The following is a 72,089-nucleotide window of genomic DNA, read 5'->3' on the forward strand; positions in this document are numbered from 1 at the left end:
CTGTGAAACTTGAAGGAATTTCACCATTGCTTATAGTCATCCTGAGTCAATTTCGTAGTTGTCTCACCACATGTATGACCACCAGAACCCTAGACCATCTCCATCGTGCGTACTGCATGCCTCGCCTCTATTACCGCATCGAGCTTCGCGGTCCCGATCAAGTCTCAAGGGTCACGAACCCACACCACTCAACCCCCACTATAGAGTACCACCGATCATCACCGACCGATGACGAGCTTCACGCTTCCATCGGACCACTTGGCTCTAGTCCAATCCATGTGCCACTCGCTTTTCCCCGAGTGAAGTCCTCTAATCAATAGTCCACCACCTCACAACAACCTATCTCTGATACCATTTGTTAGAAGAAATCCGGGGTACACTGTTGATCATCCGAGGACCAAGCTATCACACGAGCACGACACGGAGATTTTTTTAACGAGGTTCACCGATGTGGCTACATCCCCAGGGCCTGACTACGGGCGCTCCTCCTCGTGACACCTTGACAATACCGCACCCCAGCCGCCCTGGTAGCCGGCACACGTCGTCGGCTCCCCCTGCATGCTTGTGCTATTATGTTGGCGTAGGTTAAATCATGTGTGTAGTCTCGCTATATATGAGAGGCCTAGGATACAAGTGTCCTAATAGGGCATGACTCCATATCCTTTAAACACAATACAACTACAAGTCCAGTTGTAACCTACCTTTTACACTATATACAACATAACTCTAACAAACCTTTACTTTGCAAGTTATGCCCTAATGGGATTTAAAATCATTATGTTTGAATTTTAATTTTTAAACTATTCAAATTCTAAATTTACTAGTCTAGGTGAAAGTGCTTTTTGTAAGGATCATTTTGCAAAAATATTCACCCAATTTGTATTTACAGAATAAAAGTTATAAAGTTTTGAAGTTTAATGTTTTTTATACAAAACTAGCTTTTATTTAAATTAACTATTTTTTATGGATAAGGTTTTGGATAGGGTTGGCTATGTGGCAGTTCCTGATTGGCTCATATCGTTCTGTATTAAGTGCATGAGTGTGACCCGTTGGATCTAAATCGACGGTCTTGATTAGAAGCTCACTGAGGGGTGGCACTAGGTCATTGGAAAAACTCGCCGAAAACCCCGAGAAGGTGGCGAACAACAGTTTTGCACTTTGGTGGGGTCATTGTTGGCGATTAAAGGGATTCCAGGGGTGGTGGAGAGCACGCTTTGCCTTGGCTCTTCATTGCGGTTCTTCTTGCAGACGCTACCGGGCTTGGCAACGATGGAGACGAGTGGTGTGAGGTCGTCGGAGATTCGCAGCACGGCGGAGCTCCTCGGGTGTAGTCGCGGGCGTCGTTTTGGTGCGGCTCTGGACAAGGCAAAAGGCTCAAGGGATGCATGCGAGCGAGCGGAAACGATGGACATGGCCTTGAGGTCGAATAGCTCGGGGTTCACCTGAGACAAACGAAGGAGCGACGATGAGGCTCGGTCTCCGTGGAGCTTAGGGCTCCTCGAAGCAAGGCTCGTCATGGCTATGTCACGGGAATGCGTTGGGGTGCGGTGTACCTAGCAGTGGTAGTGGTTGATCAAGGCAGGCTCTACGGGGGCCGGTAGCAAGCCGACAATGGCGTTGACAACGGCGGCATTGATCGCATCAATCCGCAGCAGCCTTGCGTCGATGGCGAGGGAGGGCATGGGACTTTTGCAGCGGTGGTGAGGGATTCCTATAAGGCATGGTGGTGTGGCTTTGCTTGCATGTTGGCCCCGTGTGGTGGGGACGTGGGCCTTGGGTTTGTGCACGGGATCATGTGTGGCGTCATCGGATAGTTGGGGAAGAAGATCTTAACGTGCAACGTCACCAAGATGGGAGAGAGAGGGCTATCGCGGCTAGGTTGCGGGCGTGCGCTAGTTGGGCCAGCCTCGCTTGTTTGCCCCCATTTTTATTCTTCTTTTCTTTTTTGGTTGCTCCTCTTATTTTCATTCCATTTTGAATTTATTTTTATTTCAAAAACAAAATTTTCCTAAATTCTTTGTAGAATATTTATGACTATGTGGACATTTTATTTGACCACTTTGATCAAATATTTTGTGTACTTTTATTTAGGCTTTGTTTAAATATTCTTTTTTGAATATTTTTATTTCCCAAAATAGTTTTCCTATGTTTTATCTAACTTGATTCCCTTGTCCCATCTTCACTTTATTTTTAAATGTTTATTTTATTTATTTTCTGTTTGCAAACTATTTTATTTCTAACCCCTTTATTACATTTCTTAACTTTCAGTTTTAACTGTTTTAGGTTTCAACCAATGCTAACTAGGTTTCCACTAGTTTCATAAGGCTTTAATCCTTACTAAGCAAACAATCAACTCATCACAAGCAATCATATGCAATGTTAGCTAACTAGAGAGCAACCAGGGGTTTTTCTAAAAATGTCTCAATCCCTTGTTAAAATTTGATCATACCTGATTTGAGAAAAATCTGGGGTTTGACATAAACTAGTAGAAAAGAGGGCTTTGGTCCAGGCCTGAAATCCCATTAATCTCGGTTCACTCATAAACCGAGACCCATGAGGGCATCGGTCCCGGTTCGTGAGGCCAGGGCGCTGGCCGGTCCTTGTGGGCCATTGGTCCCGGTTTGTCTGAGCCCTTTGGTCCCGGTTCCAGACACGAACCGGGACCAATGGGCCTCGCTCCTGCCACAACCATTGGTCCCGGTTTGTGGGTGGAACGGGGACCAAATGGTATCCTTTAGTCCCGGTTCCATCCACAAACCGGGACCAATGGTTGGCCTATATATACCCCCTGCTCGCGAGCAGAGCAGTGCACTTCTTTGTTTTTTTGGCCGGCCGTGGGAGAGCTTTATGGTGCTCTAGCTCACCTCCTATGCACATGAGGTGTTCGATGAAATGCCCGAGCCACACTTAAGCTTTCTCCTCTCGAAGCTCCTTGTCCAAGCTCCATTTTCCTCAAAATTTGTCAATGTTTGGCGGTCTGTCCTGTCCCGTCCCCGTCCTCACCCCATCGATCGCCCGCGCCTATCTCAGCGCCGGAACCACCCTGGTTAGCCTCTTCTTCTTATCTTCTTTCTAAAAGAAAAAACTTCTTACTTGTATGATTTAGATAGATACTTGTGTAATTTTCGTACTTTTATTATTGTTAGTTATTATATAGTGCGATGGTTTTGGTATCCGCCTCCGTCGGCCCTCATCACGTCTATGATTCGGATGTGGTATATATTATCTTTTATAACTATTTGTTTTATTTAGTGTTTATGATAATTATGCCGGCCAACGTGACATAGATTTTTTAATCTAGGAGGTATGTGAACCGGAAATTCCAACCAACATAGAAATTCTTGTCGACAAGTTAAATTTGGTTGAAAAAGAAAATAAGTACTTGAAAATAAAATTACAAAGAGTTGAAGAGGAGAAGATGAAATTGGAGGTTAATGTTGCCGATATCATCGACGATCACAAGATCAAGATGGATGCAATGCGCTTGAAGATTAGAAAGATTAGAAAATATGACATTCATACTAAGGCTTGGTATCATTATGTCGTTGGATAAATTGGTACCTTAGTTGCGGTTATGATCGCATTTGTTGTTGCATTTAAATTTTGTAGTTTCAATGTATGTTTTAACTAGATGCTCTAGAGAGCTATATGTTGTTCAATAATGAGAACTATGTATGAACGTTATGTATTTATTTTGGTCACTACTGTACTTTCGCTTTAATGTGATGATGAATTTCTATTAATTTGGTCACTTCTCTATTCATTATATGCTATAATGGTTTTTAATACACTTTATTATGTAAAGCACGCAGATGAACCAGCAATGGATGTATGGTGACCGACGCACCTCCAAGTATATTAAGGGCCTGCATAATTTTCTCGAAGTGGCTAAGGCAAACAACCAGAATGGTTTTATGCATTGTCCATGTACTGTCTGTGGGAATACGAAGGGTTTATCCAACACTAAAACCCTCCACTTCCACCTTCTTGAGAAGGATTTTATGCCACACTATAATGTTTGGACCAAGCACGGAGAAAGACGGGTTATGATGGAAGACAAGGAAGAAGAAGAGGATGATGACAACTACCCGCCCCCTGAATACGGTAATGCTGCAATGGGGGAAGCTGAAGATCAAGAGGAACCATACGATGCGTCTGATGATGATCTTCGCCGGGTCATTGTTGATGCACAGAGAAAATGCGAAAGTGAAAGGGAGAAGTTGAAGTTCGATCGCATGTTAGAGGATCACAAAAAAGGGTTGTACCCAAATTGTGAAGATGACAACACAAAGCTCGTTACCACACTGGAATTGTTGCAATGGAAGGCACACAATGGTGTATCTGACAAGGGATTTAGTTCTCTACTGAAAATAATGAAGAAGAAGCTTCCAAAGGATAACAAATTGCCCGGCAGTACGTATGAAGCAAAGAAGGTTCTATGCCCTCTAGGATTGGAGGTGCAAAAGATACATGCATACCCTAATGACTGCATCCTCTACTGCGTGCGTACGAGGATTTGAACGCATGCCCGATATGCGGTGCATTGCGGTATAAGATCAGAAGAGATGACCCTGGTGATGTTGAGGGCCAACGCACCGGGAAGAGGGTTCCTGCCAATGTGATGTGGTATGCTCCTATAATACCACGGTTGAAACGTTTGTTCAGAAACAAAAAGCATGCCGAGTTGATGCAATGGCACATAAAAGACCATAAGAAAGACGGGAAGTTGAGAACACCCGCTGACGGGTTGCAGTGGAGAAAGATCGAGAGAAAGTGGAACGAATTTACAGGTGACCGAAGGAACGTATGGTTTGGTTTAAGTGCAGATGGCGTTAATCCTTTCGGGGAGCATAACAGCAAGCATAGCACATGGCATGTGACTCTATGTATGTATAACCTTCCTCCTTGGTTGTGCATGAAGTGGAAGTTCATTATGATGCCAATGCTCATCCAAGGCCCTAAGCAACCCGGCAGTGACATTGATGTGTACCTAAGGCCATTAGTTGATGAACTTTTACAGGTATGGAATGCAAGAGTTGTACGTGTGTGGGATGAGAACGAACAGGAGGAATTTGACCTACATGTGTTGTTGTTTGTAACCATCAACAATGGGCCTGCTCTCAGTAACCTTTCAGGACAGACAAACAGGGGATACCACGCATGCACACACTATTTAGATGACACCGAGAGTATATATTTGGACAAACGCAGGAAGAATGTGTACCTGGGGCATCGTCGATTTCTTCCGACCAACCATCAATGTCGATAGAAAGGAAAGCATTTCAAAGGTGAGGCAGATCACCTGAAGAAGCCCGCCCTTCATACTGGTGATCACATACTTAATATGGTCAACGATTTACAAGTAATCTTTGGAAAGGGTCCTGGCGGACTATCTGTTCTGACTGACGATGCAGGACGTGCACCCATGTGGAACAAGAAATCTATATTTTTGGACCTACCCTATTGGAAATACCTAGAGGTCCGCTATGCAATAGACATGATGCACGTGACGAAGAATCTTTGTGTGAACCTCCTAGGCTTCTTGGGAGTGTATGGGAAGAAAAAAGATTCACCGAAGGCACGGGAGGAACATCAACGTATGCATGAAAAAGACGGCATGCATCCAAAGTAGTATGAAGGTCCTGCAAGCTACACTCTTACGAAAGAAGAGAAGAAATTCTTCTTTGAATGACTGCTCAGTATGAAGGTCCCATCTGGCTTCTCGTTGAATATAAAGGGAATAATAAATATGGTAGAGAAAAATTTCCACAACCTAAAGTCTCATGACTGCCACGTGATTATGATGCAACTGCTTTCGGTTGCATTGAGGGGGCTTCTACCGAAAAACGTTCGATTAGACATTGTGAAGCTATGTGCATTCCTCAATGCAATCTCTAAGAAGGTGATCGATCCAGAAATCCTTCCAAGGTTAAGGAGTGATTTGGTGCAATGTCTTGTTAGTTTCGAGCTGGTGTTCCCACCATCCTTCTTCAATATCATGATGCACGTCCTATTTCATCTAGTCGACGAGATTGTCATTCTGGGCCCTATATTTCTTCACAATATGTTCCCCTTTTAGAGGTTCATGGGAGTTTGACAGAAATATGTTCGTAACCGCGCTAAGCCAGAAGGAAGCATCTCCATGGGCCATCAAACAGAGGATGTCATTGGGTTTTGTGTTGATTTGATTTCTGACCTTAAGAAGATTGGTCTCCCTCAATCGCGGTATCAGGGGAGACTGACTGGCAAAGGCACGCTAGGAGTGGACTCAATAATATCCAGGGACGGGCATTCTTGGTCTCAAGCACACTACACAATTCTAGAGAATTCTACCTTGGTGACCCCGTATGTCGATGAGCACAAGAATATTCTACGCTCCAAACACCCGGAGCACTGTGACGACTGGGTTACATATGAACACATTAGGACTTTCGGCAGTTGGTTGCAAAAACATCTCATGGGTGATAACACTGTTTCTGATGAGCTGTACTCATTGGCCAGCGGACCATCTTCAATTGTATTGACTTACAAAGGGTATAAGATAAATGGGAATACATTTTACACGATCTCCCAAGATCAACAGAGCACCAACCAAAACAGCGGTGTCCGCTTTGAAGCATCAACCAAGAGGGGAAAGGACACATATTATGGTTACATAGTGGACATATGGGAACTTGACTATGGACATGATTTCAAGGTCCCTTTGTTTCAGTACAAACGGGTCAATTTGTCATGAGGCGGGGTACAGGTAGACCCACAGTACGGAGTGACAATAGTGGATCTGAACAATCTTGGGTACACAGACGAACCATTCGTCCTAGCCAATGATGTGGCACAGGTTTTCTATGTGAAGGACATGTCTACCAAACCAAGAAAAAGAAAAGATAAGGAAGCGAATACATTATACGATGAGCCAAAGTGCCACATAGTTCTTTCAAGAAAAAGAGACATCGTGGGATTGGAGGACAAGACAGACATGTCTCAAGATTATGATAATTTTCATGAAATACCTCCCTTCAAAGTCAAGGCTGGCCCAAGCACCGTGTTAAACGATGAAGCTTATCCATGGTTACGGCGCAATAAGCAAAGGACACAAGCGAAGAAAAAGTGAATACTTTCTCTCCACAACTAGTATGATGATGCCTTTGATCTAGAACATCGCTGCAGTTACATGTCAAGAAATGAAATGCCTTTTGTAACATATGAGTTTTCGTAAGAAACCCTGATACTTCGAAAGAGATTGTTCGTTTGTACACGAAGTGCATCCAGTTTTTGCCGTAACCCTGTCAACTTTTTAGCACATGCTATGTGGGTGAAATGATGATACCATGCCAACTTTCAACCTTTTCAGAGTTCATTTGAAGTGCCTTTCAATTTTAGGGTCATTTAGCTAAAAAATATGTAAATGCATGAAAAATACCAAATGAAGTCAGAGAGGGTTGAAAATTGATTATGTGGCTTCGAATGGTGCATTTTGAATACAAAAAAGTCTGGATTTCAAATAAGTTCACAAACTGAAATCCCTTTGTAACACATGAGTTTTCGACCGAAACCCTGATACTTCGAAAGAGATTGTCCGTTTTGTACAAGAAGTGCATCCCGTTTTGTCGTAACCCTCTCAACTTTTTAGCACATGCTATGTGGGTGAAATGGTGATACCATGCAAACTTTCAACCTTTTCAGAGTTCACTTGTAGTGCTTTTCAATTTCAGGGTCATTTAGCTCAAAACAATCAGTAAATGCATGAAAAATACCAAATGAAGTCAAAAATGGTTGAAAATTGATGATGTGGCTTTGAATGGTGCATTTTGAACACACAAAAAGTCTGGAGTTCAAATAAGTTTAGAAAAATGAAATCCCTTTGTAACACATGAGTTTTCGTTTGAAACCTTTATACTTCGAAAGAGGTTGTCCGTTTTGTATACGAAGTGCATCCAGTTTTTGCCGTAACCCTCTCAACTTTTAAGCACATGCTATGTGGGTGAAATGATTATACCATGCCAACTCTCAACCTTTTCAGAGTTCATTTGTAGTGCCTTCCAATTTCACGGTCATTTAGCTCAAAAAATCAGTAAATGCATGAAAAATACCAAATGAAGTCAGAAAGGGTTGAAAATTAATTATGTGGCTTTGAATGGTGCATTTTGAACACACACAAAGTCTGGAGTTCAAATAAGTTCAAAAAATGAAATCTTTTTGTAACAGATGAGTTTTTGTCCAAAATCGTGATACTTCGAAAGAGATTGTCCGTTTTGTACACGAAGTGCATCCAGTTTTGTCCGTAACCGTGTCAACTTTTTATCACATGCTATGTGGGTGAAATGATGATACCATGCCAACTTTCAACCTTTTCAGAGTTCATTTGTAGTGCTTTTTTATTTCAGGGTCATTTAGCTCAAAGAATGAACGGGTCATTTAGCTCAAAGAATGAACTAATAGCAAAAAGAATGAACTAGAAAACTTTGATGAAACTCTAATAGCAAAAATAATGAACTAAAAATAATCAATTAAAATATTCTGTTATGATTAACTAAAACAAAACTATAATATTCTTCAATGGCAAAAAGAATCAACTAAAAAGCTTTTATAAAACTCTAATAGCAAAAAGAATCAACTAAAAAGCTTTTGTAAACCTCTAATATTTTTGAAACTAAAATTATCAAAGTATTTTTTGTTCAAAATATTAATAGCAAAAACAATTTTCATAAAGCATTTTTTGTTAGAAACTTAATAGCAAACTAAAATAATGAAATTTGTTTTTGATTAAAACACACATTTAAAATAACCTAAAAATTTACCAAACTGAATATAATCATAAAACACACTAATTTTAGATAGGAGGAAAAAGAATCACTCAAAAATCTATTTTTAAAATAAATGTTATTCACAAACTAGTGTTTCACACAAATTTCAAAGAATTCAAATTTAAACTATTCGAAATTAAAAACTAATGGCACTAACAAAAAGTTTATAATTTTTGTGACCTAAAGCAAAAGGCATCACTCAAAAACTCTAAGTATTTAGGTGTAAGTAGAAACAAAAGAAAATAAATAAAGAAAAAAACAAATCAAAAATACTGGAAAAAATGCCGCTTACTGGGATCCGTTAGTTGGGCGAGGATGCAGGCCCACAGTAGGCCGAGTAGGCCCACACGCAAAGAGACGCGTTTAGTCCCATAGGCCTGCATTAGAGAGGAGCTCTAAAGGGGAGGCGCACGAGCGCATTTAAACAACTATCGGTGCCCTTCAGCTAGCGAGGTGGGACTAAACGTCCACCCACCTGACGTCGTGCCATCCGCAACCCTTTAGTCCCGGTTGGTGGCTCCAACTGGGACTAATGCAGCCCTTTAGTCCCGGTTGGTGGCACCAACCGGGACTAAATGTCATTTTCAGCAGCCCAAAGGGTGGGAAGCAGAGACCTTTGGTCCCTGTTGGTGGCACGAAGTGGGACCAAAGTTTTGCATTGGTCCCGGTTGGTGCCACCAATCGGGACCAAAGGTTCTTGCTTCCCGCCCTTTGGGCTGCTGAAAACGACCTTTAGTCCCGGTTGGTGCCACCAACTGGGACTAAAGGGCTCCATTAATCACGGTTGGAGCCACCAACCGGGACAAAAGGGTTGGTTATATAAGCGGGACTTGGGGAAAGTTTCCAAATCCATCTGCAGTTGCCCCGTGACGACGCCGAGCACATCGACGCCGCGAGGCTGCCCGAGCTCGCCGACGACACCCTCTGCCCCACGAGGTTGGGAAGACAAAAGATTCACCACAGGCACGGGAGGAACATCAACGTGTGCATGAAAAAGATGGCATGCATCCAAAGCAGTATGAAGGTCGTGCCAGCTACGCTCTTACCAAAGAAGAGAAGGAAATCTTCTTTGAATGCCATCTCATTATGAAGGTCCCGTCTAGCTTCTCGTCGAATATAAAGGGAATAATAAGTATGGCAGAGAAAAAGTTCCAGAACCTAAAGTCTCATGACTGCCACGTGATTATGAGGCAACTACTTCCGGTTGCATTAAGGGGGCTTCTACCGGAAAACGTTCGATTAGCCATTGTGAAGCTATGTTCATTCCTCAATGCAATCTCTTAGAAGGTGATCGATCCAGAAATCCTGCCAAGGTTAAGGGGTGATTTGGTGCAATGTCTTGTTAGTTTCGAGCAGGTGTTCCCACCATCCTTCTTTAATATCATGACGCACGTCCTAGCTCATCTTGTCGACGAGATTGTCATTGTGGGCCCTGTATTTCTACACAATATGTTCCCCTTTGAGAGGTTCATGGGAGTCTTAAAGAAATATGTGCGTAATCGTGCTAGGCCAGAAGTAAGCATCTCAATGGACCATCAAACAGAGGATGTCATTCGGTTTTGTGTTGACTTCATTCCTGACATTAAGAAGATTGGTCTCCCTCAATCGCGGTATCGGGGGAGACTGGCTGGAAAAGGCATGCTAGGAGCGGACTCAATAATATGTAGGGACGGGCATTCTTGGTCTTAAGCACACTACACAGTTCTACAAAATTCTACCTTGGTGACCCCGTATGTCGACGAACACAAGAATATTCTGCCTCGAAACAACTGGAGCAGTGTGACGACTGGATTACATATGAACACATCAGGATTTTGGCAGTTGGTTACAAAAACGTCTCGTGGGTGCCAATACTGTTTCTGATAAGTTGTACTCGTTGGCCAGGGGACCATCTTTGACTGTATTGACTTACAAAGGGTACGAGATAAATGGGAATACACTTTACACGATCCCCGAAGATCTACAGAGCACCAACCAAACAGCAGTGTCTGCTTTGATGCAGCAACCAAGAGGGGAAAGGACACATGTTATGGTTACATAGTGCACATATCGGTACTTGACTACGGACATGATTTCAAGGTCCCTTTGTTTCGGTGCAAATGGGTCAATCTGTCAGGAGGCGGTGTACAGGTATACCCACAGTATGTAATGACAACAGTGGATCTGAACAATCTTGGGTACACAGACGAACCATTCATCCTTGCCAATGATGTGGCACATGTTTTCTTTGTGAAGGACATGTCTACCAAACAAAGAAAAACAAAAGATAAGGAAGCGAATACATCATACGATGAGCCAAAGCGCCACATAGTTCTTTCAGGAAAAAGAGACATCGTGGGATTGGAGGGCAAGACAGACATATCTGAAGATTATGAAAAGTTTCATGAAATTCCTCCCTTCAAAGTCAAGGCTCACCCAAGCACCCTGTTAAACGATGAAGATTATCCATGGTTACAGCGCAATAAGCAAAGGACACAACCGAAGAAAAAGTGAAGACTTTCTCTTCACAACTAGTATGATGATGGATTTGATCTAGAATATTACTGCAGTTACATGTGAAGAAATGAAATGCCTTTTGTAACCGATGAGTTTTCGTCTGAAACCCTGATACTTCAAAAGAGATTGTCCGTTTTGTACACGAAGTGCATCCAGTTTTTTCCGTAACCCTATAAACTTTGTAGGACATGCTATGTGGGTGAAATGATGATACCATGCCAACTTTCAACCTTTTCAGAGTTCATCTGTACTGCTTTTCAATTTTGGGGTCATTTAGCTCAAAAAATCAATAAATGCATGAAAAATACCAAATGAAGTCGGAAAGGATTGAATATTAATGATGTGGCTTTGAATGGTGCATTTTGAACACAGAAAAAGTCTGGAGTTCAAATAAGTTCAAAAAATGAAATCCCTTTGTAATAGATGAGTTTTGGTGTGAAACCGTGATAATTCAAAAGAGATTGTTTGTTTTGTACACAAAGTGCATCCAGATTTTGTCGTAACCGTGTCAACTTTTTAGCACATGTTATGTTGGTGAAATGATGATACCATGCCAACTTTCAACCTTTTTAGAGTTCATTTATAGTGCTTTTCAATTTCAGGGTCATTTAGCTCAAAACAAATCAGTAAATGCATGAAAAATACCAAATTAAGTCAGAAAGGGTTGAAAACTGATGATGTGGATTTGAATGGTGCATTCTGAACTCACAAAAAATCTGGAGTTCAAATAAGTTCAAAAAAATGAAATCCTTTGTAACAGATGAGTTTTCGTCCAAAACCGTGATACTTCGAAAGAGATTGTCCGTTTTGTATACGGGGTGCATCCAGTTTTTTCCGTAACCCTCTCAACTTTTTAGCACATGCTATGTGGGTAAAATGATGATACCATGCCAAGTTTCAACCTTTTCAGAGTTCATTTGTAGTGCTTTCCAAATTCAGGGTCATTTAGCTCAAAAAAATCAGGAAATGCATGACAAATACCAAATGAAGTCACAAAGGGTTGAAAATTGATGATGTGGCTTTGAACGGTGCATTTTGAACACACAACAAGTCTGGAGTTCAAATAACTACAAAAAAGGAAATCTTTTTGTAACACATGAGTTTTTGTCCGAAACCTGATACTTTGAAAGAGATTGTCTTTTTTTTGTACACGAAGTGCATCCAGTTTTTGCCATAACCCTCCAAACTTTTTAGCACATGCTATGTGAGTGAAATGAGGATACCATGACAACTTTCAACCTTTTCAGAGTTCATTTGTAGAGCTTTTCAATTTCAGGGTCATTTAGCTCAAAGAATGAACTAATAGCAAAAAAGAATGAACTGGAAAACTTTTCTGAAACTCTAATAATAAAAATAATGAACTAAAAATAATCAATTAAAATATTATGTTATGATTAATTAAAGCAAAACTATAATATTCTTCAATAGCAAAGAGAATCACCTAGAAAGCTTTTATAAAACTCTAATAGCAAAAATAATCAACTAAAAGGCTTTTATAAACCTCTAGTATTTTTGAAACTAAAATTATATAAAATTTATGCAACTAAAATTATCAAAGTATTTTTTGTTCAAAACATTAATAGCAAAAAAAATCATAAAGTATTTCTTATTAAAAACTTAATAGCAAACTAAAATAACAAAATTTGTTTTTGATTAAAACAACCATTTAAAATAACCTAAAAATTACCAAATTGAATATAATCATAAAACACACTAATATTAAATAGCAGGAACAAGAATCACTCAAAAAACTATTTTTAAAGTAAATGTTATTCACAAACTAGTGATTCACACAAATTTCAAAGAATTCAAATTTTAGCTATTCAAATTTGAAAACTAATGGCATTCCCAAAAAAGTTTATAATTTTCTTGACCTAAAGCAAAAAGAATCACTCAAAAACTCTAAGTATTTAGGTGTAAGTAGAAACAAAAGAAAATAAATAAACCAAAAGAACAAAACAAAATACTAGAAGAAAATGCCGCCTACCAGGATCCTTTAGTTGGGCGAGGATGCAGGCCCACACCCGGCCCAGTAGGCCCACAGGCAAAGAGATGCGTTTCGGCCCATAGGCCTGCATTAGAGAGGAGTTCGAAAGGGGAGGCACACCAACGCTTATAAACAACTATCGGCGCCCTTCGGCTAGCAAGGTGGAAATAAACGTCCACCCACCCGACGTTGTGCCAGCCGCAGCCCTTTAGTCCCGGTTGGTGGCTCCAACCGGGACTAATGCACCCGTTAGTACCAATTGGTGGCACCAACCGGGACTAAAGGTCATTTTCAGCAGCCCATAGGGCGAGAAAAAAGACATTTGGTCCCGGTTGGTGGCACGAACCGGGACCAAAGTGTTGCATTGGTCCCGGTTGGTGCCACCAACCGGGACCAAAGATCCGTGCTTCCCGCCCTTTGGGCTTTTGAAAATAACCTTTAGTCCCGGTTGGTGCTACCAACCGGGACTAAATGGCTGCATTAGTCCCGGTTGGAGCCACCAATCGGGACTAAACGGTTGGGTATATAAGCGAGACTTCATGAAATTTTCCAAATCCATTTGCAGTTGCCCCCCGATGACGCCGAGCACATCGACGCCGCCAGGCTGCCCGAGCTTGCCGTCGACACCCTCTGCCCCGTCGACATCGTCAGGCTGCTCCACCTCGTCGTCGACATCCTCGCCGACGCTCCTGCCCAGACGCCGCCGGTGCCCCGACCCGACCCGATGCTACCGCCGCCCCGACCAGCCGCTGCCGTCACCGCCCCGACCTAACGAATTTTGGTAAATATTGTATCATTATTTCTGTATAAGGAGTATGGATTCATAATTTGATTTGGTTTGATCACATACCAAATTATTTCAACAAGGTATTTGTATATACCATTTGATCCAAGCTTCATGTGAATGCAAAATAGAGACTACATATATTAATTTATGTTTAGGAAATGACTAATATAATGAAAGGGGTGATGTTTGGATGAATACATTATGATATGATGGAACCAAAGGAGATGCACAAAAGTGCAACCGTTGATATGAAGTAATAATATTACTTGGATATTAGGCTTTTGTCTTTTTACAAGAAATGTAGAAACCAATGTAGAAAAGATCAACCACATGACTATTTTCTCTATGCATGATTTAATAATATTACTTGGATATTAGGCTTTTGTATTTTTACAAGAAAAAATTGGAACGACCAAAAAGTAAGGAAAAATGGTCTTAGGTGTGTGCATCTATTCAGGTTCTCTTTAAAAAGGTCTAATTTTTGTTGGTTTTTATTATGTGAGGCTCTTTCATCTTATATATAAAGTAAACTTCTTAATTACTCTAGAGATTGGTCACAATAGATGCGAGGTGAATGAACAATCAGCAAAAAATGTTCTCAATGTGCTGAAGGCATTATATACGAAGATTAGAGTTGATTCAATAATTTGATTTATTTCATCTAAATAGAGAACATTTGAGTATATACGTCATTTCATATTACCAACCGGCAACAGCAACAACAACCACAAGAGGCAAGATTTCAGCAAAGCATAGTACACACAACTTCTGTCCCCTTCACTTTATTGCAAACTTCTCTTAAACCGCTGAACCAAATAGCACCAAATTTGGTAGACAAGTAGACACACTAGTTCCTGAGATTTCCTCAAAATTTCATCTCAATCGGACATTGTTTGCCTACCCAAGTTGTTCGTCTCCCAAAACTACTCTATTCTGAAACTGCAGCAATCAGAGCTGACAAAACCACTCTCAAATCTGATGCTCCACTGACCCAATACTCAAACCAGCTAACCATATCGAAGTACTCAAAGTAAAGAATGAGCTCACCAAGTTTGGGGTCGATCCAAGCACGTTTGAGCCTCCAATCACTAGCTTGAACACTTTCTAGTCAGATGCACCAAATCTGGACAGAACCTCCACTTCTTCTCCTTCCTCTCTCAAACAGGTTGTGTTTTCTCTTGTGTGTTCTCTCTCTCTCACTCTCAGAATGGCAGCCACCACAGGCAGCGGCAGAGTGGCTAGGGTTTTCTTCTTGCTTCCCTTCCTTTGAAAGCATTCTCAACCTATATCTTGTAAGTCATTGGAATGCATTGTCAAGTCCCGATTCATTCATTCACAAAACATAAATCATATAGTGATGGAACTTTTTTGGCCAATATTAATGGGAGCCAAAGAAAATGTTTTGTGCATGTTTAAAACACAGAAGTTTGTGTAATTCGGTTATTCATACAAGGACTTGAAATATTTGCAGAAACTATGGATCAAAGAGACTTGGAACAAGAACAGTTGTTTGGGGAGATAATCCTCGTTGGACGTGATGTCTTGTCGTATCTCAACGACACCGATGGTATGGAAGGAGAGGATGATGCCTCGGGTGATCGAACAATGGAGGAGGAAGGACATGATCGTGATGGCTCCGGTGACCGAATGCCGGAGGAAGAAGGAGACCATGATGACGGCTCCGGTGACCGAACGAAGGACGGACGTGTTGCAAAGTCCGGCAAGGTATATATATTAATTAAGCATGTGTTGACTAGCTAATTGATGCATTAATTATTTTGTTATGTACATATATTAACTCTTCTTTCTTCTTTTATAGCCCTCCAGATCGGGCCAAACTTCGGTAACGAGACGAGGCCCGAAGAGAAGGTTGCGCAAGGATGAAAGGTTCACGATCACAACACTCGCGGACGATGGCCTACCGATTCAACCCAAGCGGACCAAGGATGCATTTTCTGCTCAGTGCAGAGCTATTGTTAGGGACAACATCCCGATCAGCATCAAGCAATGGAATAAGCCTAAGGGCGACGACGTCCCTGAAGGTGATTATGTCACCGATAGAAAGAAATATGATCTTTGGACCACGCTAAAGGCAAATTTCACCCTACCACCACAGGAGGATCCGAATAAGCCACTTATAGAGCCACTGGTCAAGGCATGGGCTCTTAAGAAGATGGCAGCTCTATTCAGGAGGTGGAAGAAAGAGTTGAAATCAAAGTTTGTCGACAAAGGGAAGACTCCAGAATTCATCGACCGATTTGAGAAGATAAGAGATCACTGGCCCGCATTTGTGGCCTACAAGACATCGGACAAGAGTAAGAAAATGTCAGAGACAAACAAGAACAATGTTGCAAAGAAGCAGTATCACCATCACACGGGGTCAGGTGACTACCTCAAAGCCCGACCATTGTGGGACAAAGCTGAGAATGACCTGATTGCTAAAGGGGTCGAACCACACACATTGAACTGGCCAGACCATTCAAGGACTTGGTTCTTCGGGGCTGGGGGAAATTTGGACCCTGAAACAGGGAAGTGCCGTTGGACAGACGAGTAACTTGCAATACCCATCAAGAAGCTTCGGAAGTATATCGCCGTAGCGCAGGAAGGGACGTTCATTCCCGACAGAGAGAAGGACGAGCTGACTGAGGCCCTAGGAGATGTTGAGCACCCTGGACGAACACAAGGCACACCAGGCTCCGTTCCATGGAAGGTTGGGTTTCCAGATGCAGACGGTTACAAAAGCCGTGAGAGAAAGAGGAAAGAAGAGTTGAGAGACATGCAGAAGAGCAATGCAAGACTACAAAAGCTAGAGGAACTTGAGAGCCAGCGAGCTGCCGGCCAACCATCTCAGTGGCACGAAGCTACCCCACAAGGTACCCCGCCATCTCAGCGGAGAAGCAGCGTGGCTTCCACGGAGCCCGTTCAGCCTGACTTCACGGCTCCTAGCTACCCCGTGGATACTATCTCGGAGGCTCAACATTGCGAGATTATGACGAAATGCCGGAACCTCACTTTCAAGGCGGTTGTCGGCTCTTTTGCACCTCCTCAACCCAACGGAACTTTTCACTACCTTCCGATTCCACATGGCTATGCTGTTGTGATGGTGGATGAAGTAATGGAGGGATTTGAGGAGCTCGAGCTTGACCACCCTACAGGTGAAGGGGAGAATCAGCTGGTTCGTGCTCTGAGGAGTACATGTCTATGGCACAAGGAGTACATCAAGCTTCCAAACTGGACGCCTCCGCCTCCTCCTCCTCCTCCGGCGAGTCAGGGCACTCCCTCGCCTCCTCCTCCGACGACGAGTGATCAGAGCACTCCGCCTCCTTCTCCGGCTCCTCCGACGCGTGAGGGCACTCTGCCTCCTCCTTCGCCTACTCCGGCGCGTCAAAGCAGTCCGCCTCCTCCTTCGCCTCGCCGGCAACGGCGGAAGACAGACGCCGCTGCTCCGGCTCCTCCGGCGCGTCAGAGCAGTCCGCCTCCTTCTCCGCCTCATCAGCAATGACGGAAGAGAGACGCCGCCGCTTCAGCGGCTAGCAGTACAAGCAGAGGTGGGAGGCAATTCAGATACGGTCCATCTCTCATGCCTCAGGAAAAGTTACCATATCAGAGGACCGCACAAGAAAACAAGGACATATGTCGTGCCCAATTGAGGGACCATTTTGCAAAGAAAACTCCACCTCTGAAGGAGAAGCTAGATCCGGTGAAAGTGAAGTGCACTATCGATGCCCTGAAGCGACCACCACCGCCTCCGCTCGATTCCAACTATGACCGCATTCTTAAAAAGACATATTCAGCAGCGTGGCGTTTGGCAAGTACTTCGATTGATGCAAGGTTAGCAGAACGAAGAAGTGGGAAAACAATTCCCTAGCTCGGTGAACAGCAGAAGCAATCGTGCCCCCCGCTCAAGGTTTCTAGCGATATCATCGCTAATCCTCCGGGGATGGTGCCCGATACCAATCCTAGTGATTACTTGGGGGATGATGTAATTTTGAAACGGCTGAGGTAACAAAAGAACAATATAAATACGTGCAAGGGAAGCCTCTCGTCAAACCTGATCATCCTCCTCTAACAACGATGATGCACAAATTGCATGAGTGGTACATGAAGACCTCCAGGGAGTCTCGGAAAGACACTATGTATGTGGTAGTGAAATCAGAGCACGAATTCATTGGACTTCCGTGATGCCTATTGAATTTGTGGAGTTATTTCAGTTATACAATCAACTGGCCCTCGACAAACAACTCATGACCTCCTACTGTCTGTAAGTATTACTTCTTTAGTTAAGTCTCTAGCTCAGCTCGTTTATTGCATGTATATATAATTATCCTCGCTATATTATGCAGATTGAAGATCGTCGAATGCAAAAAAGCAGGAATCTTCGACGTTGGGTTCATTAGCCCAGATGCCGTAAATGAATGGGCGGTACAAAACTCAATCAAAGAGACCTAGGAGAACTTGCTAAAGTCGTTACTTATACATCAAAACAAAAAGGAAATATTGTTTCCTTACAACTTCAAGTGAGTGTTGTTGTCTTCTCTGTGTACTCGGTTTCGCTTACTCGAGGTTAAGTAATGTAATTGATGAGTTATATATGCGTGCGCGGTTTCCACTTTATTCTGCTATCCATTAAGCTTGATGGGGCATTAGTAACTCTCTTAGACTTGAGACGTAAAGATCCCGAGGGTTATGCGGACATGACTGCAATGCTCAAGAAGTAATTTCAGTCAATACCGGGACCATATCGGCATGCAAGTTTCGTTAATTTCCTGATATCAAGTAATCATTTTCTTTGTCTGGCAGGGTTTGGAAGAAGTTCACCAAAAAGGTTCCATGTCTAAACAAAGAGTTGCGATTTATGCACCCCCAAAGTAAATAGTACTAGCTAGTTCCGTGCATCTCTAATTAATTCAAATTTTCATCAATATATCATTACCATGCTTGCTTATTAGTTTGACTGAACTCTATTCTCGTAAAGTGCTTGTACCAGAAAGAAGGGAGTGTTTTATGTGCATACTACGTATGCGAGTTCAGTCGCCACTCGACCTCTGAGCGGGGCTTCTCTGACAAACAATTTCAAGTACGTAAATAATATTCACAATTCTATTTTATATATTACCATCAATTGTGTTGAGTTTTATTCATATATATATGCATGTATTGACCCCCTTCTTTAAATTAGATCTGGCAGATGCGGGATGAACTCCTACCATATGATCGCATACGAGCAATTCAAGAGGAATTGGCGGGATTCTTCTTGACCACATCATACATAAAGACGGAGAATACCATGTGGATTTGTGATTGGATCTTAGGTAGATGATGTTAGAGATTGTAAAAGATGTTATATTGTATATATGTAGTAGTGTAGGATAGATATACGAAAACTCGTTGTTCGACCAAGCATGGAGAAAGAGATGTCACTTCTCTCTATATATGTTCAGCATGACGATCTTGTGTAATTAGTGGTTTTCTTCATTTTTTTATTAGCTAGCGTCAAGTTCTCTCCATATGTATAGTAGCTAGTGTCGACCAAGCACGGAGAAAGAGAGGACACTTCTCTCTATTAGCTAGCTAACACAATATGAAATCCCTAAATTAACCCTCCAAAACCCCCCAACCCCCTCCCCCTTCAAAAAAAACCCAGCTCCTGCGAGATGCTGACGCGTGGATGCCCTTTGGTCCCGGTTGGTGCGGCCAACCGGGACTAAAGGACCTCCTTCCTGGGCTCCTCGCAGCGACCACGTGGAGACCCTTCTGTCCCGGTTGGTAAGCGAACTGGGACTAAAGGTTTTGGGTTTTAGTCCCGACCCTTTAGTCCTGGTTCCAGAGCCGGGGCTAATGTGCCTCTGGAACCGGGACAAATGGGCCATTTTCTACTAGTGATATTTCTCAGCGAAGACCGTTGTGATATCTTGCACTCAGAGATATGAAAGAGCAAGTTCAATATAAGCATCTGGGGAATTATATGGTTGAAGCTTGCCATCCATCCAGTAATAATGGGCATGGGAAAATAAGTTCAAGTGAAGGATTTGAGCATTGGAATATGGGGGAGAAAAATGAGTATTCTCGAAGTGTTCATGATCAAGATAAGGATTATTGCTTGAGGGAAGCATGAAAGCCATCATCAAGCTCAAGTGAAATGAGCAATGAAAAGGGTTGCATATGCTAGACTTTCCAAGTTTACTCGTCTCAAGATGCTTGGGGGAGACCTTATCATAAGCTTTTAAAATTTTAATAACCACCCTACAAAGAGGGGCTATTAGATGTGTAGTTTAACCACATCATACATAGAGTGCTCAAAGCTTCTATTATTTTGCATCCTCCATGTTCTCATAATGTTGTGTGGTTCTTTATGTGAGGACCTAGATATTATCGTTAGCTTTCAATCGACGGTAACCTATTAAAACGTATCAATCCCTCGCACCTTCTCATCACCTAGAAAAAAACTCCGACCATGTGATATTGTGGTATGAACAAAGTAGATGCAACCACCGAACCTCCCAAAAATCTCGCATAAGTTTGGATTGATTAACAGATAACATAAAATCACACATCAAAAGGCCCATCAAAACATCGCATTATAAATAAATAAAAACACTCTAACACCTCCCCCACTCGTCAAACCAAATACATTTTTTTAAACCCAACAACATCAAAGGCATATCAAAACGCGCCCGGCCCTTTTAGCCTTTCACTAATTGCACTTGTTATCATTTATATATGTTGTCACTTAAAAAAATTGAGGTAAATAGTTAAAAAAAATAGGCAACCGGGAATATTATAACCTGCCACAGTACCAAATGTTGCCAAGAAAAGACCAATCTAACTGAATTTGTGTACTCCAACGAATTTCATCCAAAAAAGACCAACCCTATTTGATTTCCTTTACTGTTTGAGGGGGGGGGGAGGAATTGTCCGGCACCCAAAGGCGGGCACTCGTTGCCCTTTTCCCCATTTTGAATCCCTGCATTGCATCAACCTCACCTGATCCTTCTCTGTCTCGGCTCAACTTGCGTCGTGTATAAATAAATAAATAATTCTTAAAAAAAAGTCAACTTGTGTCCGCCAATTCACAGGACTGAGACGATAATAAGGCTGGTCACAATGGAGAGTAACATAAGGTAGGAACCTACACGCTTTCCTAGACTATGTTCCTACCTTCATAATGGGGAGTAACATGTATGTAATGTCATGCAACAATGCATTTATTAGGCTATAGACTCATTGTTTCTTGGAGTGTGTGATGTTCCGGTAACTTAGCTAGTTACCACAAGCAACTCTCTCTTCACTAAATACGTGCCACATAAGCAAAGTTGTATTGAAGTGTGTGATGTTACTGCTAAGTTCCTCCCCATTGTGACCAGCCTAGGATCCAGCTTCCCTCCCGTCATCATTCATTTCTTCCCGCAAAACCCAAGATTCCGTAGGTCATTAATTAGATATTGGTGCATCAGCGACACCATGGCATGAGATGAGAAGGCGGCCATGATGACAACTGCCGGAGACGCCGGAGCGGGTGAAGGGCAGACCGTGGAAGGCGGCGCCGTCGAATATGTTGCGATCGACATCGACAGGTCGGTGGTGAGTCTGGTGACGGCTGATCGGCAGGAGCAGGCTGGAACCGGGAGCGGCTGCAGAATTTGCCAGCTTGGGGACGGCGACCTGCCGGCGGAGAGCGGGAGCGGGCAGCTGGTAAGGCTCGGCTGCGGCTGCCGAGGCGAGATCGCGGCGGCGCACCGCCGGTGCGCCGAGGCATGGTTCTCCGTGAGGGGCAACAGGTATCAACAGTTAAATTCTCCCATCTCTTGTGTGCGTAAAAATGCTTATACTTCCGGGTGCACATGAATTGATACTCATTATTTTGAGATTGAGGAAGTATTAAGCAGTCAAATTTCATTAACACGTTGCAGGAAGACATTACACAGCTGACATTTTTTTAAACTCACAAATCAGTTTTTGAACGGTTGGACTGTGATCATGTACGCTAGCTCCCGCGAGGTCTCCGGCTCAGCTCTGCCAGCCATAGTCGCCGTCGTTATCGCTGCCGCTTCAGCAGTAGTTTGCCGGTCTTGCGTCGATTACGTTTTTTGCCCTAGAAAAGGTAGTGGTCTTAAACGCAAAGGATGGAAACTGGAGGCAAACGTTCAGCCTGATGCGTCAAACTCTGAAGAATAGTTTTTGTGCCACTCAACTTTGCTGTAGATACTAACGTTAGTATCTACAGGTCCTCCAGTCATTGTCCGGTTGTGAAAATGCGATCCAGACGATCTTCTTAAATTAGCCTCAAACGTTCGGACTGACCGGCACGCTCACTTCCCGCCCAAATATGGAACGGATATGAAGGAGTCCGGACGCGTCTGGCCTACACTAGCCCGTATCGACCTCACATATATTTGTCCTCATTTATTGGTCGGACCAAACCCTAACGACTTTACTTCACTCCCGTTCACTCCCATCCGTCACCCAAGCTCACCTCCGACGATCTCCGTCCTTCTCTAGCATGGCCCACAACGGATCTGACTCCGATAAGTCCGGATCCATCGACTATGGGGTCGTTCCGTGCGGAGTGGAGGAGGCAATAGCAGTTCACGTTGCACTCTGCCGCTCTCGCGAGGACAACGCCCGACTGGCGGCAGGATCTGTCCGCCGCGACTACATAGCATTCGTTAAAACGGCGCTCGGTTCCTCTGGGGCGGATCCCACCGGAAACGGGTTGTCCACCGCGGGAAGAAGAGGATAAGGATCGATGAGGCCTACCTCGCGGAGGAAATGGCAGAGGCGGAGGCGGCGGAGTGGGCGGACGCACAGGAGGAAGCCATCTGCACCCGCATATTGAAGAAACGGCAGCGGCGGAACACGCGTGCTCTCACCCGCGAGCAGAATCGGGCGGTCCGTGAAATGATCGAGCTGCCACCAAAGGAGGAGAACGACGTTAGCAGCGGCGAGGACAGCTCCGGCGACGAGCAGAACCGGCTCGATCCGTATTGCATCTTCGACTGGTACCTCCACGACAAGGACGGCAAGGGCGTCGGGAATGACAAGGGCAGCCGTGGATGATCTCCACCATAGTCAAACATGTCAAATTTTGATAATCCGATGACATATTTAGTAGTGATCGAGTAGTAGAACGACATGTGTGCGTCAACATAGTAGTTGCATGGTTTGTATGAATTTGAAATACCAGATTTGAGATGTCCGAATATAGAATACATTATTTAAAACTTGACCGGTCAGTGTTCAAAGACGCGTCCGCGTCTGCGGGCATTTGAAGGACCGGACTTAAGGGATCCGGCTGTAGATGGATTTAAAAGGTCCTGTTGTAGATGTTTTTAGAGCTTTCTCAGTTTGGGTGGATCATGACTGAAGTGCATATTATACGGACGGGAATATATAACAACAATCATGTATGGAATCTTTCACTGTGTTGAAGAAAAAGAATAAAGTTGTGCAATCAGTACCGTAAGCTGGTAGAACCATGGCATTTTCATACGAGCTCAACAGCGAACGCGCATCATTTGGCTATTGCCTCAATTATTGCAACCACTTGCTAGGTGGGTCATATGTATGATGTGCAGATTGGAGATCTCCAATTGTGAAGTCTCATCCAACTGATCCAAGGTTGATGATACTGCCTGTAGATTTCTTATCCAAGGTTTCAAAATATTTATTTATTAATTTTTGGGTCTAACAGCAGTGTGCTTTAGAACGATTGCGACTTTCCCTGCCTTAATGATGACTCCCTTGAAGTTTATACAAGTTACCGAAAAAGGCTTTCGTCTTGGCAACCAACATCGACATATTCACTTCATTACAACACACGCACACATCCAAGACAGGATACATAAACGCTGAATGTAGAACCATTACCCTAGCACTATAATAGCAACCGGAGTTCTCAACCGTGAATACGCCACCGCGAACAGATGAAGCCGCATATGACGAACCGTTTGCTCCAAGGCGGCGCTTTCAGGAAGGTTACGACACCAGAATGCCGTTGTTGCCCGATCCGAGGATCAAGAAGGGCGCGAACCACGCCGCCGCCGGTTCGTCCAAAAATGGATCAGGTTTTCACCACGGCCAACACTCACCATCACCGGACGCCACACCCCGGCGACCACGCCGCCCACATGACCATGGGCACCGGGCAGCACCTAGCCACGGGCTCTGTCCATGAGCATTGCGGCACCACCATCGGGGCCGCCGCCCTGACAACCAAGACCTGGACACCACCTCACCCGAGACCCACTGCTACCCCAACCACAGGTACGAGCGAAAAGGACCCGCCTTTCACACCCCTGGGCGGTCCCTGACATGGCGCCATCGACCCGTCTTGCTGTCGGGCGCGAGACGAGGCCGGTCCTGCTGCCGGGCCTCCACGCACACACGCTCACGGTCAGAACACCAGCCATGCTAGGCCGCTGCCCCACTCACGCCGCCCACCCCGGTCCCGCTCAGATCTGGGCGAGCGCGCCGCCACTAGCCCCGCAGCCGAGCAACACCACCCCACGCACCCATGAAGGGACGATGAACCTCCAGGAGCAGCTGGGGGAGCCACCGACGGCCACCAGGTCAGCCCCCGACTAGATCCGCACCCATCGAATTCCAGATCGGGCCGCCGCCACGACGGGCGCCACCACGTGCAGCCCACCGCGTCGGACCGCGCGTCCGCAACATCGTCGCCAGATGCTAGCCACCACGCTGGCGCGCCCTGTACCCGCGCGTCGTCGCCGCCCGAACATCCCGACCCGCATCGTCGTCTTCGAGGGTTGAGTGAGGAGCCCCGCCGCCGCCGTCGCCGACCGGGCTTAGCCCGACGACGCGCACCGACGGCGGCAAGGGGAGGGGGAGAGGGAGAGCCGGACCGACGGTGCTAGTGTTAGCCCTCCCGGTCGCTCGCGGGAGCGACGCGGAAGGGGGAGGGGACTCGTTCGAAGTTTATACAAGTTCAGGATAGAAGGATGAAGAAGGAAGAAGGTAAAAAAAATTAGATGCATAGCCAAGGATGACCCAACAAGTGACACAATGCATGCCAACAATACTAGTTCCCCAAGCCTGGCGGGTCTTCCGAACCTCTTTCACGCTCCAGTTCGATGTACGGAGGAGAGGCCCCTGGCATGTGTTATCCCACCGAGACGCCGATCGTAGTTATCGATATTTTGCGGGAAGCTTGTCTATGTAGGCCTTGTTTGGAACTGCTTCAATTCATCAAAATCAGCTTGACTTTATCAAATTTATTTTCAAACAGTTTCATACACAAGCTATAGCACTATCAAGAGAATGTTTGGCTTCCATTTAGCTCGAGCTTCAAGAATAGAAAATTTGGTGGAAATAATCTATTTGATTGGTTGAGGAGAAATAAATGAAGGGGTATCCACTTACTAGTGGTAGTGATGGGTAATTTCCCCCCAACTCCAGCTTTTAGAGTTTTTTGGAGCACCCCCTTAGGAGCTTCATAAAAACTGTGAAGTTGTACCCCAGATTCTAGTTTTTTTGCGGAGCAACATATCGTGAAGCTATCCCGTTTGGCTTGTCTTTTCTGGAGCAGAGCTGAATTTTAAGGAGCACAATAGTCCCAAACAGGCTCGTTGATGGGGTTATAGTCCTAGGGTAGGGTCATAGGCCTGCCCTATAAGTCCTACCCAAGGACTACCCTTCATAAGGGATAAGGCCCTTAGTCAGTTCCGACTGAATTAAGGACTTCCCATCATCCAGTCGGTAACGAATCCTCCATCATCCAGTCGGAGATGAGCATTCGGAGTGTATCAAACTTACCGACTGGATTCCACTCTGTGCATCGTAACCCCCCTGGAGGGCAACGGTCATACGTTTCCATGTACCTTTATTAGCATTTAAGACATACGTTACCTGTAACGTAGGCATTTATTCGTCACTACTCCACCCCTGTGCACCGAACCGTTGTGAAGAGCAGCGCACTCTATATAAGCCGCCCTTCCCCACTGGTGCAGGGGTTAGCAATTCACTGTAATCCATATTCCACTCGACAACAAGCTCCCAAGAGCACTGAGACGTAGGGATATTACCTCCACCGTAGAGGGGCCTGAACTCATACAACCTCACCGTAGCTAAGGCTCTGCCCATCCTTTCGTACCCTACACATCTACTGTGAGGCTTATAACCACGACAGTTGGCGCCCACCGTGGGGCAGGCGTCTAAGCGATTTCCGGCGAGTTTGTGACTACATCTTTTCATCATGTCATCTGGTGGAGATTTGAGCATGGGTCACGAGATCCTCTTCGACGCTCTCTCCTTCATCGTCGACGATTCGGCATGGCTTCGGGATGCCCCTCTCGACGTCGAGGCGCTCCCCAGTCGCGGGGCTACGCACTTCCGTGCCGGCGCCCGCGGTATTCTCCTTCTCCAGCAGTCGGCTCCGGTGTCGACCTACGTCGCCGTCGCGCGTCGTAACAAGCGGTCCCACCGTCCGCGGCTCCAGCGTTGGGTGCAACACGCCCAGGCGCGCTAGAACGCGTCCTCACAAGTGGCGGTCCTAGAGTCAGTCGTGGTCGCGCCGCCGTCCCAGCGCTCGGACTCAGTTCCGACTGAGTTTCCTTCCGAGTACTTGGGCCGCGGGATTGCGGCTGAAGTGCACTTGGCCAACTCCCATGAAAGTCCCCACCAAACTGGCCGGAACGAGCACGAGATCGGCGAAACATCCAGCGCTCGTCGTCAGCCCCGTCGTTCTGCCAGTCGGCACACTCGGCGGAGCAACATGGAGGTGTTCCGCACACCCATCCTCAACCTGACTGCCGCTGCCAAGATAGCCGATTCCCTCGAGCCGACTGATTCAGAGGCTGGCAGGGGGATCGAGCAAATCCGTGCCCTGCTGCACACGGTGCAGCAGCAAAATTCGGCAGTCTCCCAGTCGCACAACAGGATCCACAATAGTTCTGTTCATGCGAACACGCATCGGTCAGTTCACAGCCCCGGTTCTCATGAGCGACCCAGGGGAGGCAGCCGTTCCATAAATCCCGAAGATCGTCGCCGTTCACGCACCCCTCCGCGGGGTGGGCCCTACGGGCCCCGGCATCATGATGATCGACGTTCAGTCGGTGACACTTACGATCCAAGGCCCGACGCGAGAGGGCATATCGCCGAGAGGAGGGTCGACAGGGGCGGAGCCCACCGCGATGGTCACGATATGGGTCGTCCGAGTGGAAGCAGGACCATCGTCTCTGGTCCCGAGTGTTTCAGTCGAGCCATCCGTTCGGCTGACATCCCTCCCAACTTCCGATTGGCGACGGGGATCAGCAAGTTTACAGGAGAATCCAAGCCAGAAACGTGGTTGGACAGCTACCGAGTGGCAATCCAGATCGGAGGAGGGGACGACCACGTCGCCATGAAACACCTCCCTCTGATGCTCGACGGCTCGGCACGAGCGTGGCTGAACCAGTTGGCTCCCTCAAGCATCTACAGCTGGGCAGATCTGGCCCGAGTCTTCATCAGGACCTTCGAAGGGACGTGCAAATGCCCTGCTGGCCTCGTGGAGCTCCAGCACTGCGTCCAGAAGCAGAATGAGCCCCTGCGCGATTTCATTCAGCGTTGGACGACCCTCTACCACACGGTGGAGAACGTCACAGAGCACCAAGCAGTCTGCGCCTTCAAGGCAGGCGTGCGGTACAGAGATTTGTACCTGAAGTTTGGTCGAACAGGCGACATCTCCATGAGCAAGATGATGGAGATAGCGCCACGCTATGCAAATGGCGAAGAAGAGGACCGCATCCGTAGCGGCAAGCACAAAGCAGTCGCCGATGGAGATGGGAACAGCACTCGGAAGCAGAAGCAGAAAGCTCCATCCACTCCGCAGGCAGAGGCCGCAGCCATTACCAATGCCAAGTTCAAGGGCAAGGGGAAAGCTCAGTTCACCCCCAAGAAGAAGCAGTTCGGAAACCCCATCCTGGACCAGCCATGTCCGATTCACACGAAGATGGATGAAGAGGGCAACGCCATATATCCGAAGCATACCACTCGGCAATGTCGCCTCCTGATCCAGGGGTTCGGCGAAGGGCAACCGAGTGAAAAAGGCAATGAACAGGATGAGGAGGACAAGGAGGATCCGTTCCCCCAAGTCCATGCAACACTGATGATTTTTGCTGACGTTGAGAACAAGAGTCGACTGAAGCTGGTGAACAGGGAGGTGAACATGGCCACGCCGACCAACCCCAAGTTCCTCAAATGGTCTCAGACTGCGATCACCTTTGACCAGTCGGATCATCCAGCACACGTACCCACCCCAGGGAGGCAGGCTCTGGTCGTCGACCCGGTGGTGGAAGGAGTCCGACTGCGCAAAGTCCTCATGGACGGCGGTAGTGGTTTGAACATTATGTACGCTGACACTCTCAAGGGGATGGGCATTCCGATGTCCAAACTTAGTGAGAGCAGCATGCAGTTCCATGGAGTCGTCCCTGGACGAAAGGCCAAGTCACTCGGCCAGATCGCGTTGGACGTCGTCTTCGGCTCCGACAAGAACTTCCGCAAGGAAAAGTTGACGTTCCAGGTGGTGGACTTCCAGAGTGCGTACCACGCGATTCTGGGCCACCCGGCGTATGCGCGTTTCATGGCCCGTCCATGTTACGTGTACCTGAAGCTGAAGATGCCAGGCCCGAAAGGTGTGATCACTATCACAGGCAATCGGCAGCGGGCCGAGGAGTGCCTGCAGCAGGGATCGAGGATCGCCGATCAGCAGATGTCGTGGGTATAAGCCTGACAGTAGATGTGTAGGGTACGAAAGGATGGGTAGAGCCTTAGTACGGCGAGGTTGTATGAGTTCAGGCCCCTCTACGGTGGAGGTAATAGCCCTACGTCTCAGTGCTCTTGGGAGCTTGTTGTCGAGTGGAATATGGATTACAGTGAATTGCTAACCCCTGCACCAGTGGGGAAGGGCGGCTTATATAGAGTGCGCTGCCCTTCACAACGGTTCGGTGCACAGGGGTGGAGTAGTGGCGAATAAATGCCTACGTTACAGGTAACGTGTTCGCATGAACAGAACTATTGTGGATCCTGTTGTGCGACTGGGAGATTGCCGAATTTTGCTGCTGCACCGTGTGCAGCAGGGCACGGATTTGCTCGATCCACCTGCCAGCCTCTGAATCAGTCGGCTGGAGGGAATCGGCTATCTTGGCGGCGGCAGCCACTTGAGGATGGGTGTGCGGAACACCTCCACGTTGCTCCGCCGAGTGTGCCGACTGGCAGAACGACGGGGCTGGCGGGGAGCGCTGGATGTTTCGCCGATCTCGTGCTCGTTCCGGCCAGTTTGGCGGGGACTTTCATGGGAGTTGGCCATGTGCACTTCAGCCGCAGGCCCGCGGCCCAAGTACTCGGAAGGAAACTCAGTCGGAACTGAGTCCGAGCGCTGGGACGGCGGCGCGACCACGACTGACTCTAGGACCGCCACTTGTGAGGACGCGTTCTAGCGCGCCTGGGCGTGTTGCACCCAACGCTGGAGCCGCGGACGGCGGGACCGCTTGTTGCGACGCGCGACGGCGACGTAGGTCGACACCGAAGCCGACTGCTGGAGAAGGAGAATACCGCGGGCGCCAGCACGGAAGTGCGTAGCCCCGCGACTGGGGAGCGCCTCGACGTCGAGAGGGGCTTCCCGAAGCCATGCCGAATTGTCGACGATGAAGGAGAGAGCGTCGAAGAGGATCTCGTGATCCATGCTCAAATCTCCACCAGATGACATGATGAAAAGATGTAGTCACAAACTCTCCGGAAGTCGCTTAGACGCCTGCCCCACGGTGGGCGCCAACTGTCGTGGTTATAAGCCTGACAGTAGATGTGTAGGGTACGAAAGGATGGGCAGAGCCTTAGCTACGACGAGGTTGTATGAGTTCAGGCCCCTCTACAGTGGAGGTAATATCCCTACGTCTCAGTGCTCTTGGGAGCTTGTTGTCGAGTGGAATATGGATTACAGTGAATTGCTAACCCCTACACTAGTGGGGAAGGGCGGCTTATATAGAGTGCGCTGCCCTTCACAACGGTTCGGTGCACAGGGGTGGAGTAGTGGTGAATAAATGCCTACGTTACAGGTAACGTATGTCTTAAATGCTAATAAAGGTACATGGAAACGTATGACCGTTGCCCTCCAGGGGGGTTACGATGCACAGAGTGGAATCCAGTCGGTAAGTTTGATACACTCCGAATGCTCATCTCCGACTGGATGATGGAGGATTCGTTACTGACTGGATGATGGGAAGTCCTTAATTCAGTCGGAACTAACTAAGGGCCTTATCCCTTATGAAGGGTAGTCCTTGCGTAGGACTTATAGGGTAGGCCTATGACCCTACCCTAGGACTATAACCCCATCATTAGTCCCCGAATGGATTGGGGTTGGAACGATGAAGCGATGCTTGCAGTACGGATCCGAATGGGACGGATGCGACTTTGGCGTTGTTTGCCTCGATCCATTTTATCTTCTTTGACCAATGATCCGAGTGGATGTATTTGTGAAACGAACCTTTAGGGACCGAGTGCTTCCGTGGTATCTTATGACGTGACCAGTCAACTGACAGCGGCGGATTACCGGGATCCTCAAATTTCGGTTGTCGCGTGCTCAGCGGGGATGACGACATCGCAATCGAGTAGTATTTGATGCCTCGATTCCAGCGCCTTTATCTTCTCCACTAATATCGCACCAACCGGTCGGGGGATAAGATTTCGGGGCCACCTGCTAGTGACCCAGTCGGAACCTTATTTAAACCTCTGCGGCGAGGGTTTTTCGTTACACTCGTCGGATAACTTGCACTTGCCCCGCTTCTCTCGCCATCCCCTGCGCATCCCAAGCTCCTTCCTTCTCCTTCTCCCTCGCGGATCTGCAGCCTCCGCCATGACAAAGGGGCAACCTAGGAAGCTAGAGGCGCGAAAGAAGAAGGGGAAGGTGGCGGCTCCTGCTCAGCGGCGGCAGCGAGCGGTACCGGCGGGTTGGATCCAGGGGGATTTCCTCCCCTCCACGGTGACGGAGGGGGACTTGCTGGAGTTGGTGGAGCACGGCATGATCGCGCACAAGACGTGGAGGTTGCCGGCGGAGGGCGAGACCGAGCCGGCGCCCCGGGAGGGGGAGCGCGTCTTGCTGCTCAGCCACGTGCATCGAGGCTTCTCGCTGCCTCCTCATCCCTTCTTCAAAGGTATAATGAACCACTTCGGGGTGCAGCTCCACCACTTCCCTCCCAACGCAATAGCTCATCTCTCTGCCTTATTCGTGATGTGCGAGTGTTTCATCGGCTGTCCTCCCCAGTGGGGGCTTTTCAAACACATCTTCTCTGCTAGATCTCAAACCATCAAACGACTTAACCAGTCGGATGACAAAACTCACCTCCTCGAGCTCTACGGAGGCTTAGGCTTCCAAAAGAAAAGTAAAAGTAGTTATCCCGCTCTTCAGCTGTCTGAATCTGTTAGGAACTGACAGTCGACATGGTTCTACTGCTAGGACGTTGCTTGCCCGAATGCCGCAACTGGACTGCCTCCTTTTAGCTTAGACCGACCGGCTCCGCCTAGGCAGCTCGCGCTCACGAAGGCGTAGAAGACCCAGATCCAGCCTCTGGTCGATGCGCTTATAGAGGTCGTCCGAAGGGGAGTCGCCGGCATAGATTTGCTGGAGGTTTTTCTGGGTCGGCGTATCGAGCCTCTGCAAGCTCGACACCACGCCATGTGGCACTACACGGGGCCTGAGGACTCCACTCGGACTAACGTCGAGTGCGTGACCGGGGAGATGGTGGCGTCGTGGGTCCTTAACATCACAGGCGCCTGCGAAAACCCCAGAGGGGCCCGGCGAGTGAAGCCCTTCCGCGCGGACAACCCTCCTCCGAATGAGGTGAGTACAACTTGTCGAGTGCACACAATTATCTTAGATTTATCGCTTTCTTGAATAACTGTCTGACGTCTGATGTTGTCGACCGTATCTCGTGCAGGCGTGGACCAACTGGTTTTCTCCTGTCTCGAACGGGAATCTGGCCGAGGAAGAGGAAGGTAGCCAGGAGGGAAGCGTGGAGAGCGTCGAGTATGTCTCCGACAGCGGGGAGACGGAGGAGCAGCCCGAAGAAGAAGAGGAGGAAGATGAGGAGCAGAACTCGCCACCCCCATCGCCAGAGCCTCGAACCAAACGCCGTCACGAACCCGTGGCTCCGTTGACTCCTCCAGCGGCCTCGAGTGCCCCGCCAGCTGCTCCTGTGGTTCCGAGCGCCTCGCCAGCCGCTCCCGTGGTCCCGAGTGCTCGGAGCACAAAGAGGACCAGGGACTCTGCTGCTGAGCCCGCGGGCCAGCCCTCTAAGGCGGCCAAACCGAGTGGATCCAAGCCTCGGAAGGCTTTGCCACGGATGAGGGTCACAGTTCCCGTTACCTCAACGTAAGTGCATTGTTCTTCTATCTTCTTTGAGTATTTGATTGAACTCATGCTTATTGGTCAAATGAATTTTACTCGACAGAGCTGCCACCTCCGCCACCTCTCCGCCACGCCAGGGGGACGATCCCATGGACATGCACAATGTTGTCACATCCCAGCCAGGTGCGTCGTGGCGATTCCGAGAGCTTACATTATTGCATCACGAATTCTGTCTTTGGTCTTGCCTTTTTCCTGTGGTCTCACGCCGTTCGGTCGGGTTTCTCTCAGAGGTGATTTATGTGGAGGAGGGCGACCAGAGGAGGTCCGAGCAAGCTGCGGTGCCTGTCCTTGAGGTTGTTCTGCCGGTTACTACTCTCGCCATGGATGCGTCGTCGACTGAGACGATGCCGTCGACTGAAACGGCGCTTATCGCTGCTGAACCGACTGGAGCAGGACTTGGGATGCCCAAGGAGTCTCCTATGATGCCAGGTCCGTCGACTGTCCAGTACAACGTCCAGCGCCTCCCGGAAGATCAGGTGGGAGCTGCCAAGGGGGCCATGGTGCAGGCGGAGTTGATGGGGGGAGAGGCCAAGAGAGCGTACGACTCCATCGCGTCTGTGTACAAGCGAAGCTTGGAACTGCGGGACGATATCCGAGTAAGTGGGCTAGTAAGTATTTACTTTCCTCTTGTAACCCACTGGGTGTTTAAGCAATGCACTCGGATACAGTATGATTCTTTTGCAGTGGGTTCACTCTTAGTGAACCCAGTGGGTGTAGTCCCCGAGACTTCTGTCGAGTGCTTGCACCGGCAGTTGTCTTTATACACATTTTCTTTAACTTGATCAGATCAAAAACTAATCTATTCGAATGTTACCGGTGGGGGCACTGCGACTGCACCTACTGGATGAGTCCCCGAGAGTAATTTTACTCAGGTCGGGTAGCAGTAACCTCATATGCTTGTTTTTTGTCATGTATCTCAATAGGGCGGACCTGTTTGAGCTTCATGCCAGTGGGGTCACTCTTAGTGAACCCACTTGGTGTAGTCCCCGAGACCGCTGTCGACTGCTTGCGTCGGCAGGGGTCTGAAGAACTTGGAGTTTTTATTGTTGTCCTTGTTGAATCTGTCTGATCGTCTCTTGGCACTGACTTGCAGAAGACTTGCGAGATGGGATCAGCGTATGAGACTCTGAGGGCTACAAAGGTTCAGTTTGCTGCGGAACTGGATGCAGCAATGCTTGCCTTGGCTGGTCTGAAGGATGTTGTGGCTGAACGAGAAAAGTGCTTGGAGGAGTCCCGTGAGGCAAACAAGGCATTGGCGGCTGAAGTGGAGAAAATGGGGAAACAAAGGACGGAGCTGATGGGACAGATGCAGGTGTTGAACAGGCGGTGCATAGCACAGGAGAATTACGTCAGTGACTGGGCACGGAAGATGATAGCGCTTCTCGGTGCTAAGTTCTGTTTTTCCGAGTGCTTCTCGACTGTGTATTTCATGTTGTGCTTACTTTTTGCTCGTCCTGTCTTTGCAAATTTTTGTATGGACGCTGAGGCTCAAGCAGCTGACGTTGAGCGGTCGATTCTTCCGAACGTTCCGCTCGACGAGGACGCCAATCGAGATATGCTCCGAGCGCACATTCGCCTGGGCAAAGTGGGACCTTTCATCGGTCGACTGAGAGAGGTCGTCAGCCGAATCGACAAGGAGCTTTGGCCTGAAGACGAGTCTCGACAAGAGATGGAAGGCTTGATGACTCGGCTGGAGGAGGTCCCGAACCGAGTGCAGGCGTGGAAGAAGTATGTGGCTCGCTGTGGTGCGGACGTCGCTCTGTCGCTGGTCCGAGTGCACTGCAAGGAGGCTCGCTAAGAGAAGCTGAAGGCGTTGCAAGTCGCCAACACCAAAAAGCTTCGATTCGAAGATTTCATGGAGACCTTCCTTGAGAGCGCCACTCGCATCGCAGACGGGATCGACCTGGACACATTCGTGGAGCCTGCCAGTCCCAGTGCCAATCCTAACGACGTTTAAGAAAACTTTTACCTCGGTATGCTGAGTGTTAGTTGCATGAAACTTTGGCCACTGCTGTTGGCCGTCACATTTGTGGTTCGGTGTGGATAAGCTTGATCTACACCGAACCAACTATCTTTAGGCGAATTTGGAATTTGAATCGAATCTTTTTCTCTTCTTTTGCCAAAGAGTTGTTGACACGATTTTGGCTCGTGGTTTTTGTTTGCCGTTTCTTGGTGAAGCCAATGGAAAACATGCGGAGCATGTAATTGTCAGTTGTCTTGACATCTGCATGAGCCTCACTAAGGTTATGCTGAGTCTCCGAGTGGATCTGTAGGATACACTCGAAGGCAATTGAGTACTTAGGCGATTCGTGATCGCGGCTAAGTCTTCGAGTGCGACTGTAAGGTCGTACTCGGAGCGAGTTGTTACTCATGTAATTGTCAGGTGTCTTGACATCTACATGAGCCTCAATGAGGTTCTTCTACTCATGTAATTGTCAGTTGTCTTGACATCTGCATGAGCCTCACTAAGGGTCTGCTGAGTCTCCGAGTGGATCTGTAGGATACACTCGAAGGCAATTGAGTACTTAGGCGATTCGTGATCGCGGCTAAGTCTTCGAGTGCGACTGTAAGGTCGTGCTCGGAGCGAGTTGTTACTCATGTAATTGACAGTTGTCTTGACATCTACATGAGCCTCAATGAGGTTCTGCTACTCATGTAATTGTCAGTTGTCTTGACATCTACATGAGCCTCGCTGAGGGTCTGCTGAGTCTCCGAGTGGATCTGTAGGATACACTCGAAGGCAATTGAGTACTTAGGCGATTCGTGATCGTGGCTAAGTCTTCGAGTGCGACTGTAAGGTCGTGCTTGGAGCGAGTTGTTACTCATGTAATTGTCAGTTGTCTTGACATCTACATGAGCCTCAATGAGGTTCTGCTACTCATGTAATTGTCAGTTGTCTTGACATCTACATGAGCCTCAATGAGGGTCTGCTAAGCCTCCGAGTGGATCTGTGAGATACACTCGAAGGAAGCTTTCTATTTAAGCGATTCATGGTCGCAGACAAATCCCCGAGTGCGACGTTAAGTGCACACTCGGAGAAAGTGTGTAGTTAGGCGATTCGTGATCGCCGCTAAGTCCCCGAGTGCGACGGTTAGTGCACACTCGGAGAAAATTTGTACTTAGGCGATTCTTGATCGCAGCTAAGTCCCCGAGTGCGACGTTAAGTGCACACTCGGAGAAAGTTAATACTTAGGCGATTGTGGATCGCAGCTAAGTCCCCGAGTTCGACGTTTAGTGCACACTCGGAGAAAGTTAATACTTAGGCGATTCTGGATCACAGCTAAGTCCCCGAGTGCGACGTTTAGTGCACACTCGGAGAAAGTTAATACTTAGGCGATTCTGGATCGCACCTAAGTCTCCGAGTGCGACGTTTAGTGCACATTCGGAGAAAGTTAATACTTAGGCGATTCGTGATCGCAGCTAAGTCCCCGAGTGCGACGTTTAGTGCACACTCGGAGAAATTTTGTACTTAGGCGATTCTTGATCGCAGCTAAGTCCCCGAGTTCGACGTTTAGTGCACACTCGGAGAAAGTTAATACTTAGGCGATTCGTGATCACAGCTAAGTTTTTTTTTCTTTTTTGAGACCGGAGTCTGCGACCGCGAAAGAATTTTGAATCTGCAAAAACTCAATCTGCTTTGTATTATTTCACCGATACTTGTTCTTTACATTGCTTCAGTCGACGGTCAAGTGTAGAAGCGCTTCAGGAGATCTCCGTTCCATGCTCACGGCTCGTCCGTTTCCCTGTCGATGTTGTAGAGTCGGTATGCTCCGTTGTTCAGCACCTTGGAGATGATGAAGGGTCCTTCCCAGGCGGGAGCCAACTTGTGAGGTCTCTGCTGATCCACTCGGAGCACCAGGTCGCCTGCTTGGAATGTACGACTCCTAACGTGTCGCGCGTGAAAGCGCCGCAGATCTTGTTGATAAATGGTTGAGCGAGTCAGTGCCATCTCGCGCTCCTCCTCTAGAAGATCCACTCCGTCTTGCCTTGCTTGTTCTGCTTCAGCTTCGGAGAAGAGTTCGACTCGTGGAGCGTTGTGAAGCAAGTCACTCGGAAGGACTGCCTCTGCTCCGTAAACGAGGAAGAACGGGGATCGCCCTGTAGATCTATTTGGGGTTGTGTGGAGACCCCAAAGCACCAAAGGTAGCTCGGTGACCCATGCGCCAGTGGCATGTCCCACCTCTCGCAGGAGTCGAGGCTTCAAACCTTGCAGAATAAGTCCATTCGCCCGCTCTGCTTGCCCGTTTGTTTGGGGATGCGCCACAGATGCAAAATCCACTCGGATACCTTGGCCTGTACAGAAACCTTTGAATCTGTCTGAGTCAAAGTTTGTTCCATTGTCAGTGATTATGCTGTGAGGTACCCCGAATCTGGAGATGATGTCCCTGACAAACTTGATGGCCGTTAGGGCGTCGAGCTTCATGATGGGCTTGGCTTCGATCCACTTTGTGAACTTGTCGACTGCCACCAACAGATGTGTGAATCCCCCTTGGCCTGTCCTGAATGGATCGACTGTATCTAATCCCCATAGCGCAAACGGCCAAACAAGAGGGATTGTCTTCAACGCACATGTTGGCTTGTGGGACTTGTTAGAGTAGAACTAACAGCCTTCACATCGGTCGACCATATCTTTCGCCATTTCATTCGCCTGCAGCCAGAAGAAGCCAGCTCTGAATGCTTTGGCGACGATTGCTCTTGAAGATGCGTGATGACCGCAGGTTCCCGAGTGAATTTCTTCCAGGATTGACTGTCCCTCCTCAGGGGAGATGCATCGTTGAAGGACGCCTGAAACGCTTTCCTTGTACAACTGCCATCGATGACAGTGAACGATTTTGACCTGCGGGCGATCTGTCTGGCTTGGACTTCGTCTTCTGGTAATTCTTGCCTCAGGATGTATGCAATGATCGGCACAGTCCAATCGGGGATGACAGCAAGAATCTCCATGATCAAATCAACCACAGCAGGTACTTCGACTTCAGTCGGATCTGTCGAGCTCTTTGGTTGTACTGGTTCCTCTGTGAAAGGATCTTCTTTAACTGAGGGAACGTGGAGGTGCTCGAGGCAGACGTCACTCGGGACTGGTCTCCGAGTGGATCCGAGTTTTGCCAACTCATCAGCTGCTTGGTTTTTCAGTCGCGGAACATGGTGGAGTTCCAGACCTTCAAACTTTTTCTCGAGCTTCCTCACTGCATTGCAGTATGTGGTCATGGTGGGGTTCCTGACGTCCCACTCCTTCATCACTTGATTAACCACCAAATCCGAATCGCCATAGACCATCAGGCGACGGACGCCGAGTGCGACGGCCATGCGCAGTCCATAAAGGAGAGCTTCATACTCTGCCTCATTGTTGGAGGAATCAAAGTGTATCTGCAACACATACTTGAGTTTGTCACCCTTTGGCGATATGATCACAACGCCAGAGCCGGAGCCATTCAACATCTTGGACCCATCGAAGAACATTGTCCAATGAGCCGAGTAGATGTGGGTCGGTTGCTGTTGTTCTACCCATTCTGCTATGAAGTCAGCCAGAGCTTGAGACTTTATAGCTTCCTTGGCCTCGAACTTGATGTCGCAGTACAACATCTACATTGCCCACTTCGCCACTCGGCCCGATGCGTCCCGATTGTGGAGGATTTCCGACAACGGAGCATCAGAAACGACAGACACCGAGTGGTCTTGGAAATAATGAGCCACCTTCTTCTCAGTCATGTAAATCCCGTAGATAAGTTTTTGATAGTGGGGATACCTCTGCTTGGAAGGAGTCAGGACTTCGGAGACATGATACACTGGCCGCTGAACCTTGTATGCTTTGCCTTCTTCCCGTTCGACTGTGAGAACAGTGTTGACGACTTGATTTGTAGCCGCGATGTACAGAAGAAGGGGCTCTTTACTAAGCGGAGCAGTAAGAACCAGCTGGGTGGAAAGTAGGACTTTGAGGCCGTCGAATGCGACTTGGGCTTCGTCTGTCCACTCGAAAGTATCTGATTTCTTCATGAGTCGGTACAGAGGAAGCGCCTTCTCGCCGAGTCGACTGATAAACCTGCTCAAAGCCGCTAGGCAACCTGTGAGCCTTTGAACATCGTGTATTCTGACCGGCCGTTCCATTCAGACGATGGTCCCGATCTTTTTGGGGTTGACGTCGATCCCTCGTTCGGAAACGAAGAAACCGAGTAACTTTCCGCTGGGAACGCCGAATGAACACTTGGCTGGGTTGAGCTTGATATCGTACCTACGAAGGTTGGCGAATGTTTCTGCCAAGTCAGTCAGTAGGTCGGAACCTTTGCGTGACTTGACTATGATATCATCCATATACGCCTCCACATTCCGACCGATCTGGTCGAGGAGGCATTTTTGGATCATGCGCATAAAGGTTGCTCCTGCATTCTTCAAACCAAATGGCATAGTGATGTAGCAGAAGCATCCGAATGGGGTGATGAAGGCGGTTTTTAATTCATCGGGGCCATACAGACGGATCTGATGATAGCCCGAGTAGGCATCAAGAAATGACAAACGCTCGCAACCCACAGTCGAATCGACAATTTGATCGATGCGGGGGAGTGGAAAATGGTCTTTTGGGCAGACCTTATTGAGATGCTTGAAGTCGATGCACATTCGGAGCGACTTGTCCTTCTTGGGCACCATGACAACATTGGCGAGCCACTCGGAGTGGTGTACCTCGCGAATGAAGTTGGCTGCCAAAATCTTGGCCACCTCTTCTCGGATTGCCTTCCTCTTGTGCGCGGCGGACCGACGCAGGCGTTCTCGGACAGGCCGAGCGGCGGGATCCACATGCAGTCGGTGCTCAGCCAACTCCCTGGGCACACCTGGCATGTCAGAAGGCTTCCATGCGAAGATGTCCCAGTTCTCACGGAGAAATTGGATGAGCTCGGCTTCCTATTTAGGATTGAGGGTGATGGAGATGTTTGTCGGGGCAGCGGTGTCGTCCGTCAGATGGATGCTGACCTTCTTCGTCTCTCCCGCCGACTGGAATGCGGACTCCGAAGCTGGCTTCTTCGAACGCATCAAGTCAGCGGGGTCGACTGTCTTCTTGTACTCGTCAAGCTCAAGGACAGCCATCTGCTGATGGGGTTATAGTCCTAGGGTAGGATCATAGGCCTGCCCTATAAGTCCTACCCAAGGACTACCCTTCATAAGGGATAAGGCCCTTAGTCAGTTCCGACTGAATTAAGGACTTCCCATCATCCAGTTGGTAACGAATCCTCCATCATCCACTCGGAGGTGAGCATTCGGAGTGTATCAAAGTTACCGACTGAATTCCACTCTATGCATCGTAACCCCCCTGGAGGGCAACGGTCATACGTTTTCATGTACCTTTATTAGCATTTAAGACATACGTTACCTCTAACGTAGGCATTTATTCGCCACTACTCCATCCCTGTGCACCGAACCGTTGTGAAGGGCAGCGCACTCTATATAAGCCGCCCTTCCCCACTGGTGCAGGGGTTAGCAATTCACTGTAATCCATATTCCACTCGACAACAAGCTCCCAAGAGCACTGAGACGTAGGGCTATTACCTCCACCGTAGAGGGGCCTGAACTCATACAACCTCGCTGTAGCTAAGGCTCTGCCCATCCTTTCGTACCCTACACATCTACTGTCAGTCTTATACCCACGACACTCGTAGATCTCAAGTTGCGGTCGAAAATTCGGTTTCCCTAAAAAAATTCAGGGCTACAAGGGCACAACAGTTTTGTAGTTAAGATTCAGTTAGATGTTCAACAGGGCCGAGCCGATAAAATCCGAGACACTATGTAAAATTAAAAGATGGGGCTCTACCTCACAAAAAGAACTAATAAAATACATAAAATATATATCTTGTAAAAAATATAATTTACATATAAAAAGGGGAAAGTCTTACCTTCCATCGACTGATCCGCGTGATCCATCCGCCGCCCGCTGGTCCGTTGGATCTGGCCTCGATCTGATCGCGAACTGTTTCCTGAAACTGGATCGTTGTTTCAAAAATTGGGCAGTTGTTTCAGGAAACTACCCATCCATGCCTCCACCTCTGCCTCGGCCCCGACAACCTCGCCGTCGCGGGTCTGCTACGTCTCGCCGCCCCTCCGCCAACTAACCGAAGGAGGCCCTGTCGATCGGAGGGGAGCCACGTCCGCCTGAGCGCGCGGCGACGGACGACGGAGCCGAACCCAGTGAAGATCCCGACGAAGGCCATGACCTTGTGCCTGCCGCGCGATCCGGTGGCGTGGCCCACCGGGAGCTCGGTGGCGCCGCCCGCGGCATTCCCGGGGCGCTGGTCCCAGGCGACGGATACGGCGGCGGCGAGGTCGAAGAGGAGGCAGGACGCGGAGACGGCCGGCGAGGAGAGGAGGCGGCGGAGCGAGGAGCGTCGAGAGGTTGCGGCCGTCGAGGAGGAGAACACCTTGGGCGAGCTGGGCATGGCTGCGGCCGCGCTGCCCTGCCGCGAGTGTGGCGGGCGGGCGGGCGGGGCGCGTGCTGCGGCCGGTTGGTGGGGCAGCGGCGGCATCATATCGGAGAAGGAAGAGACGAAAAAAATTCTGCAACTTGACCTTTGTTGCAAAAATTCCTGAAACATGACCTTTGTTGCAAAAAAATCTCCCGTAAAAGTATCTATGTTGCAGAAAGACGAAAAAAATTCTGCAACAAGCAAATTGTTTCTAAAACTCGACCGTTGTTTCAGCAATTAACGGGTCCAAAGTTTATTTCTTACAACAAAGCGAAAGTTTCTGCAACTCAACCATCGTTTCAGAAACTATGCGTAGCAGCGTGCTTGTTTTCGCAACTGAAGCGTTGTTTCGGAATTTTGTGTGGTGGACACGAGGCGACCGAGCTGGTGATCAGACGATGCACGCGTATGCATCGAACGGCTAAAAGGGTGATGGATGATTACTACAAATCCATCGATGAATGTCTAATAGTCCCCTATAAAAAAATCATATCTATTCAACTCTCGATTGCTATTTATTTAAACATCCTCATTTTTTTAGTATTCTAACAATCGAACAAGACGACGTTGACAAATTTGAATTGAAAGAGGAGACGAGGATGGCAACGGTTGCAAAGCCCTATCGGCCTGAAGCAGAATTCAGGGTCAAGGAACGAGGCGACGACTACGTGACGAGGCAACGATACGTTCGTCTTGTGAAGCCATGAACACACGAGAGTTTTTGTAGGTTATAGCCACGATCGCGATCATGTAGGTTGTAGCGATCGAGTTTTTTTTTTCTTTTTATGATCTGTAGCAATCTAAGTAGTACAAAGAGTCAACGCTCGAGTAGGTTGTATCGATCGTGATCTTTGTAGGATGTAGCGATCGAGTATACCCGATCATCCGTTTCAATGCTCCTCGTTACATCCCATTGCAACCCACTACAGCAACCAACATCCAACGACCCAGTAACGATTAGTTGTTTTTAATACTAGGCATGTATAATCATTTGGAGCCCCCAGAAATTTAGGCCCAATGCGCGTCAGGCAGTTGGTACTATTGTGGCCCCGAGCTTATGTTCGAACACATGTCGATCCATCAATTCTTTGGCCCTGTTTGGATACTCTAACTCGGTTAGAGGTTAGAGTTAGATTCTAACTCTAGACTAACACTGAACTAACTCTAATCAAAAAGGTGTTTGGATGGAAGAGTTAGACTGTCAATAAATGCATTTTTTCCAATCATTTGGCTCCTTTATCTAGGATTTTGTGTGGTGGAGGAAGAGAGAAAAGTAACTTTTTCTAGGCCCCACCTAACTCTAACCCAAAAAAGCACCTCTTGGGTGGGTTAGATTTTTGGGATGGGTTAGATGCATCTAACTGACTCTAACCCACCCTGTTTGGATTTTTGAGGGTTAGATAAGTTCAATCTAACCAACTCTAACTCTAACCCTAGGATCCAAACAGGACCTTTATTACAGGTCATTCGTAATGACCATGCTAAGGTCCCAAATCCCATCCAGACCGGCCTCCTACTTTCCCGCTTGTTCCGTGAATACATTGGTGAAGTTCCATAAATCCTGATAGGTTCCATGAGCACCCCGAGGCGGCAAACTGGATAAATTTGACGTGTTGACGCAAAATGAGCCGTGTTCGAAATAAATTCACTCGACTAACCATTTTATGTAGCGTTCGACAAAAAGGTGTCACACTACACTGTGTGGTGTTGTAGTCCTAGGCGTCGCACCTCCGGCCACGCTGGCACCCCTGCCATGGCCGACCCCCCCCCCCTCACCCCCCTGCGTGAAGTGTGGCGCCGAAGGCAAAGGCGGCACACATTACTCTTCGACGGCACACTTTGGGCTCTATCTCCCTGCGTCCCACCCCTCCCCCATCCCTCCCCCCATCCCCATTCCCACACATCTCAAAAACATCAGCTCCGACCCCCTAGTTTTCCTCTCCCCTTTCTCAAATCTCTCCCCAAATCAAGCAGATCTGAAGGTTTAGTCTTGGGATTTCGATCCCAATCCCACCCTTTAGGCAATCTCCCCCGATCCCCTCTCTCTCATCCAAAAAAATGTGCTCATTTGCTCATTTTTTTGTAAGTTTGAGCAAACCCTAGTTCTTCATGAATTTTGGGATGTGTATGATTTTGTTGCACTTTGCTAGGGTTAGTCTTGTTTGTGTGTAAGGGTTATGGGTATTGGTATGTTAGGATTAGAGTTCTTTGTATGTAAGGTTAGGGTTATGTTGGGGTTAGGGTTATGATGGGGTTAGGTTTGTTCAATATATATGTTAGGAGTAAGGCTTGTTCTTTTGATTATGCGAATGTTGTAATCTTTGGATGAATGCTTATAGAATATATTCTATGTTGTGTTGTTCAATTTTTATAGGGATGGGAAGAACATGTGTTTATCTTCATCACATGGACAAGGATGCCTTTTTAAAAGGCAATATTGACCCAGACTCACATGAGCTAGACATGGTGTTTGAGTGTAGTCCTAGCTATGTCGGGTTGTTGGAACAAGTATGAAAAGATTTGAATTGGATGGACCCAAGTGATTTTATTGAGTTTGATGGTAGGCATAATGTGAGATTTGGAATGCACATTCATTGAAAAACCATGAGTGTGAACTCCGAGCAATGTTGGCTTGCATACAAGGAGAAGGTGGTCGAATAACTAGACAAGGCTTTAGAGTTATTTGCCAAAAAAGTTTTATGCTAACTTGCACTTGGATTTGAACCGGGTTACCTTTCTGATTATTGATAGTAGTCCTCGGCGCATGAACGAAGATGACATGATTGAACCTATTTTGACCCAACAAGTGAGGCCAACATTGACCCTGATTTTGAATATCCAAGATGAAGCATTGCAAGAGGATAATAATGAGCATGAGGATGATGAGACTAATGATGTTGTTCTCCATGGTAACAACGTTGGTGATTTGGACAAATACTATTTGCAAGAGACCATGGACCATTCCATTCGTTCTTCCATGGCTATGCATCAGAGTCGGACGATGACGGTCCTGATGAAGAAGTTAGTGAGGATGGGTCCACGGCCAAGGAGGCCAGAGCTTTCAAGAAGGTATTACTGCGGGATCATCGAAGTCGGGGTTGACGGCAGCAAAGGCATATTGCTTGGAGTTCGGCCAACTTCTCAACGGGATGAACATGGAAAGAACGGTATTTTGCCCGGGTCAAAGTTCAAAACATTCCTGGAACTGAAGATGTGGTTTGGTGAATTTTTGGTTACGCATTATCATCCACACAAAGTTATTCATTCGGACATGAAGGTGCGTTACACGATTGCATGTGAGGATCCAGAATGTCCATGGACTGTGCATGCAAGACCATGGAAAGGAGGTCCCGGATGGCACTTCACATGTGTTGAGGCAAGGGGGTTTATGGCGAGCTTGTGTCCCAAAACCATACACAACTCGCCTCTGAGTTCATCGCTTATAGGCTTTCCAATTCCATCTCCTCACTTCCAACAATGAGCATAAATAGCGTACAAGACCTTGTGAAAGCCCTCTTTCACTACGAGGTGAAATATGAGAAGGCATGGAATGCGAAGCAAGGCGCATTCAAGATGTTGTATGGTGATTGGAAGCAAGCATACAACCGACTCCCTAGGTTGTTGGGAGCTATGGCCACCACTAAGCCGAGAGTGGTTCATGCGGTCGAGACGTATGGGAAAAAACAATGATTCACAACGGAAATAGGATTGTCTTCTCAATGTACGGTGTGTACCGCTTATCGTACAACATAAAAGTCGACGCTCGGTGAGACCGAACCTACAGGGGCATAAGGTTCTGCAAACAAAGAAGTGAGATGATTACGGTTTGATCTTTTTAAATAAACACAAGATATAAACTACCAACTAGTATGCTCTCATTACCATCCCCTCCTCTGACATCAAATAGTCTGATGTTCAACGTCATAGGCATCATTGAAAAGCCACACCATCCTACATATTTCAAGAAAATAGACATATATGACAACGTGAGTATCTCATACACATATATGAACTTACCAAATAATATATCGATGCTAATATAAACAAATTTCAGAACAAATAATATACGACCGCTAATATGAACAAATATTGAAAATATGTTCTCTTTGTCCTATTTCTACACATATGTTCCTATTACATTAATTTCTACCAAAATTTACCATCTACATTTCCATAAGTGACTATTATACATATTGTAATGCTACACATCAAAGAATTAGGACATTCTTCCATAACACATTCAAAATCAAATAGGATCTAACTTAAGCCGAAGAGAGAACAAAAAGGAGAAATTAGGATTTTACAGATAAAAATAAGGGACCGAAAGAGAAATACTTTAGGGGTCCCTTAGGGATGAAATCCCCACAGATTTCCTCCGGATTAAGGTAGTTTGAGAAAGGGATTTGGTGGGGACGGACGAACCCTAACCGTCACACCCTCTGTTCTTGCTGGATGAGGAGGGGATGGGGGGAGGGCAGGCCCGTGGCTAAGATCATGTGTGGCGTCTAAGAGCTAGGCGACACACATTGCATGTGTGGCATCTTTGTCTTAGGTGTCACACTCCTGAAGATAGGGACGGGTTTGTTTTGTGGTGCGAGCATGGCCGAAGGTGCAGCGTCAAGCGATCGGGCGCCACATAATATAATGTGATGCCTTACTGTTGGGTGCCACACGAAAGAGTAAGGTCACTGAATTTTTTCGCATACAGATCATTTTATGAATTAGTTACATCAATAGGTTAAATTTATCCATTTTGCCTCCTGAGGCCTCTCTAATCGCACCCCGAGGAGATGAGACAAGACATAAGTGGTTTCGCATTGTTCCTCGGGTTTGAAGGAATGACTTGGTTCGACATATCATGGGAGTATTATCTTTACCAGTGAATTTCGATTCTGTTTGCAACCAAACACAAGAACGCACCCAGATGCAGAACTTATCGATTTCTTCCACCTCGTGATCCATACCAAACACACCCTGAGACGTAGCTCATGCAGGTGCATGTCCAATGACTAGTGTTATCACTCGGTCTTGATTATATTCTTCTTCTTAAAAGATTGTTACCGCCTCTATACCAAAATAATAGATAATATTTTAAAACAAATACTACCGGATTTCTCTTTTTTTTAGAAAAGGAGGATATACCCCCGGCCTCTGCATCTAGACGATGCATACAGCCATTTTATTAATTATTCACAGAGACCATACAAAGTAATACATCAGTCAGCCTGAAGCCACCATCTAGACAACACATGTTGCTACTCCTATTCCTTGATGAAGGCGTGCTGAATATCCGGGCCAAATACCAAACAGATATCGCACCAAATCCTAACATCTATAGTCTGATGCTCCAGCCCAGCCACCACTGAGACTGGATCCCAAACTGGTCCAGCGCAGAGGCCGCCTCCACCATCTACCACCGTACCCTCTCCAGAGCTAGAAAAAACGCATCCTCCTTGCGAGGTCTACCGTCGACGCCACCACGGTGCCAGACAGTGCCACCATCCTGCACGTGTCCGCCTACACGTGCCTGTCGACGAACCACCGCAGCGCCATGCCGCCCTACACCGTATGGCTCACGGTAGACCAAACACCGCTCCTCCTCTTGTCCCGTCCACCCAGCACGTACTCCAAAACGATGCCCTCAGGAGGGAAATGACATCGAAGATGCCATCATCGTCCGACCGGTAGATCCAGATCTAAGGTTTCCCTTGGAGAATCACGAGTGTGGTGCCACGACCTGCAACAACGATGCCATGGGCTGGTAACGACGTCCTAGACGCCGCCATCGTCCGCCATGACCGAGGTCGGCGCGGTTTTCATCGGAAGTCGCGACCCCCCGATCTCGTGGCTGGATGGAACCGAGGGAGGCACGTCATTAGACGAAGACCGACGTCGGCATGCCGGTAGGGGCCTCGCCGCCCCACACCGATCCTCCTCGCGCCACCGGCCGAAGAAGTCCAAGCCGTGACGGATCTGGGCAGGAAACGCCAGATCCACAGCCCTTGATGACCGCCCTTGCGTGCAGCCGTTGCCCTCGCCGGATGTAGCACCTCCGCCGCCATCCAACCTGACCACGCCCGGCCATGGGGCCACGAACGCCGCCGCACATCAGGTCCGCCGCCCTGACCGCCGCCCCCGTCTTCCCTGCGTGCAACGGCCCCTCCGCCTCGCTGGGGCTCCGCGGCACCACCCGCCCTGGCTCTAAGGCGCAGGGCCCGCCGCCACCGCGGCCCTTGCCGGCGGCAGCGGCGACCGAGGAAGGAGGGAACCGCTCTGGCGGCTAGGGCTTCAGGGGCCCCTAGCGTCGCCCGAGGGGAGGCGACGCGAGGGGGTACGGGAGACTTGTTTAGATTTTTCCAGATCACTACCGGATTTCTCTATCTTTGAAAAGTATTGGATAATGAAAATATGTTGGATAAGTGAGACTACACACTAGTAGAATTGCATGGCTCATATCCCAAATTCGGTTCCTCCAAGATGTGGTATATGTTGGATAATCCAAACGTGGGATAGCTCGCTGAGTCCGGTTAGGATTATTGAAAGGTGATCAAGCTTGACGGTAATTAGATTAGGTAAGTCAATGTACGACTAGTTTAGGATAGTGATTGTGTTGGATTCCGGATAGGTTCTTTGGTGCGTCCCTGTTGGAAGTCTTATACGAATCGAATAGCTAGCTGGTCCGTGAGGCCGTGTATATATATACACTACGTCACATGAGTTTTAAACTGTATCGAGTTGTGAAGAAAAGGAGAGAATAAAGAGGAAATTTAGGGTATGAGACGTATCCTTTACTAAAGTGTTTATTGCGTGTGTTCGTGATATTTTAATGTAATCGATCCGTGGACGAAACCCAACAATTGGTATCTAGAGCAAGGTCGATTTGTATTTGTGCTTGCCCCGGGGTGGCAACCCGACTAGCGCCTCGGGGCAGGCAATACAGTCGATGGTGCGGCGACGAGGAAAAGCGGGCAATATAGTCGCTGGGTGGTGCAGTGACAAGGAGGAGCAGGCAATATAGTCGTTTGAGCAGTGACATGGAGGATCGCACAGTAGTTGTTCGGTGGAGCAATGTTGAGAAGGCGGTGAGGATGATGTCGCAAGCGAGACGATGGGTGCTTGTCGTTCGACGAAACGACCTGGAGAAGGGCGGCGAGCTATCATCGACAAGGTATTGGTGCTTGTTGATGGTTATGGAAGTGTCAAGTTGGCACCGAGTAGTTCATCAAGATCATTGTTGGAGGGTGCAGCGTGGACATGGCGAAGTTGTGGGCCGTCATCAAGGTGTGCACGTGAGTTCTTGTAAGGTGCGTCCAAGAGCTCAGGTGTGTGAGTCTTTTGCTACAGGTGAGATGCATCACCGATGAAAGAGATTTGAGAGTGGGAGCGGATGCAAAAAAGGAAATTGTGCCTTGCGTTTCTGTCTGTGATCAAGGAGTTCTAGCGAGTTTGTATACGGGAAGTTGGGTTGCGCGTATACGATGAGTTGTGTTGCTGCTGGACCAGTCGGATTGCCTCGAGATCGTGCGCTCGATTTTGGGCATAGGTAACAAGTTCTAGCGAGTTCATGTATGGAAAGATGTGTTGCACGTACATGATGAGTTGTGTTGTCGAACGCGAAGTGTTTTTCGATAAGATGCGTCACCGACAACAAGAATAAGGTGTGGAGTTGAGTCCAAGTGCTGGTCTGCGAGAAGTTTTTTATGGTCGAGGGACTCGAGTGAGATGCATCATCAAGGCGCGAAGACATGAGAGATAAGATGAGTTCTTGCATGAGGCTATGCGTTTAGTCTACATATATGACACGCTAAGATGCGGCAGCGTGGCTGGTAGTCTGGATGATATGTTGGTTTAAGTCTACAAGTCGGCATGAAAGAAGCTGATGATAAAATGGTGGTCATCGTAGAAGAACAGAAAAGTTACGGTCCGGTAAGCCGCATCACCGGAGGCGACCGACATGACAAGATGAACAGGGGGTCTTATATGTGTTTCGTCGAGTAAAGAGTATGATAGTTTGGATTAAAGGGTGAATGTTGGATAATCCAAACATGGGCTAGCAGGTAATTAGATTAGGTAAGTCAATGTACGACTAGTTTAGGATAGTGATTGTGTTGGACTTCGGATAGGTTCTTTGATGCGTCCCTATTGGAAGTCTTGTACGAGTCGGATAGCTAGCTGGTGCGCAAGGACATGTATATGTATACACTAGGTCGCGTTAGTTTTGAACTGTATTGAGATGTGAAAAAAAGGAGAGAATAAAAAGGAAATTTAGGATACAAGACGTATCCTTGACTAAAGTGTTTGTGAGAGATTAGGTTTAGGCTATGCAACACTCAATATTGATTGGGTGCACTAGGCACGTATATATAGGTACAAGATGGGCCTCTACCTCAACTATACAAGGACTAGGAGAAGGGACCAATAACACAATATACATGCACAAATATATATATTCAACATCCCCCCCCCCCCCGCGCGCGCGCGCAGTCGAAGCGTCGCCAGAAACACAGAGACTGGAACGAAACTCCTCAAAGGTGGAAGTCTCTTAGTCATCACATCGGCGAACTGTTGTGCGGTAAGAACATGAAGGACCCGGATGTGACCAAGGGCGACCTGTTCGCGCACAAAATGAATATCAAGCTCGATGTGCTTCGTCCGGCGATGATGAACTGGGTTGGCGGAAAGATACACAGCAGAAACAATGTCGCAGTAGACAATCATGGACTTAGCAACACCGTGATGCAACTCCTGGAGAAACTGTCAAAGCCACGAACACTTGACGATGGCATTAGCGACTGCTCGGTACTCAGCCTCCGCGCTGGAGCGCGAAACGGTTGGTTGTCGCTTGGACGACCATGAAATGAGTGAAGGAGCGAGGTAGACGCAGTAGCTGGATGTGGAGCGTCGTGTGTCACGACAGTCGGCCCAATCAGCATCAGAATAGGCCACCAGATTCAAAGAGGGAGACGCCATGAGGGTGAGTCCGAGGGACATCGTGCCACAGATATACCGGAGAATCCATTTCGCAAGAGTCTAGTGGGAGTCACGAGGGGTGTGCATATGAAGGCACACCTGCTGCACAACATACTGCAAGTCTAGTCTCGTGAGCGTCGAATACTGAAGAGAACCAACGATGGAGCGATAGAATGGAGCGTCCGACGCCAGCGTACCCTCCTGAGCAGAAACCTTGGCCTTCGTGTCAATAGGAGTAGCAACAGGATGACAGTTGAGCATACCAGCGCGCTCAAGCAGTTCATGCGCATACTTCTGTTGATGAAGAAAGAATCCGACGGGTCGACGAACGACCTCAGTGCCAAGGAAGTAACGAAGAGCACCCAAATCCTTAATGGCAAACTCGTCATGCAGCCACAAAGTGATTTATTGAAGGAAAGTTGCTGAGTAGGCCGTGAGGATGATGTGATCGACGTATTGTAGCAAGTAGGCAGTCGTGTCCGTGGCGGAGAACAAACAAGGAGGCGTCCAAGCGAGTAACACGGAAGTCGAGTGTCTGTAGAAATCCTGCAATTCGCTGGTACCAGGCGCGTGGTGCTTGCTTCAGGCTGTAGAGAGACCGGGAAAGCAAGGACACATGACTGGGAAGAGTGGCGTCGATGAAACCAATGGGTTGTTCACAGTGAACCTGCTCAGCAAGGTGACCATGAAGGAAGGCGTTGGAGACATCCATCTGATGAACGGCCAGCCACGAGAGACCTCTAACTGTAGAACACTGTGGATCGTGCCTGGTTTCACAATCGGCGCAAACGTCTCGGTGAAGTCAACGCCAGCTCGCTGGCGGAAGCCGCGGACCACCCAGCGAGCCTTGTAGCGCTCGAGAGTGCCATGTGGGCGGGTCTTGTGGCGAAAAACCCATTTGTCGTTGATGACATTGGCGCGAGGGGGACGCGGTACCAAAGTCCAAGTGCGATTCCGCAGAAGGGCGTTGAACTCTTCCTGCATGGCGGCTAGCCAGTAAGGATCACGGAGCGCTGCCCGCACAGAATCACGAAACGGCGACGGCTCGGAGCTGGATGCTGCAAGAAGATATTCATCGCTGGAGTACCGCTGGTTCGGTCGGTGAACACCGGCCCGAGCCCTCGTCAGGGGGCGGCTGTAGAGGGGCTGGTTAGCAAGTGGCCGAATGTCGGGGGGCAGGCTGGCGTGGGGCTGGCGTTCGAGGGGTCGACTGCCGAGGGACTGACGGCCGAGGAGATGGCTGTCGAGGGTTCGGCTGTCGAGGGGCCGGCTGCTGAGGGGTCAGCTGCCGAGGAGCCTGTCGTGGAGGAGTCTGAAGCCACCAACCAGCAGGCCCGGGAGGGAAGTTGAGCGTGCGGGCGTCCGTCACGTGTCCGCGCCGACGTAAATCCGGCTCAAAAATGGGCCGAGAATGAGTCATCCGCGGATGAAAACTGGACGCGCGACCGTTTGAATCGACGCGTTGGGCCGCCTTTTGTATCAACGGACGGCGACGGATGAAATGGGTCGCCCCATTAAAGTTGCTCTAATGGTGTAGACAAATATAATAAGAATCATTATCATCTCTACTTGATTAACTGCAGGCGGTGCGAGATCTGCGGCGAGAACGCGGCGAACATCACTGGATGGGGCGGCGGCGGCAAGGAGTTCATGCGACAGTGGCATGGGATGGCGACCATGGATAGAGGAAGCTCGTCCAAGGCCAGCGGTCTCTGCAGAACCCAGTCATTCTGCAATTTCCTGCTTGCCTGTTTAACCATTGTATTAGTGTCGTCGTGGTTCTTCCATAACCGTATGGTTTGAGATATTTGATTGAAGCCTTGTACTCCGTATCACATACTACAGCGTTGCATAACTCTGAGGAAGGACTTCCAATGAGATCATTCTTTAGTGATGCCCGAAATGACATGGCTAGCTACCAAGAAAATAGCTTAAAAAATAGGTAAATGCTTGTAGCCGGAGTGTTGGCCGAACCATTCGGCCGGCCATTCGCGGCTCGCACATCTGGCAGCAGCCATGCAACATTGTTTATTATAAATTTGCTGTAATCATGTATAAATTTGATACACTGGTTTGCATATGCAACATTTTTTTAGTGCAGATTTGCTACAAACGCGGTTAAATTTACTACAAGTCTTTTCTATTTTGTTGTCACTTGTTCATTAAAAAAGTTGCATCCACGTTTGGTTGCAACTCGAGTTCGTTGAATTTTGTTGCTACAACTGACGTTTGATTTTTGCTACAACCATGTTAATTTTTGCTACAATCGACATTGTTTTTTTCTGCAACCGTTTATTAAAAAAGTTGCTTACACATTCATCAGAATTGCAACCCGAGTTCACCGAATTATTTTGCTACAACCCTTTTTTTATTTTGCTACCACGCATCATCAGCTTCGTTTTTTTGCTACGAACACGTAGATATTTTTTTGGCTATAATTTTTTTGTTGCAACCGTTGACGAAATTGTTTCATCGTGAGCGAAATTTGTTACATCGAGAAAAAGTTGTTGCATGAAGATCTAACGGCGCGGCCCGCGTACAGCTGACAAATCGATCAACACGTGCGCGGCCGACCGAACGATTCGACGAGCTGACAGAGCATTGCCCTAAAAAAATAACCCGTCTCCTCTTCAGTTTTATTCATAAACCGCCTTTCTTACTCAGGTGGGCTTCTAAATTAGTTATGGGGCTAATTTAGAAGTCTCAAAAATTTAAGAAACAAATTATTTTTTAAGCCAGGAGAAGCAACTTTTTTAAGCCATCCAAAAAAAGTGGTCTTAAAAGGGTCTTCAATAGATGATGTAAAATAACATCAAAAGATAAAATTGGCATCACCAAAAGATGATTTCTACATAAAAAAACACTCAACTTCAAGAGATGATGTAAAATACATTAGTCATGTGGCCGCTGCTCCAACAGGTGATGTAAAATTGAGCTTTCACACGGCGGCCGCTGCAAAACTAAAACTATCGATACTGAATTTTAGTGTCGAAATACCCAAACTACAAATATAACTTTAACCTTGCAAAAACTTCAGGAATTTTTCTAAAAAAATAAACATATATAAAAATGAACAAATGAATACTCGAGTGGGTTAACCGAACGTGTATCTAACTGAATCGGTCTCGTCCTCGCGCACGACGTGATCCACCTCGAATGGCGCGAGACACAGGTGAAACAATAGAGGCAGATGCACGCCCGGGCAGGCAGCAATTTAGCAGCAAGGCGAGCAGCAGCAGCAAGCAATTCGGGCCACAGAGGCAAGAGCAGCAGCAGCAATTCATCCTGCGCCTTTGGATACCCGAACCCGAACCGAACCGAATTATTCGAATCGGGTAAGGGTACAGTTCTCATTTCTTGACTATTCGATTTTCGGGTTAAAGTTCAGCTTCTAGTGTGGAAAACCCGAAATACCCATACTACCCAAATTATTCATACTGTCTAAAATTGTCATGTTATTATTACACTAACTTGTTACGCATACTAACTAAAATACTCATATTACCAAAAATACCCATACTATCAGAGTTATTCATATCAAAAGTTGATGTTTGCTCAGAATATTTTGGGTATTTTGGGTACCCAAATTATCCGAACTGAAATTTTGGGTAATTTTGGTTCGGATATTTTAACAGAAATAATTTTGATTTTCATTTTTGAATACCCGAATTATCCATAAACCGAACTACCCGAACCAAAATAACCAAAATACCCGAGTGCCCAGGCTAAGCAGCAATGCACGCCCGGCATGAGGTGCATGCGAGAGACGACAAACACCACAAGCAGCAGTAGCGATCCTGGTGGATCCGTGTGCCAGGTGTTGCGGCAGCAGGACCTTGCTGGTGTCCATAGGCGGCCGAGGTCGCACAGGCGGTCGAGGTCGCCGTGGCAGCAGGGATGGCCGTAGGGGGGACCCCGAAGCTGGCCAGGGCGACAGGGCATCGAGTAAAGTCTATTTGAAACCTTAATGTTATAGAGCACGATGCTAATGAACCCTCACCTCTAAATCTCAAAGGAAGTGCACTACGTAGCGGCATTGCATGGCTGACTTCCTCTGCGGCGGCTTGTTAACTCATAATTAAACACACTCGTCGCTTCTCGGTAAATTTTGCACCTGTCGCTTTCAACCACCATCTGCTCTATGCATGCATGTCGCTTCTGAGTAAAATTTGCATATGTCGCTTTCAACCAGCATCTGCTCTATGCATGCATGCATGCATGCCGGTTGAAAAAAATGATGTATCTCTTAGATTAATACTTTGATTGAAGATTCGCTTTCACCGTTAGGTTCGTCTCGATGAGACCTTCAAAATAAGATCCCATGTTGACATGTTTTGTTGAATTTTTTTCGTTGTTCCTAGTTGTCACATTTATGTCATCATAATTGTCATTTTACGAGTGTACAGTTGTCACAAAAATTATACATAGTTATCGAACAATAATTTTTTACTTTTTAAGTATTGTAGTGTTATGTGAAGCTAAAAAATGGATATTAAAACACTAACAATAAACAAGTAAATGCATGAACCAGCACAAGCACAATGAATCATGTTTTTTAGTAGGGTATATCGACATTCATAAATCTGATAACCAAGTTAATTTAACTAGTCGAATGCTCGTGCGTTGCCACGGAAGATATAAAACAATAATGACGATACCATTCAAACCATTGCACTATTCATTGTTTGATGTGTTTATTTTAGAGTATAAGATAATCTGATTAGTTTGATTATGGCGAATACATTATTTATTTAGGCGTATCATAGAAATGCAACGAGCTCTAAGTTTTATGAATAAAAAATTTGGATGACGAATTTCATAAACTGAAATTGAATAGAAAAACGTATGTGACACAACTCTATTACTTTGATAATTCGTTTTCTTGTCCATGTCACAACATTTTATTTGCGTTGCCCACAAAAGCCTTATTTTAAAGCAGTCTATCACCTCGTGTAGTTGGCAGTGCACATCATTACGATTCCACGTACAGTTTATGTACATCAGCCAACACATAAAGATTAGAGGCGCGTGCATGACGCGGGAAAGAAAAAATAGTTACTGAATTTTGCACTTTAGTTAAAAGAAAATAATTAGATATGAAATGACACCTATAAAATAATACTCCATCGTTCCTAATACTCCTCATTCCCAACATGTAAAGTGCGCTTGAATTGTTTGGTCTTTGTCGCACAACTTTGACAATCATTATCGCTCATTGTATGTCTACAAAATTAGTTTTAATATATATATATATGCAATAAAGTAGTTTTGCAAAAAAAGTAATACAATAAAATTTATCCATGTTCAACCCATGTACGTTAATATATAAAAATGATCAAAGTCGCACGTTGAATCCCATGTAATTTCAGGGGTGTTATATTTCATGAAGGGAGTACCTAAAGCAAAAGTCTGCTTCATGTCTTCCTAGCTTTTGACTAAAACTAAAAGTGTGTGGCATCCCCTTGAAGCATTAATAATGAATTTTGACCAATAGAACCATATATCAAATCCTTCATACGCTTGGTAACAATTTACACAATACAACAATGACACACCTCGCTCAAGGTAGACGGTTTCTCTTTTGCAAAAAAATAAATTAAACATAGATGGTTTCTCCTTTACAATAGCAAATATAAGTAGAAGGCAAAGAAGTGTTATATTACTATCTCATGAATACTTACACCAGTGTGAAGTTATATTACTATCTCATGAATACTTACACCACTTGTTCATTAAATTGGGAAATGAAGAAGTTGAATTTTATTTTTCGTTGATCTCAAAATATTTGCACCAATCCATCAATTAATTAGTGAATCCTGACCATGATCATCATACCTAGCTAGAAGGCTATAAATAAAAGGAAGTACTTAAGGAACCTTAAAACTCTAATATGAAAGCTTAAGAGCGTCGCAGCATATCTACAATAAGTAGCATTGACAGTCTAATATGAAAGGTTAGTAGCATATCATGTCTGTTTTGTTGCACTTGTGAAATAATAGAAAACCATCTTTAAGCTATGGTGATAAACTCATGTGGAACTACATTATGAATGTCACTTATCTAAGAGTACTAAGAGTCAAACTGATTCAACATGTTTGACAAAAAATGGAATGAGAAATGCAAGATGTGAGATCAAAGATGATGAATCCGCAACAAGTCCCTCTCAATTTTTACGAAGCTCAACAATATGGCATGGAGCAACCTCAAAACCTGCAAAAGATTGGTAAATAAATATTATAATCTTGAGTTTATAACAAACATATAAAATATTATTGATGGCATGTAGCTATTCTGTCTCTAGGAACTGAAAGATTATTGATGCCATGAGCATATACATATATAGAGATGTGATATACATATATAAAAGCAAAGAAAATGCGTACTATGATCTCATACTAATATTCCATGATGATTTTGTATCATTATCATTCATAAAATAACCTGTAGAAAAGTATTCCTTTCTCCTTCATCAGACCACTCTCAATGTTACTGAATACGCACAAATCGTAGCATAGAAGTATAGGAACAAACTGCTTGTTTTGTTGACAAGAAATAAATTACCTTGTTCTTCGTCCTTCACCAAAATCCCCCACCCCACCCTAGATTTTTCATCTTTATCTACACAAGTCGTTCTTAGAGCTACATGATACAAGTGGAAAACATAGTCACAGAGGACAAACAGAAGAGAGAGACGAACATGAAAACAACGTGTCCTGGTCCTCTCCAGATGCCCTGGCTACTGCTTGTCCTGCACTTGTGCGCATGCACGCCACTCCGCAGATGTCCCAAGCATCAACCACGTGCCCCGTTCGCGCCCTCCGCCAACCCCTTGAGCAGCTGGCGACCAACACCGTCGTCCGTAGTCCTCGCCTGCGATCGATTTTGTGAAGCCGAGACGAGGGGTCCTGCTCCGGGATGGATGTAGCTAGCGCGATGGCCATCTAAGCCGGCCATGGCGCATGTCTGTACCCGTAGTCATAGCAGGCTTTGTAGACGAGAGAGAGAGAGAGAGAGAGAGAGAACAAGAATAAGAGATGAGAGTGAAACCTGCCTGCTCCAAAGAATCATTTCTTTATGTTTTGAAAAATCTATGCATTATGTAAAACACAAATAATAACTACATAATTTGTACAATTAGGAATAGTAGGCGTGTCCTCTTGTGACACACTAATAAGATTACCTTGCTAGAGCTCAGACTTGTAAGGCATTCTAGATGGCAACACTCTCCACGTCCAAAATGTAACGCGCCTTTGTTCAAATCATAATTTTATAGGACATTACAAAAATTATGTAAGTTCTTCACTATGTATTCTTGTGTGAATTTTCGGCACTGCAGGTCTGCAACTACAAGTATTGACACGGGTACATTTCATAACTGCGAGAAGTAGATGGATTGCATACCCTAAAACATAAATACCCGAGTGGTCATCTGCAGGAATGAAGTCGTCCAGATTCAACTCAGCAGTAGGTGTATTTCCTCCAACGTTCCATGTAGAAATAAATACCCTGTATAATGAGTGAATTTACATAAAATTCAAGAGACCAACATATTCTAACTATAGAGCGACACATAACTGAAAATCCAAGTTTGGTTGTTTGACCTGACCTAAGAGATTCAGTCTTGATGGCACTTGGAGATCGGCCTAGAAAACGGCTCAGACGAATGCTCCTAACTTCACGCATGCTCCTAACTTCTGCTTCCAATTAGTCCAAAGAAACACAAGAATACGCCAATCAAATAAAACCAGCAACATTGAAAGAGTGATCCAGTGCAGCAAAATGCGAGACAAAAAACTACCTGAAAGTGTTCCGAACGGGGAAGAAGATTGTGCTTTGGAAGAGCTTGGTGCAGACTTAACTGCAGATGACAAGAAAACATGGAACAATATCATCACGATACCCTACTAATATTGTACCATATTAGATACAAAATGTCCAATCTCTGAAACAAAGTGATCAAAATGTGTAATTCTTGAATCTGGACCCCCCCTCTCCCATACATGTTTTCCTCTTCCATAAATCTCCTGCATGTGGAGAGCGAAGCGCTCAGCAACGTACGTGCCTGCAGATGTTCCCTTTTGGAGCCTGACCTAAGAAGCACAACACCGTTGTTATTTCGCCGAACAGGTTGTGAGCAGAGAGACTTTCACTGAGCCAATATATGATAGAAGCCAACGATGTAACCTGCACGGAAAGGTGAAACTTGGAAGGCATGTAACTGACTTGCTGCTGGCCCTCGTGGTCGTCTGCTTCCGCGACTCCACCTTCTTCGTCTTCAGTTGTTGCTTCGCTGGAATTGGAACCGTCGAAGTCCTCCTAGAGTCTTTCTGTTGCCCCTTCTCTCGCCAGTTAAGGGCATCTTCAGATAGCCACGAAGGGTGAACGCATTGGAACTGCTGTAGTTACCGCATCGCTTGAGAGATGACCAGAGTCTCCTGATGGCAAGAGTCCCGTCCGGCCGGCCCCGTCCGTGCCTACAGATGCGACCTCTGCCTAGGTCATCCCGCCTCCCTGTCGGGTGTGTGTGGCCTCCGCGCGCCGCCGTCGTCTCGCCTCCCTGTCGAATGCGTGCGGCCTCCGCGTGACGCCGTCGTCTGGCCTCCCCGCCGGGTGTGTGCGGCCTCCGCGCGCCGCCGTCGTCTGGCCTCCCAGTCTGGTGCGTGCGGCCTGACGGCCGGGGGCGGGGGCGAGTGGCGAGTTTGGGCGGAGGTGGGGCAACGAGCTGAGGCAAGGGCTGGTCGGAGGTGGAGGCGGAGGCGAGGTTACGGGCGACGGCGTCGACGGGATCGCCGAGGCGGTTGTTGTGTGGCTCGAGGACGAGGGGGGCGTCCTTGGGGAGGAGGTCGTGGGGGTCGAAGGGGCGGGGCAGGAGCGACGCCAGCGTGCGCCACTCGGCCTCGCAGGTTTTTCTTTACATGGGCGTGGGAAGAGGAGGTCGAACCATCGCTAGGTTGATAGTAGAGATGTGAAAACTATGTGAGAGATAATGTGACAAGTAAGTGATAGTAATCTGGTAAGTAACGACAAAAAACAAAAGTTATCGAAACATATCGACATGGGATCTAGTTTTGAAGATCTCATCACGATAAAGTCAGTGGTGAAAGCGGATCATTAATTGAAATTTATGAGATAAATCTTTTTTAAAATACAACACCGCTAAGCAAGCTCTTCGAATTTGTGCGCATGAGCCGCCGCACGGAAAAGCGGATGTGCACTGTGTGCAGTTTAGATTTTTCCAAAATTGATATTCTAAACTCATCAATCCCAGCCCAATATGAACCCTGGATCCGTTTGATGAACCAGGAAAACAACGATCCTGACAGGGATTAATCAGTGCTCTCACCGACTATGTTGGTCCACTTGTTTTATCCCTCTTCTATTCCAATCCTCCCCTTCTATACATTGACCCACCTCTTCAGCTCCTTTCCCGTCGGCAAGCGCACGACCACGACGCGAGCGCAACATCCCCTTTCCGTTGTTGTGCGAAGCTTGCTTGACCGTGTGTGGATGCGTTGGCCGTCCGCGGTGGACAGCCACTCGAACCAGCAGCCGTTGCGTTCCGGCTTCGCCGCAGCGTTGTCCTCACTGTGCCCAGTGGCGGAGACAGAGGATGCCAGCCAGGGCCATGACCCTCCCTAACATTAATGATTTAAGCTACAATGAATAGTAATAGTTTTATGTGATAAAATGATGTTTTTTATTGGATCGACCCTTCCTAACAAGGTTTAACTATACTTGGTCCTCCTTATCCTAATTTTCTGGCTCCGCCCCTGACTGTGCCGTCCCGGGCCTCGTGGGAGAAGCCGCTCCGACGACGACTCCTGATTAAGCCGGTCGAGCTGCTGGTACGTGCCACACCCAAGCCCAAGGATGCACGCCGTGTGCTCCTGGCACCACGCGCTCCCATGATGCCGTGCTGCGCCATGGCTTCCAGCAACGCCTTCAGGGCTTTCGTCGAATTGGGTCTGTCGGACGAATGCTACGGCAACGCGGCGTTCTGCGCGGCCGGCAGCATGACGAGACTCCTAACGCGACAGGCACTACAAAGGCAAAGCCGGAACGCATCATGACAAGACTCCTAACGCGGCCACAGAGCAGGGCTGTAGAGCAAGACGCAGCAGAGACTCCTAACGAGGCCACAGAGCAGGGCTGTAGAGCAAGATCACGACAGACAATGTATGGCACGGCAGTAGTGCTGCACACTTGCTGGTCGGAGGAGAGAAGATGAATATGACAGATGGACCCATATAGTCAGTCAGCGAGAATAGAGAGTGATCTCTGCCAGGATTGTTACTTTCCTGACGTGTCAAACATGTATAAACTGATCCAAGGTTTAGATAAGAGCGGCATTAGTAAATACAGGGTGTCAATTTCAGGGATTGAAAGGTTAGGGTTCATTCTCGACGGACGGTATGAATTCAGGGTTTAAAACAAACTTCACTCATAGCAGAAAATAAGTTGATGAAATGTTCAATTTCAAATATGAAACATGAAAAGATTTGATGGAATTATAGATGCATGTCAGCCCAACAGATGAGGCAAAATTGATAGTGCAACTTTGTATCCAATAAACATACGATTCCATGATCCAGAAGGAGGACTGACTTAGGCTCTAACAACAACTTAATCAGTCCAAAGGATACTAGCTAGCATGGGACTTGTTCAGGATGACACCCTCATACTTGACCTGGAACCACTTCATGGCATCTTCCTTGGTCACCCTTTGGTGGATCCCAACACGGGCCTTGCATCGGCGCCGGCGGGAGACACGGTATCCAGCACGCTCCAGAACGACAAAGAAGTCCATACCATAGATACCAGTTGACGGGTCATACCTGACAGAATTAAAACAGTAAGCTTTTAGTATGTAAGCAATAGGATATCAATATTTGCATGCAACCCACAGCTCAGAGGAACGTAAAACACTTTTCAAGAACAAGGTTACAACTAACAAGTTCAGACATATAAATACATAAAAAGTATGTCAACTGATCAAACTTAATGGACAACATACAGGTATAACTGATAGTACCAACAAGGCATTATTGATTCTTTACTTGGGAAAGAGAAATGATATCAGACCTTTTTGAACTAAAGCACAAAATATCAATTGCAGCAACAAACACTAGCATGTACAAAGGGAGGAACTCCAACAGTGTAAAACTTAAGGAGGTACACTAATTGGTAAAATAAGAACAATCATTAAACAATTGGATTCTCTGCTTAAAAGGTGCAATCATTAAACAGATGAGAGTTTTTTATGGAAATTTTCAACTCAGAAACACATTGGGAACAACTGGATCCATCACAGCAAAATAATTTCAGACTGGAGCAACACCTACTCAAGGAACTTCCAAGAACAAACAAATATAAAGTGCAGCAATAGAAAAACATACTAAAAGTATTTATCATGATTATGCATTTCAAACTTTACAAGCATGTGCATGGCAAAATCCTTCTGATGATAAAAGTTAACCATTTTCCGTTAAGATTACTACAACATGCACATAAGGAAACCCCTGTGATAACTCCACAACGATTTTTAATAGAAGAATACATCAGACAAGAAACTTTATGTTGAAAATATCACAGCTTACAATAAAGTGATATAAGTGAACCAAAATTATAGTCCTACCTATATAATTCGCATATATAAAATGCAGCCAGAACTAAGTACAGGAAGATTATCTTACTTCATGCCAAGATCAATGTGCTCCTGAATACCAAACCCAAAGCAACCAGTGTCACTGAAGTTCCTCCTCAGGAGCTCGTACTCCTTCACCTTCAGCCCACTCTCGAGAAGCTGCATTGCCTTCTCACCCCTGATTGTCACATAGCAGGCAATCTTCTCATTACGACGAATGCCGAAAGACCTGACAGTGTACCTCGCTGCAAAGATAAAACCGCCATGACCATAAGCACCCCTGGGTGTTGAAACCAGACAAGAATTGTCGAGCAAACTTTAGATCGTGGACAATATCTTACCCTTGGAGAAAACTGGCGACTGCCCGCTCAGCTGCTCCAACACCTGATGAGTAAATTCGTATAAATTAGACTCGCGTCTCAAAAAAAAATGTGCAAGCACACATAAGATGAACAACGTAGAGCACTTCGGGATAAATTTCATTTGGAGTGGATTGCGAAATTGTAGATCTATGACCATACGCACTGAAACAATATCAGATACAGCGAAGGATTTTAATTGTTCTTTTGTCGAGGAGACCGTGTTGCGTGACGGGATTGATGGGTCGGGGATCTATGATACCTTGGCAGCGCGAGTGAGGCGATCGCCGCTCTCGCCGACGGAGATGTTGAGGACGAGCTTCTGCACCTTGATCTCCCGCATGGTGTTCAACTGTTTCTTTTCAGTCGACTGCGAGGGACAAACGCGTAAGAACAAAGGGACACGCAAGAAATGGCGAGCGTTGGCATCGCGGCAGGAGTAGGAGAGCTCACCATGATGATCTGACCGGGGAGGCCGCCGGTGGAGAGGAAGCGGACGATGGGAGGGTTTTGGTTCTGGGTGTGGCTGCGGCGGCGGAAACCCTAGAAATCTCCCGGGTCTTATATAGGGGGGGCGCTGGAGGTTGCCGAGCGACGATTTCGCGGAATGGCGTGGGGGGCTTGGAGTGGTCCGATCAATGGATGGACGGCTAGGATATTCAGCTCGGCTTGTGCTTTCTTACTAGCTGGGCTGTTGAGGTTCTCCGGCCCAGCCGGATGGCTAGCTGGACCGGACTCCCGGCCATATTCAATCCAACCAATCTACATTCTAGAGGCCCCTGAAAAAAATACATTTTAGAGTTTCTTACAAAAAAAAAAACTTAGAGCAATGTTTCTCTTCAAAAGATAAATCTAGAACATGAGAGTTTTACTCCAAATACAATGTCGGACCTCTACAAAAATGCAACTTTATCCCTTTGGGCAACAATCTTTTCACTATTTTTATAGGCCATGGTCTACGATAATCGTCTTATGTGTGTCGGACAGAGTCAACTTCTTGAGTTTTGTTATCGGTTTTGCTTTCTCTCCGGGTTTGATTGGGTTGACAAAGAAGTTAACCGATAAGGGGTTTAACAGACCCTAGCTTTCCATAGAAGTCTAGATTGAATTTCGACTTTCCTCCATGTCATGTCCGGTATGTACCTTCTAGCTAAAATATCAAAAAAAATACATCATAAACGTATCATTTTTATAAGAGAATTAAATTGTATTGCGAGTGATACGATAGGGCTAAAACTCGATGTTATACAATCACTGGTGACCACTCATAGTAGCTTTGATCTCCTTCACTCAAGTGTTTTTCGATAGTCTGTACTCATCAAGAACTTGATTCACCAACGTACACTCATTATTTGCAGTTGTGTGTTAGTGAAACTAGGGCATTTTGTTGTTCCTAGAGGCTCCACCAAATTAACATTGCAAGAAAGTCAAAGTTCCCTCACGACATCCTCTTGCAAGTTCTTCTTATTAAGATCTCTGTGATAAAAGGCAGTTTTATGCACGCTTAGGTGCTAAGCAACAAAGATGCGTGTCTAGGGTCATGCTAGGGTTGTAAACATGGTCAAGTTGAGGCAAGCAGGAAATATGTCATTCCATATGAGATCATGTCATATTGCGGTAACTGACAATATGAGTGTTGGTAGTTTATTAATTTACATGCTTTAAATTAATGTATATACACATATAATATTCAAGGTGCATACATGATAGTCATAACTATATGACTGCATGTGTTGCGATGTATGGGTCGTTCTGTAATGATTTTCACAAATTAGAGGGGGCATGAGGAAGAGCATGAAGGAGAAGGACAACAAGATGAAACACAAAGATAGCTAGTGTAGCATACTTGTTGAAGCACACTAGGCAAATGCCCGAGCGTTGCAACGAGACTTTATATAAAAATAATAATGAGGTAAACTTTACTTTATGTATTCGGAACATTTGCAGCTACGTGAGCTGCAAGGATATCCTTCACAAATGTGTTTCTTTGAATGATTTTCATAGCACACAAGGATTTAGGTTAAACTTCAATATATGTAATATTTAAAGAATGGTGGAGTAAATCATGTTGGGGGATGATCTTCAATAAAAATGTTGAGGTACCATGACTTAAAGTGGTCTAAAACTCTAAATGCAACACCCCTTCACGTGCATGGTGTGACATTAAAAAGAAAAAAATGTCATGATACAAAATATTTAAATTGACATGTTATGTGTTTTATTTGTCTAAAACCAAAAGTCACACAAAATAAAAATGATGTGATTCAGAATTAAGAATGTCATGCCAATAAAAATAAATTTAGCTCGCTAAAAGATAAAAAGAATGCCACGTTCTTAACAATAAAATTGCATGCTCTTGATCACAAAAATGCCATCATAAAAAATTCCATGCTATGTAGTTTCTTCATCAAGAAAATCATGCAAAAAGATTGCAGTGGTTCTCAAATTAGAATTGGCATGCCATTCAATATATATTCACCATCCTACAGATACAAAAAATGCCAAGATCTTTAAAAAACAAAAATGACATGCTCTTCATAATTGAAATGCAGGAGGAGAAGTCGTTCCATAAAAACAACAAACATATGTGATATGAATCTATTCCATCACCTAGAGGAGGAGCTCGCGACTTGGGTCGGCACTTGCTCGAACTAGCTGATGGCAATCGTGGGGGAGATGTGCCAAGAGGCTGCACCACCGTCGGGCGAGGACTCTAGCATCAATGAAATGGACGAGTACGAGAAGGAGCAAGCCACACTAAAGGTCATTGATGTGGTCCGCTCCTCCGCTTGGATGGACGGGGGCATAACACTGTCTAGTGACCAGTAGCTTCGCTCGTAGCCGCATCAACCATCAACCTATGCCTCGGGGGTAGGGACACTCGCGAGGCCAAAGCGTCCTCGCAACCTTCCAGATACACCCCCTGTGACACTCTCACGTAATAATGAGTTGCGGCTATATACGCCCGGGGGCCCCGAGGACACGGAGGGGTCCCACCCACGCCTAATGGCAGCCCTATGCTCCGCGCTGGGGAGAAGACCGTGACACTCTCACGTAATAACGAGTTGCGGCTGTATATGTCCGGGGCCCCCCGAGGACGCAGAGGGGTCCCTCCCACGCCTAGTGGCAGCCCTAGGCTCCGCGCTGAGGAGAAGACGGAGGCAATCAACTCAGTCCGCCAATGACTATGCCCGCAGCTAGCAAGGAAATCAACACAGTCCACCAATGACTATGCCCGCAAGTGGCAAGGAAATCAACACAGTCCACCAATGACTATGCCCGCAGGTGGCAAGGAAATCAACACAGTCCACCAATGACTATGCCCACAACTGGCCACGAAGTCAACCCAGTCCACCTACGACTACGCCCACGCTCAATGCGAGGGACGGACAACTGGAGGTACGGAGCCGCTCGTACGCCAAGGGGGATACCTGAGCATCGCGACTTAGGGGCCTAATTGCGCCCGTAGCCTTCCCTCTTGGCCCGTCCTGGAATCCGGTCGGTTCAATGTCGGTGGAGGTACGCGAAGGGCGGGCCCTGCCAACGCAGAGCCTAGTGCGCTCAACAAGCCACTTAAAATATCTTAGGGAGAATGTTGGAGTCACTCGTATGTCAAGGGGGACTTCTGAGCATTGTGACTCAGGAGCCTGAATTGCACCCGTAGCCCCTTCCCTCTTGGTCCGCCCAGGCGGTCCAACGGCGGCGGAGGTTCGCGTGGGGTGGGCCCTGCCGACGCAGAGTGCTGAAGGAGTTCTGGAGTCTCAAATTGTCAGTTTCTTAGGAGGGACATTGGAGTCGCTCGTACGTCAAGGGGGACTCCTCAGCATCGCGACTCGAGGGCCTAACTATGCTCGTAGCCCCTTCCCCCTTGGGCCGTCCTGGTATCCGGTCAGTCCAATTGTGGCGGAGGTACGCGTGGGGCGGGCCCTGCCGACGCAGAGTGCTGAAGGTGTTCTGAAGTTTCAAAATCCTCACCGCGTTCCCCTCATGAGGGATGCTCGCACATCAAGGGGGACTCTTGAGCATCGCGACTCAGGAGCCTAACTGGACATGTAGCCCCTCACCTCTTGGGTCGTCCTGGAATCCGGTCGGTTCAATGGCGGTTGAGGTATGCGCGGGTCGGGCCGTGCCGATGCAGAGTATCATAGCAAACATGAAAGAAATGAGGCGAAGAAAACATTCAAGCAGTCAGCTAGTTATTACAAGCCTTAACAAGTTCTTGAAAACACAAATGAGTTTGACGCCTCCACGAGGCACGATGTGCATTGCAGGGGAAAAACAGGGGGAAGAAATCAGGAGGAACAACTGTCGCCGATCGCTCCATCTTCTGGGGGCTTGTCGTCGGCGTTAGTGGCGTCGCCTTCCCCGTCGTCGGCTTCAGCGGTGTCCGGAGATGGGGGAACTGCGACGCGGGCGAACCTCTTCACCAACACCTCCACGAGGCCCTTCACCGCCTCCGCAGCGCTGTCGCGGGCCTCAGTAGGGACCGACAGGATCAAGGAGTCGAAGTCAAACCCCGACTCATGAAGATAAAGGTGACCGAGAGACGCTTGTCGCGGCCTTAGAAAAGAGGTCGCGACACTCACTGTCCAAGATCTTGTCCACCAGGATGACGACATCCTCCAATGTCACGTCGAGCTCCACCGCGAGCACGATGAAGCCGCCCTCTGGGGTGGCTAGAGGCTCGTCGAACCCGTCCCGACAGAGGGTGTGGAGCGTCGTGCGAAGCCTCAGCTCAACGTCAGGGAAGCCGACCAGCTCCGCGGCCTTCTTCTTCTCGACCGCGGCGAGGGCTTCCCCCTTGGCATCGAGAAGGGTCTTCTTCGAGGCGATCTCCTTCTCCTGCTCGTCCAAGTGCGCCTGCTTCGCGCACAGGCGAGTTTCCTCCTCGGACGGTGATGACCCACAAGTGTAGGGGATCGCAACAATCTTCGCGGGTAAGTTAACCCAATTTATTGATTCGACACAAGGGGAGCCAAAGAATATTTATAAGCTTTAACACTTGAGTTGTCAATGCAACGCACGTGAAAGATACTTGCTTGGCAACGAAATATTAGTAGCAACGGTGATATGGAAGTGATGGTGGCAACGGAAGTAATAGTGGCAAAGCAACGAAACTAAAACCGCGAAAGTAAATCAACTTGTAACTAGCAGGATTAAAACATTGTAGGCTAGGGAGATGGATGGTTGGTCATGGATGAGAGATATAATGTATTTAACTTGGGGCAATACACATAGAAAAGTAATGATCATCTAGGCAAATATCAAACATTAGGCATGTGTCCTGAGGTAGTCGTGCGTGCTTGCAATAAGAACTTCCACAACATCTTTTGTCCTACCATCCCGCTATCAACGGGGCCAAAAGGAACTTATGGAGATTAAGGTGCTCCTGTCAAAGAGCACCGGAACAAAGCATTAACAATCAACGGACCCATGGAATCCTCAAACTAGAGTCTATCCCCTTTGGTGTCCCAAGCTGTCACCATTGGGATCGCCGGTTCCGGACTATAATAGGTGCATACTACTCATAGATAGGATCTAGAACACAAATATATTCATGAAAACATAAGGAATTCAGATCTGAAATCATGGCACTCGGGCGCAAAGTGACAAGCATTAAGAGTAACAAGTAGTAGCAAAGATGATAAACACCATAGTAGATGATAGGCAACATGCCCCCAACAATCTGACAAACTATTACATGATCTAACTCATCCAATATCTCCCATCCTCTTCACCTACAGCAAGGAATTACTCACACATGATGGGGGAAGCCATGGGAGGATGATGGAGTGGTGATGGTGGTGACGATGGCGACGATTTCCCCTCTTCGGAGGCCAAGGCAGCCTCCACATTAGCTCTCCCAGAGAAGAACCGAGGGTGGCGGCGGCTCCGCATCGAGAACTTGCAAAACGACTTTTGTTGTGGGATTTTTCCGTCACGGGTAAAAATAGGAACCAAAGTAGGGCACCAGAGGGGGTGGACCCCACCCAGGCGGCCTCTCGGCGCGGCCAGGGGCCAGGTCGCGCCCACAGGTCGCCTGGGGCCCTGGTGGCCCCCCTCTGGCCCATCTTCTGGCCCAAGGTTCCTCCCGGTGCGTGATTTTCTCTATTTTTATGGGAATTTTCCAGGACGTCTAAATATCCATTTTCCTGCACACAAGAAAACCATACAGGCAGCTCTACTAAAAATAGCGTGAGTCTGGGTTAGTTTCATTCAAATCATGCAAGAATGAAGTCAAAACAATAGCAAACATGTTTGGAAAAGTCGATACGTTTGAGACGTATCAACTCCCCCAAGCTTAGCATATTGCTTGTCCTCAAGCAATTTAGTTCAACGAACTGGACGCGACAAAGAAAACTTTGACAAACTCTTTTGCTTCATTAGATGTATATAAGCATGTACTACGAACAAGTCCAACAAGTATTGAAGCAATGCTACAAAGACAATGCATGAAGCATTCCTACAATCACGTGAAGAGTTTCAAACAACTAAGAATGAATAATATGTAACCGAAAATCATAACGAGATCACAATGCACATGACTTGGACATACTAGAGTGGTATCTCGCCAGCCCCCAAGAGTGAAGCAAAACATAAATGCAGACGCTCCTTCAAAGTCTTAAAGTAGACTATAAATAAATATTTCAGAATAAGTAATATTACAATCATACAGAAGACAATGTGGTGCTTTGGGACAATGCACATTACACTTAGAATGACAATTATGCTCTGTATAGTTGGTGCTTTTTATAAGAAGATGATGACTTAACAATAAAGTAAAATAGATAGGCCCTTCACAGAGGGAAGCATTGATTTGCAGAGGTGCCAGAACTTGAACTTCTAAAACAGAGACAAATCAAAAATTTGGGTGGTATGCTTTCATTGTCAACGTAACAACTAAGAGATCTCAATATCTTCCATGCTAAATACATTATAGGCGGTTCCCAAACACAAAAGTAAAGTTTTTACTCCCCCTCCACCAATCGATCACACTCCACGGTGGGCTGAATCTACGGGTACCATCCATACAAACAACAATCCTGGGAGAGTTTTGTTTCATTAAATTCGATTTTTGACTATGAGCATGGAACTAGGCATCCCGATTACCAGCCACTTTCTCGTGAATGATAGTGAATCAACACGTATCTTGAGAATAACCCACTTAGCATGGAAGATATTGATAGCCCCTAGTCTATATATGAGCGATTCGGGCATACAAAACAAAATGTTTATTTGAAACTTTAGAATAAGGCACATGCAAATTTACTTAGTACGACACATAAATACCGCATATAGGTAGGTATGGTGGACTCATATGGCGCAACAGGGTTCAAGGATTTTGGATGCACAAGCAGTCAGTCCGCTTAGTACAGGCGTCAGCTAGCAAAAGACGGGGAAGCGACCAACTAGAGAGTAATAGCGGTCATAATCATGCAGAGCAACAAAGCAACACTGAACCGGGCATGAAAGTGATATAACTATTCTGAAATAAAAAGATCATCAAGGCTTGATAGACTTCTAGTCATAAACATGTGTAAACATGTGCCAAGTCAATCCAAAGACTCTCTAAAGGGAAATACCACTTCAATATGCCAAACCATGAACAATGCAATGCATGCTAATCATTTCGGTAACACATTATGCACTCCAGCTATTTGAGACTAGTCACAAAGAAAGCATGAACTACTGGGAAATCATTGTAAACATAGCACTATGTCGCTACAAGCTGGTCTCTAGATCATAAGTACAAGCATATGTACAAAAGTAGAAACAAATATAGTTCACACCAGTTTTCCTTGTTGCATCTCTTCTGTCGATCTTCGTCATTATTGCATCGTCACTTGCACGATCGGACGTAGAAAGATATAATCAAGTGCAATTGCAACCATGGACATGAGCTGAACTCTGCAAACAAAGCAAACTAAAGAGAGAAAAGAAATCTTTTTCGGTTTTCCAAAGGTTAAACAAAAGCAAAATAAAAGAGAAATCTTTTTGTTGTTTTTTCAAGGAAAGAGCAAAGAAGAACAGGCAAAATCTCCAAAAAGACTAAAAAGGAAACCACGGATGATACAATGAAAGGGGAGAAGAGTACGTACTCCCCCGAGCTTAGGCTTTTGGCCCTAGTTTAGCTCGGCTACTGCGGGCTCCAGGAGCTCCCTCCGGCTCCGGAATGGTACGGGTAGCTCCAAGAATGATATGAGGCCTCGGGCGCGTAAACTGATGCACGTCCGTCCTCCCAAGAAGAAGGCTCTTCTTCCTCGAGAGCAACCCCCTCCATAGGGTTGTGGAACCGCTGCTGGATCACGAACTCGTCCAACTCAATCGAGGTGAAGGACCATCTATTCCTGCTAATGTAATCAAACAAAAGTGGTGCAGGTAGACGAATCTCGTGAGTAGTAAGCTCGCCAAACCTCATAATATAAAAAAGGTTACAAAACTCAGAATTCCTAGTAACAAACTCATGCATCTTCATAGCAGTAAGATCAAAGCTTATGAATGAAAAAGGCGTTTCATCCGTGCGTATAGTGCGCCCGAGGTTCTCGAGGATAAGCATGGCATAAGTGCCACCAAAGTGAGGCCCTTTGCCGCTGTTAGCAACAAGGCGACGAGCAATCAAAGCACCAATATTATACGCGTTATCTCCTAAGAGGGCGGCTACCAAGATAGCGAGATCCGGAGCCAAAATGTTGCTCGTGTTATCACGAGCTAGCACCCCTCGAGCAATATAGTATGCGAAATACCTGATGTGGGAAAAAAAGATGTTGGAGATCTTCCCCTGGTGAATTTCTCGCGGATCCTTGTTGCAAAGGGAAGTGAATAAGGATTTTAGCTCGTAGGGCTGAACTTTCCTTTTGGTCGTCTTCCTGACATTCTGCACACCTATAACATCACAAAAAATTGCCAAAGACATGGTGAAGACATCCTCATATAATATGAATTCAATCATGGAAGTTTTATCAATATATCTAAACCAGTTGACAAAATAATAGGTGAGTTTTGGATATTGTTGCACACGTCGTGTTAGGAGACGTGTCAAACCTATAGCTGCACAGAGGTTATCAAACTTATCCTTAATACCTGCCGCCGTAAGGAAATCTGAACACGGGTATGCCATGGCATGTTCCGTGTCCGTCTCGTGGAGCAACTCTGGTGGCACGATATCATCACTGTAACTTGTCCTCATACTAGAGGATGAAGCTGCAGCTCTAGTTAGTCTATCGGTAGGCTCGGGTCTCTTCTTCCCAAGCCATCCTTTTGCTTTTCCAAACAAACCCATTTCTGAAATTTTTGGTTCATCACAAAAATGGAGGTTTAAGCAAAATGAGTTGGAGCAAACTATTCTACTCACTTCCCTGATGCATAAACTTGGGTCAAAACTTCATAAATAAATTCCTAAACATGCATGCAAGCTCATATGAATAGCACCAAGAACTCCTAAATACTCACAAATAAGACCACCAACCAAATTTTTAATTGGAGGAGTGGAGGAGTCACATACCAAGGAGCAAATGCTCAAATTCTCAATGCAAATGATGGGTTGTAGAGAGAGATCAGAATTTACCACCAAGAACAACAAGAACTCGAGCTCCAGGAGAAAAATCGGGATTTTTGGAGTGAGGGAGAGAGAAGGGAGGAAGAAGTACCTGGAAAGGAGACCAGGTGGGCCCAGACGACTTGTGGGCGCGGCCAGGGGCCAGGCCACGCCAGCTAGCCACCTGGACCAAGGGTGCCCCCCTGGCTGGCTCCAGGTGCCCTTGCGTCTCTTATTTGATGGGCATTTTTATTATAATTTTTCTGACAACTTCACTTTTGATTTTTTTCGAAATACCGAAAGCTGCAAGACTTCCGAAATGCTCAAAACAATGGTTAAACATATGAAGCTTAAAAAACATAGAACTTTGGTACAACTAGGAGGATGAAAGATAAAAGAAATGAAAACATAACAAGCTTCTCTTTTTACTCATATAAAACATATTTGTTAGCAAGGTTGATCAAGTCTTACTACCAAACAAGTGTTATATTGAGAAAAAAGTTTCACTTCTTATAAAGCAATCATGGTACCTTTATTTTAATGGATATTGTCCCCACCGTAATGGTTTTGTATTTGTGGTGCACATGTAGAGGAAAATCCCACTCTCCAACCTTCACGATCTTAATATTCTCTGTGCTCCTTCTCATTAACGTTGAAAGTCACCTT

At 46.7% G+C, this 72,089-nt stretch overlaps 2 protein-coding genes across 2 annotated transcripts; one reads left to right on the forward strand and one right to left on the reverse strand.

The window, feature by feature from the left end:
- The first annotated feature begins 21,559 nt into the window (after window positions 1–21,559).
- LOC123397681 lies at window positions 21,560–51,688 on the forward strand. The gene is made up of 2 exons (XM_045092222.1): window positions 21,560–21,852; window positions 51,469–51,688. Exons 1-2 carry the CDS (start codon window positions 21,560–21,562, stop codon window positions 51,686–51,688), a joined length of 513 nt encoding a protein of 170 aa, XP_044948157.1.
- An 8,671-nt stretch (window positions 51,689–60,359) lies between these two features.
- LOC123427513 (60S ribosomal protein L11-like) lies at window positions 60,360–62,448 on the reverse strand. The gene is made up of 5 exons (XM_045111585.1): window positions 62,342–62,448; window positions 62,151–62,258; window positions 61,871–61,913; window positions 61,579–61,774; window positions 60,360–60,720 (listed from the first exon to the last, which is right to left on the reverse strand). Exons 1-5 carry the CDS (start codon window positions 62,342–62,344, stop codon window positions 60,528–60,530), a joined length of 543 nt encoding a protein of 180 aa, XP_044967520.1. The 5' UTR covers window positions 62,345–62,448; the 3' UTR covers window positions 60,360–60,527.
- Window positions 62,449–72,089: the final 9,641 nt, after the last annotated feature.

The sequence above is a fragment of the Hordeum vulgare genome, chromosome 1H (genome assembly GCF_904849725.1).
Source record: "Hordeum vulgare subsp. vulgare chromosome 1H, MorexV3_pseudomolecules_assembly, whole genome shotgun sequence".
In the NCBI taxonomy this organism is placed as follows: Eukaryota; Viridiplantae; Streptophyta; class Magnoliopsida; order Poales; family Poaceae; genus Hordeum; species Hordeum vulgare.

What these genes read in the sequence shown, in the direction of transcription:
- LOC123397681 (XM_045092222.1), top strand. Translation starts at nt 21,560, where the DNA reads ATGATGACAACTGCCGGAGACGCCGGAGCGGGTGAAGGGCAGACCGTG. An exon ending in TTCTCCGTGAGGGGCAACAG is followed by an intron (nt 21,853 to 51,468) that starts GTATCAACAGTT and finishes GATTAACTGCAG; the next exon opens with GCGGTGCGAGATCTGCGGCG.
- LOC123427513 (XM_045111585.1), bottom strand. An exon ending in GCCTCACTCGCGCTGCCAAG is followed by an intron (nt 61,914 to 62,150) that starts GTATCATAGATC and finishes TTTACTCATCAG; the next exon opens with GTGTTGGAGCAGCTGAGCGG. An exon ending in CACATTGATCTTGGCATGAA is followed by an intron (nt 60,721 to 61,578) that starts GTAAGATAATCT and finishes TAATTCTGTCAG; the next exon opens with GTATGACCCGTCAACTGGTA.